General features: G+C 42.7%; 2 protein-coding genes and 1 long non-coding RNA gene across 7 annotated transcripts; 1 reads left to right on the forward strand and 2 right to left on the reverse strand.

Annotated features, from left to right (window-relative positions):
- Positions 1-21501: 21501 nt before the first annotated feature.
- Positions 21502-25924, forward strand: LOC120920874. Its single transcript, XM_040333241.1, has 5 exons — positions 21502-21888; positions 22121-22290; positions 22425-22493; positions 24078-24137; positions 25256-25924. The coding sequence occupies exons 1-5, from the start codon at positions 21647-21649 to the stop codon at positions 25630-25632; spliced, it is 918 nt and encodes a 305-aa protein (XP_040189175.1). The 5' UTR covers positions 21502-21646; the 3' UTR covers positions 25633-25924.
- On the reverse strand, positions 21960-28837 carry LOC120920878. Of its 5 annotated transcripts, none has more exons than XR_005744796.1 (6): positions 28453-28836; positions 28256-28363; positions 27704-27861; positions 24797-24919; positions 24044-24347; positions 21960-22284 (listed from the first exon to the last, which is right to left on the reverse strand). It is a non-coding gene; the product is annotated as an uncharacterized LOC120920878 (long non-coding RNA). The 5 variants fall into 5 exon arrangements; XR_005744795.1 differs by having other exon boundaries at positions 24044-24150; positions 24276-24347; positions 28256-28834; XR_005744794.1 differs by having other exon boundaries at positions 28256-28836.
- Positions 28838-57959: 29122 nt separating this feature from the next.
- LOC120920872 (Fc receptor-like B) lies at positions 57960-69014 on the reverse strand. Its single transcript, XM_040333240.1, has 4 exons — positions 68361-69014; positions 68007-68276; positions 63082-63372; positions 57960-58067 (listed from the first exon to the last, which is right to left on the reverse strand). The coding sequence occupies exons 1-4, from the start codon at positions 68743-68745 to the stop codon at positions 57976-57978; spliced, it is 1038 nt and encodes a 345-aa protein (XP_040189174.1). The 5' UTR covers positions 68746-69014; the 3' UTR covers positions 57960-57975.
- Positions 69015-72089: the final 3075 nt, after the last annotated feature.

Below are 72089 nucleotides of genomic sequence, written 5' to 3' on the forward strand. Positions count from 1 at the left end.
GTTGAGTACATTTGTAGAATCCAGACTGACTCCTCCTTATATTAGGAATATGGAATGTGGAGTCAGATTCTGAGGATTTTATCTCCTGATCATCCTTGTAGAATTTTGTGTTTATTGGTTTATAATCTCTCAAATGATGACATCTCAGAGTCAGGGGGTCTCCTTCATAGATGGCAGATGGGGGTCTCTGCAGGATGACACCATCTAAAATGTAATAAAATGATACTTTATGTTGTTCTATTCACACCCAACGATCTGTAATGATGGAGATGAGATGAGATCACTCACTATATGTAACATTTAGGAAGACGGGATCACTGATATCACCACCGATGGTCTGACACTGGTAATCTCCACTGTCCTTCTCTACTGAAGATTCAATGATATGACGTCTCTTTTGCTCTCCTGGTATTTGTCTCTTATCTTTGTACCAGTGATAGGTCCGGGGCTCCTCAGTAGACGGCACATCACATGTTAGAGTCACATCGTCATCGTATAATATATTCCCCCAGTTGGGTGTGAAGGTCACCACAGGTTTGATGGCCCCTCCTATAGAAGAAAAGAGATCACACAGAACACATAGAAAGCACAGTGTGCAGCAAAACACAGAGAGGTGATCACATCTTGTATGAGAAAAATACATTCTCTATAGAAATGGGAATGTTTGTAGTCCTGGGAACAGAGATTTTCCCTCACGTTGGTAAATCTTTGTTTTCAACAATGAAAAACATTCTCCTTTCAGTGATAATAAAGTGGACCTTCAGATATGATTCCATCTATTACATCTTCTTCCCTTGTTGTTGTTGTTTTATCTTTGGATAGTAAAACATATTATTTTTCTGCCAGTAAATCCCTCATACAGCCCACTTCCTGTTTCCTTATACAGCCCACTTCCTGTTTCCTCATACAGCCCACTTCCTGTTTCCTGTCTGGTCATTAGCTTGGGCTTATGACATCATGCACAGATCTCTCTCTCACTCTCCTGAGAGTTTGCCAGGAAGGGAAGAGTCACAAGAGGGCCAATGAGAGCTGCAGAGCTGGAGGTGTGTCTGTGTAAATCCAGGAAGTGAACAGGCAGCAGCTTCAGCTGCCCACAGTTAAAATGGCTGCAGCCAGACTCAGTGGAGGGAGATTTCTGCAGCATATTTGGCAAAGTACAGAATCACAGTATATATAAAAAAATATGCAAAGTGGTTGGAGGAAAGCTTCAGAATGGCAAAGAACTTTGTTTTTTACGAATTAGGTGAGCAGACTGCAGGTCCTCTTTAACCACTTCCATACCGCGCCTCTTCTGGCACTTCTCACCTTCATGTAAAAATCATAATTTTTTTTGCTAGAAAATTACTCAGAAGCCCCTAACATTATATATATATATTTAGCAGACACCCTAGGAAATAAAATGGCGGTCATTGCAAAACGGTATTTGCGCAATAATTTTTCAAGCGCCTTTTTTTGGGAAGAAAAACTGTTTCGTGAATTAAAAAATAACAAAACAATAAAGTTAGCCCAATTTTTTGGTATAATGTGAAAGATGATGTTAGATAAATAGATACCTAACATTTCACGCTTTAAAATTGCGCACACTCATGGAATGGCGCCAAACTTCGGTACTTAAAAATCTCCATAGGCGAATTACAGGTTACCAGTTTAGAGTTACAGAGGAGGTCTAGTGCTAGAATTATTGCTCTCGCTCTAACGCACACGGCGATACCTCACATGTGTGGTTTGAATGGCGTTTACATATGTGGGCGAGACTTATGTGCGCGTTCACTTCTGAGCGCGAGCTACTGGGGACAGGGGCTTTTTAATTTTTTTTTTTATATATATTTTTTTATTTAACTTTTTTTTTTTTCACTTTTTTTAGCATTTTTTTAATCACTTTTATTCTTATTACAAGGAATGTAAACGTCCCTTGTAATAGGAATAGTGTGTGACAGGTCCTCTTTATGGCGAGAGGCGGGGTCAATAAGACCCCACATCTCTCCTCCAGGCTGGGAAGCTTGAGATCGAGAAAAAAAATTCACCGATCTCATGCTGACAGTCGTGATTGCGGCTTTGTTTACTTCCGGGTACTTTCGGGTCTCCGACGGTCATAGAGATGACCGTTGACCATCCGGTCACCGGAAATCTCTATGCTCTTCATCCGGCGGCGGCTAATTCATTTTCTGGGCCTCCGATGGTCATAGAGATGACCGGTGACCATGTGGTCACCGGAAATCTCTATGCTCTTCATCCGGCGGAGGCCAATTCATTCTCTGGGCCTCCGATGGTCATAGAGATGACCGGTGACCATCCGGTCACCGGACATCTCTATGCTCTTCATCCGGCGGCGGCCAATTCGTTCTTTGGGCCTCCGATGGTCATAGAGATGACCGGTCACCATCTGGTCACCGGACATCTCTATGCTCTTCATCCGGCAGCGGCCGATTCGTTCTCTTGGCCCCTGATGGCACGGGAGATCCCGGAGAAGCACCGGATGGCGTGGGAGGGGGGATGTCCCCTTCTGCCGCCTATAAGAAGGATCAATCGATGGAATCGACGCCATGATCATTCTTATGGTGCGCAGAATCGCCGCCTGAAAACATTGATATCTGAATGATGCCTGTAGCTGCACCCATCATTCAGATATCCCCCCCTGAAGTCCAGGACGTCATTTGACATACTGTGGTATGGAAGTGGTTAAAGGCAGACTTCTTTTTAAAACAACAAAACATGTTATACTTATCTAATCTATGTAATATTTTTGCACACAGCAGCCTTGATCCTCCTCTTCTCAGGTCCCTCCTCTGCACCCCTGGCCCCTCCCCCCTGCTAAATGCCCACAGAGCAAGCAGCTTCCTATGTGGACATCTGAGCAGGCTTGCTCACAAGCCGATGTTCTGTGAAGATATCTTCTATGGTGAAGGAGTAATGGGGGGGGGGGGTCACAGACCTTAAATCAATGGGGGGGGCTGCCATGTTAGTATGCCGATCATACTGCCAAATTTTGGCTAACCTGCGCTGATTTTAAAAAGCCTTCTAGAAAATGATAATCAATGACCCAACCCCCTTCACATTTTAAGCTCACGTGGATAATTTTTATATTATTAGTGTTATTTATGGTTTCGGTTTTAGTTCTGTACTCACCAGAGTTTGCCGCGTTCAAAGCTGAAAATAAAAAATGCACTATTTAGAAAATATTATGTACAGTGCTTGTCAATATGTGTTTCAATCATTTTGTTCTCTTCCAATTTCAGTGAAAATTTATACAATTCTAACAAAAATGTTGTAATGATCCCGATTTTGTCAAGTCTGTCAAAACCAAGGTTGTCCCTCGATGAATGGACAGGCCCCTCCTGAAACACCAGCCTCGTGCTTGGTATCCTTCGGACAGACTCCTCACTGGTCAGCTTCCTCCAATTGGACGGACAGCTCAGGACCCCGTTTAGGTCGAGGACGCAGTCGATCACTTGGTCCGCATAGCGGATCAAATGCTCCAGGTCAACGTGGTTCCGGAAACAGGAACACTGCGACACACGCACACCCCGGCCAGGAGGGCCATTTGCGGAGGTGTCGTGGAATGGCTACCCCAATGGTAGGCACCACACGAGGAAGAACCTCGAGCGAATGGCGTCTGCCCCTAAATACCCCTCCCTAGCATGCACAGTGAGAGGTTGCCCAACCTCCTGATTTGCTACTAAGGAGTGATACCTAAACACTTGACCCCATTGCTGCCACCTGCCGTCCGGGGGTGACGGGAGGATAGCACACAGCACAGCCAGGAACACTGCGACACACACACACCCCGGGCAGGAGGGCCATTTGCAGGGGTGTCGTAGAATGGCTACCCCAATGGTGGGCGCCACACGAGGAAGAACCTCAAGCAAATGCATAGCACACAGCACAGCCAAGCTAGAGCAAAGACCCAAATTTAACAATCAAACAAGTTCAGAGCTAACTATTTTTTTGAACTTTCCCCTTAATTTAACATAGCACCGGCTCTGAAAATAGCCAGGCACTACAAACTCCCCCCTGTCAAATAGACACTGGTGCAGATCCACGCGGCGCATTCCTCCGTCCGGCATAGCCGTAACTTACAGGTTTTTTTTGTATCCTGAAAAAATTTCCGCCGTAAGTTACGGCGGCGTAGCGTAACTTAGGCGGCGTAAGGGCGCGCAATTCAAATGTATGTAATGGGGGCGTGTTTTATGTAAATACGTCTTCACCCGACGTAAATTATGTTTTTTTCAACTGCGCATGCGCCGTCCGTGGGGGTAACCCAGTGCGCATGCTCGAAATTAAACCGGAACAAGCCAATGCTTACGACGGTGACGTCATTCTACGCAAAGTCCTATTCGCGAACGACTTACGCAAACGTGAAAAAGAAAAATCTTGCGCCAAATTAATTAAACTGAATAAATACTTAATTACTTAAAGCGGGAGTTCACCCATTTGTTAAAAAAAAAAAATTTCTCCCCTTAGATTCCTGCTCGTTCGGTCTAGGGGAATCGGCTATTTGTATTAAAATATGAGCAGTACTTACCCGTTTTCGAGCTGCATCTTCTTCCGTCGCTTCCGGGTATGGGCTTCGGGAATGGGCGTTCCTTCTTGATTGACATTCTTCCGAGAGGCTTCCGACGGTCGCATCCATCGCGTCACTCGTAGCCGAAAGAAGCCGAACGTCGGTGCGGCTCTATACTGCGCCTGCGCACCGACGTTCGGCTTCTTTCGGAAAATCGTGACGCGATGGATGCGACCGTCGGAAGCCTCTCGGAAGACTGTCAATCAAGAAGGAACGCCCATTCCCGAAGCCCATACCCGGAAGCGACGGAGAGGATGCATCTCGTAAACGGGTAAGTACTGCACATATTTTAAAACAAATAGCCGATTCCCCTAGAGAAAACGAGCAGGAAGCTAAGGGGGAAAAGTGCCCTCTAAGGGTGAACCCCCGCTTTAAGTGAATTGCTAAGTGAAGCGGCTCCCTAAAAAATACAGGGTACTGAATTTTCATAGAATGTGATAATAAGTGAGGGGCGCTAAGTAGTGAATAGATTATGTGTTAGATTACACAATGAAGAATAGAGTGAATTGCAGCCAAACTGCATACACAGAACTTAGTGATAATAATCTAGTAGAACCAGCTGATGATTAAATTGTGTCCATGTGTGCAATTAGACAATTAGTAAAGTATTTTAATTTACTATTTTAAAATGGTTTGGGGGATTGAGATACAAAAATTGCAGCCCGCATTTCCTGACCGCTGTAACTTTATAGACAATGTTTAGGGATCACCTCTAGATGGCGCAATGAGTATCCAGTTCCTTTAATAGAGCCCATCTCCGGATGGTGTCTCGCATCCCCATTTAATGTAAAACTTTTAAATGTGCAAATGTGTACCAACCAAGTGCATTGTACAGTACTTTTAGAGCAGATGAATGTACAAATATATCTATATGTCACTAGGTTGCAATTGTACAATTGAATACAATCACCATTGTAGCTATGGTAACCGGGACAGAGGCTGTCATTCGATCCGATTGCCCCTCCCACAGGCTGATAGACAGACCTATATTATACGTCTGGTGCGTGCACCAGGTACGCTTTCTGATGACGTTTTAGACGAAACGTACGTTGAGGTGGTACCTGGGCACGCACAAGCCACGCACTTCCGGTCTCACTGGTCAACAAGCTGCTAGCGGTGGAACGCACGCCAGCTCTCCGGGGTACGACCATCTCTCTCCACACTTACTTATCCCTACAAGCGTACAGCCTCAGTGCCGGGATACGGGCACCAGCAAAAGTAAGCGGCCACTTGGCACTGTGATTTTACTTTTATGTTTTAAATAAACGTTTTACACTATGGCGGCATTTCTTCTCCTTTTTGGTTTTCGTTCCGCTATCTGCTGCTGACATTGGAACCTTTATGAGATCCTGCTGACCCATATTAACAACAAGCTATTATTGACCTTATTTTAATTAATTTGGTCAACACCGTTTGGTAAGGAGCCATCTATCTTTATCTCTGGTGACCTATTGGTGAAGGTGGATCACTTCCTTCTTGCACTGTGGATTTGGAAGATATATGAGCACGTTGCACATTGCACTTTACCCATTCATTTGGGACTGTATTATTTGCATCAATTTGCACATGGACTTCTTCCAGTCAATAGACTGTGTATTATAACTTGATATTTATTTTTATAATTTATATTGTTTGGTCTAATTGTACACATGGACACCATTTAATCATCAGTTGGTTCTACTAGATTATTATCACTAAGTTCTGTGTATGCAGTTTGGCTGCAATTCACTCTATTCTTCATTGTGTAATCTAACACATAATCTATTCACGACTTACGCAAACGATGTAACATTTTCAAAATTCGACGCGGGAACGACGGCCATACTTAACATAAGATACGCCTCATATAGCAGGGGTAACTATACGCCGAAAAAAGCCTTACGGAAACGACGTAAAAAATGTGCCGGACGAACGTACGTTCGTGGATCGCCGTATCTAGCTAATTTGCATACTCAACGCGGAATTCGACGGAAACGCCACCTAGCGGCCAGGGTAAATATGCACCTACGATCCGACGGCGTACTAAGACTTACGCCTGTCGGATCGATCCCTCATTCAGTCGTATCTTGTTTTGTGTATACAAAACAAAGATACGATGGGGGAACTTTGAAATTGCGCGGCGTATCCATAGATACGCCGGCGTAATTCGTTTGTGGATCTGGGCCACTGTGCTCAGTGTCAGAAAAAAAAATATGGTGTTCAATCCTGAACACCTACCTGGATCTGCTTAACAGTAAAGTAGAGTAGAAGACAAGAAGAGATAAAAGTACAAAAATATAAAACTTTTTTTTTTTTAGGTTTACACAATGATACATTTGACATTAATCTGTCTAACTATCTCGTCTGCCCACTCTCCCACAGCCTTGACAGGTGATCCTCAAGACCTGAAAAACAGAAACAAGAGAACACACACAAATATTACATTATATACAGTCACTAAGGGTGAATGAAGCTGCACCTTTTTAAACAAAGGCAAAGCTTCCCCCCCCCCCTAGGAGCATTAAAAACGAAAATGCTAGGCATTGGCAACTATAAAGTCTCTCCCAGCGGAAAGTTGCAGAACACTGCTCTCTAGCGGCAGCGGTCCGATCAAATAAGGGGAATAAAGTCTGTACCAGGAAATAGAACATGTTGGCAAGAAGAATCCTCTCTTTTCAGTAATGGAGTCCATAGGAACCTAGTCTAAACTGACTAACATATTCATTCCCCGCAAAGTCAGTCACACCACAGAATACGTGGGATGGGGAAAAAAAAAAATATTGTTCTTCTTCCGGACTTTTTTAAGCAAAAACAAACACTATTAGCCAGATTCACAGAGACTTACGTCGACGTATCTACTGATACGCCGTCGTAAGTCCAAATGTGCGTCGTCGTATCTATGCGCTGATTCTTTAAATGAGATACGCCTGAATTTTGCCAAGATACGACCGACGTAAATCTCCTACACCGTCGTATCTTGGGTGCATATTTACGCTGGCCGCTAGGGGCGCTTCCGTTGATTTACACGTTGAATATGTAAATGAGCGAGATACGCCGATTCACGAACGTACTTGTATTTACATGGGGTCACGGCTCATTTCAATACAACACGCCCACTACCTTCATAATTTGAATTAGGTGGGCTTACGCCGGCCCATTTACGTTACGCCGGCGCACATATAGGAGCAAGTGCTTTGTGAATACAGTACTTGCCTCTCAATGTTACGACGGCGTAGCGCATATGAGATGCGCTACGCCTATCTAAAGATGTGCTGCTCTACCTGAATCCGGCTATATAGGTGTTAGTCTACAGATAAAACCTGGGATCAGGCAAAGTAATGATGTCCCCCAGTGTGGTAACCGAATAGACCCGATCAACTTTACCGGGATTCTTGATGACCACTCTGTCATGGCAAATGTGCCGGCCATAGCTCCAGGCTTCCAGGCAACCCTCAAGCCGGCAGTGAGCACTTATGAAGGCATAGTCGCTGCTAATCGAAGGTTTGTCTAACTTCAAGTAGTCCCAAACTGCACCTGTGCACACCATTCCTCCCGTTTTGATTCAATCTCCTGCATTAGATCTGCGGGCACATATGGGAACTACCACCCATAATCCAGGGCTACCTTCTTCATGACGATCCGCTGAAGACGGGCTAGTTTTGGCAGCGTACAGGAGTGTCCCAGTCTCGGCATAACGAGAGTATCCGGAGCTCTCTTTAACACAGGCAGTGTAGCTGGGATCGGAGCAGTCTCTCTGGTGTCACTACCTGGGTAATGCGACTTCCCAATTTGACTGCGGGATATCTGCCCGCTGTGAGGTATCCCGTGAACGTTCTCTGGAGCTGTGGGGTTTTGTAGCACGGAACCCTGTGCCCCACTGTAGCTTGGGTAGCATCCGGTTCAAACCATTGATCTTCGCCCACGTCAGAGGAGGAATCAATTTCGGAGCTGTTGTACTCCTCCGCAGACAAACAAACATGTAGAACATTAGGCTTACTGACCTTGTCCTTGGTCTCGACAGGGGCAGCTTCCCCCCTCGAGTCCAGTTCAGGTCTGCTCATGGGTATGCCTCGACAACAGCCGTGGGAGGCTTTTACAGAGCCCACTTTTCTCAGGGTGAGACACGCGGGCACTACTGCCATGCATGTGGTCTCGGTGGCAGCATCCACCTTCACAGCAGGCATAGTCTCTTTAGCATCACAGTCACTTACTTCGGGGGACACCATCGGTGTGGCGACCAACAACTACAGTAGCCGTAGAAGTAGTAGCAGCAGGTGCGGGTCAGGGAATAACTTCCTCCGTGGTCACTGTTCCAGTGATTCAATTGAGCTGATATTCGCAGGCGACTCTGTTAGTTGCTCCACTTGAAACAAGTACTCGCCACATTTTTTACATCGAGCAAAAGGGAGGATTCTGATAGCCAGCTCTGCACATCGGGGACAAGACAAGCCAAAGGCCTTGCCGCTGCCTCTGGTGAACAGCACGAACCGCCCTCGCGTCCCCATCTGGATTCCGGTATCGGTCAGGGAAGCTCCGGTGGCAACAGGAATCGGATTGACTCCCACGGAAGACATTGGAAGCCTCAATCTCTCGAACGGAGTTGGGGACACAGACATGTTTGCACGATCCTCTCTCGTGGGTGGGCAATCACTCTGTCCTTGGACGCCAAACTCGCCCTACGTCTCGCGCAGGGGTGGGTAACTCCTCCCATGTTGAGTTCTCTTCTGGGCACGTTGCAGGCACACGCCACTCCGCTGCACGTGCGCCCAGACTTTTAGTACCTGAAGTTAACCCCTTCTTCACCAGCACAGTCCAACACCACGACAATTCCAGGCTCCCAATGGCGAAATAAATTGCTCAGTTCCATTGGCAGAGGTAACAGGCAATCCCGGACGAGCCCCCACGTGTAGCACTACCCCCGAAATAACTGCTGGTTTGTTTTGGGTGGCATATTACCTCTGTATCTCCGCCGTCTAGGGTACTTGATGAGAGTTGTAGTAAAGGGAATGTCCACAGGTGTCTTTTTTGTGCTTTTATTACCCAGCCGGGTAAAACCGATTAAACAGTAGAAAGGTGAAGGGATAGCAAATAGGAGACAGCAGATTTAGGTGTAACTGAATATGGGAAACAGTCCTGCTTCCAACGCTACTTTACTTTGCCACTCCAGCTGGATTGGGTACAGCGCACCTGGACAGGCCTCTCTCACCAGTCTGGCAGCCAGAGTGTCATTCGAACTTAGGATTAAGTCTCTGCCACAGACCCTCCTAAAAGATTGGAGACAATTATGGTCCAGAATCCTCTCTCAGTAGATTCAGTACCTGGATCTCGTTTCAGGTAGTTTTGTAAAATTAGCGACTGACAGGCGACCAACATCCAGCCTGTCAGAACCAAAGGTTGTCCCCCGATGAATGGATAGGCCCCTCCTGGAACACCAGCCTCGTGCTTGGAATCCTTCGGAACAGACCCCTCATCGGTCAGCTTCCTCCAATTGGACGGACAGCTCGGGACCCCCTTTAGGTTGAGGACCCAGTTGATCATTGGGTCCGCACAGCAGATCAATTGCTCTGGGCCAACATGGTCCCGGAACCAGGAACACTGCGACACATGCACACCCCGGCCAGGAGGGCCATTTGTGGGGGGTGTCGTGGAATAGCTACCCCATGGTGGGTGCCACACGAGGAAGAACCTAGAGCAAATGGCGTCTGACCCTAAATACCCCTCCCCAGCATGCACAGCGAGAGGTGGCCCAACCTCCCGATTGGCTGCTAAGGAGTGATACCTAAACACTTGACCCCACTGCTGCCACCTTCCGTCCGGGGGTGACGGGAGTCCCCGGACAAAAGGATAGCACACAGCACAGCCAAGCTAGAGCAGAGACCCTAAATGTAACAATTAAACTAGTTCAGAGCCAACTATTTCTCTGAATCTTTCCCCTAAATTTAACATAGCACCGGCTCTGAAAATAGCCAGGTGCTACAATTGGAACTGTCACTCTTTCTTCACAAATACACATGGAAGAACTAAAGCATGGTTTGGTAAAGTTGGATAAACCAATCAGACCTTATGTAGCCACTCCACAATAGTGTAGGCATCAACTTCCCTCATATTCACCCCATAAGCCCCCTTATAACAATGATTGGACAAGTAAATTTACCCTTCAGATCCCTCCATGCTTCCATCATAACCTTCTTACCAAGACTCGTCTCTTATGCCTTATGTATCCACCATCCAACCCCCCACCATCACTTTTATGAAGCTCTTTTTTTTATCCTCTTCACCCCTATTCAGTTCAAATCAATCATCAATCACAATTTGAATTATGTATTCTAGGGCCGAAACAACTAATTGACAGCTACCGTATATACTCGAGTATAAGCCGACACAAATATAAGCCAAGGCACCTAATTTTACCACAAAAAAACTGGGAAAACATATTGACTCAAGTATAAGCCTAGGGTGTCCATCTGCATGCCTCACTGTGCCTCACTGTGTCCATGCCTCACCGTGTCCATGCCTCACTGTGTCTATGCCTCACTGTGCCCATGCTTCACTTTGTCAATGCCTCACTGTGTCCATGCCTCACTCTTCCCATGTCTCACTGTGTCCATGCCTCACTGTGCCCATGCCTCACTGTGCCCATGCCTCACTGTGCCCATACCTCACTGTGTCCATGCCTCACTATGTCCATGCCTCACTGTGTCCATGCCTCACTGTGCCCATGCCTCACTGTGTCCATGCCTCACTGTGCCCATGTCTCACTGTGTCCATGCCTCACTGTGCCCATGCCTCACTGTGCCCATGCCTCACTGTCACTGTGCCCATGCCTCACTGTGTCCATGCCTCACTGTCACTGTGCCCATGCCTCACTGTGTCCATGCCTCACTGTGCCCATGCCTTGCTGTGTCCATGCCTCACTGTGCCCATGCCTCACTGTGTCCATGCCTCACTGTGTCCATGCCCCACTGTGCTCATGCCTCACTGTCACTGTGCCCATGCCTCACTGTGCCCATGCCTCACTGTGCCCAAACTCCCTACATGATCTCCAGTGCTGTGTTCATCTGCAGCTTTGTGATCTCCTGGCACTGTGACATGCAGTCAGTCTAGTCGGTGGCCATGCAGTGTACCAAAGCACCGCCTCCTCCTCGTCCTTGTCCATGACGGAACATTGACTCGGTTTCCGAGCAGTGAGTCAGTGTTCCGCCTATCACGGAAAAGGAGGAGGAGGAGGCAGGTCTTTGATACACTGCATGGGTGTCGACTAGACTGACATCGCAGTGACGGGAGATCAGGCACACAAAGCAGCAGATTCAACACAGACTCGAGTATAAGCCGAGGGGGGGCACAAAAAAATGTGCTAAAAAACTTGGCTTATACTCGGATATATATATCGGTAGTTGGTTATTTATATTTATCACTTCGTAGGGATATTTAAGAATACATTTTTTTTTAAACTTTACATATTAACTAAATTATACACCACATTTTTTTTAAGGTTATTAACCGATTAATCGATGAATCAAAATAATAATCGGCCAACTAATCAATTATGAAAATAATCGTTAGTTGCAGCCCTAATGTGTTCACCATGTCCCTAAACCAGGTACCTTCATTCAGCTCTGATCTCTGGAGAGATCAGACCCCCCAGCCCCAGAAGGGATCTACTGAGGAAGGGGGTATAACGTAAAAACAATATTTTAATGACATGAGACAAGGGGTACTCAGCAGAACAATGAGGACACATACTCCGTCCTGTAGATGGGAGCCGACCAGCCTGTGTGACAAGACCACGAACAGAGCTTACAATCAATACTTATAAAGCAGCACGAGTCAACAGATGCAAATATAATAAGTGTATCTTATGTAGAGCCTCCAACAGGCTCATAGAAATGAGATGATTTGTGTATTCCACATAATCTCAAAGAAAAGAAAAGACACTCAACCAATACTCAGATAATATAAAGAATAAAAAACTGTTCTACTTACACAGGAACACGATGGCGAGGAAGACAGACATGGCAGCCGAGACCTGGCACTTGTGACGGTCTTTCTGAGAATCAGAAGTTTTGACCGACTTCTCACTTCCTGGGTGGTTAAAAACCAATGTCGTAAGAACGAAGTACATGGAATAACTATAGCCAATCAGATGTCATTTATGGCTTATTTGATGTGATAGTCTAAACAAAACTCATATTACATTTTAGGGTGGACAATGCTGGCCTTGTACCCGGTAGAGTTGGGCCGAACATATAAATAAAATAAAAAAAATGTGTACCAATATTGTGACAGATGCAAAATCTCTGTTCAAAACTTTGTGTAATTTTTCCAATGTTTCTTTGTCATTTACAGCATTTAATTCATACAGCACTCTTGAGCTCCTGAAGAAACTCTTTATGGAGCGAAACATGTAGAGCGGTATTGTCTGTATCGGTTTATTAATTGAACATGTGATATAACAAGGATTTTGTTATGAATTGTTATTGTTATAATAAAACGTATTGAATTGTATCAATTGTAATCAATGTATTAATTTTTTTGGCACCTTAACCACTTAAAGCGGAGTTCCGGGCATTATTTTTAATATTTTTTTTTATCACATTAAATAGTCCCTAAAACATATTAATAGCTCCCCAATCATCCCAGAAATCATTGCAAACACTTATAGCCTTCTATCCTCCAGCTCATGTTGTGGCCGTATCCATCATATGTGTGGGCATGTGAAGCCCAGTTATTTTTTCTTCATGGTATTCAGGGAGAGGTGCATGCTGGGTGATTTCTAGGCACAGAAATGCCCAGAGACTTCTGGGAGTGTCATCATTTCCCAGGAAGCAATGGGGTCTTAGGACAGGAAGTTGAACCACCTAGATCCAGGAACTAGGCAGATTACAAAATCTGCCTAGTAACAGCCTGTAATGGGAGGGCCCGTGGAACCCAGAAGCTCTTAGAAAGCATGAGCCAGAAAATAATGGACATTCAGAATATATCTTGGACTACCTGAGATGGGACTGTTGCGTGGTTATTGTCCACAATGTATTCCAGGATATCTGTGGAGAACTGGTTGCTGTTTGTTGATTCTGAACTCAACAGGTTAATTGAAAGAGTGACTCATTCATAATGTGGGGACACATACTGTTGGGTGTTAATGTCATCAACTCCAGCCCACCTGTCTGTCTGTTGTGATGTAAATGAATCTAGGATGGCTTCTGAGGATCTTTCATTGTGGCTTGTGCTAATTAACCCTGTATTGTGTGAAAGAGTCCTGTGATAATGTGTATTGTAAGTTAGCAGACTGCCTAGAGGTCATGTGTCTGAGTCATCAGCTGTAGTTAATTAGCTCACGTAAATTAGGTCAGGACCCGGAGTCAGGATGTCTGTTAAAAGATGTATTGAGGGGGCTCATTTGGTAACCAGTGTGTGATGTTGTGGGTGGAGTTGGGTCATAGTTCATTTGGTTACTGCAGTATCATAAATTGTATATAAAGAGCCTGTATTTCTCAATAAAGGGTCATACCTGTTGAACCTCAAACAGAGCTGTGTGTCTCATTAATGGGGGAATTCTTATGAGTCGTGTTCGCCGGATTGTGGAGCCTCGGTAGCTGCCTTGTGTTCGGAGAATGAAATATCCTAAATGGCTTTAACCCCTTTCGCATTTGGGGTGCCGTTACACAGCCAGATAGAAGTGAGTAAAAAATTCTACAGGTTGCATGTTTTGAGCTTCATCAGGGCTTATGAAGACATTACAGCACTCATCTAAGAGAAAACAATAACATTTATATAGTATCCATACTGTATATATCAATAGTCAATGGGGCAGATCCACAAAAGGATTACGCCGGCGTATCTATTGATACGCCGGCGTAATTTAAAAATTCCCGCATTGTATCTTTGTTCTGTATCTACAAAACAAAATACGACAGCATCTCGGAGGGATCCGACAGGCGTACGTCTTAGTACGCCGTCGGATCTTAAGGTGCAATATTTTGGCGGCCGCTAGGTGGCGTTACCGTCGAATTCCGCGTCGAGTATGCAAATTAGCTATTTACGGCGATCCACGAACGTACGTCCGGCCGGTGCAATTTTTTTACGTCGTTTTCGTTCGGCTTTTTCCGGCATATAGTTAAAGCTGCTGTTCTGAGGCGTACTCAATGTTAAGTGTGGCCGTCGTTCCCGCGTAGAAATTTGACATTTTTACGTTGTTTGTGTAAGTCGTTCGCGAATAGGGATTTGCGTAGAATGACGTCACCGTCGGAAGCATTGGCTTTTTCCGGGTTAATTTCGAGCATGCGCACTGGGATACCCCCACGGACGGCGCATGCGCAGTTAAAAAAAGACGTAGTTTACGTCGGGTCACGGCGTATTTACATAAAACACGCCCCCATTACATTCATTTGAATTCCGCACCCTTACGCCGCCAAAGATACACTACGCCACCGTAACTTACGGCTTGAATTCGTTGAGGATTCGAAAAAAAATTAAGTTGCCGCGGCGTAGTGTATCTTAGATACGCTGCGCCCGGCGAGTTCTTACGCGCAGGTACGTGGATCTGCCCCTATGTATTTATGTATTCACTGTGTGGGACCCACCTCAGGCACAGAGTAACACCAGCCCCGTCACTCCCTGGGCAGGTGCTGGAACATCTTAGGGACCCCACCAACCACACTCCTGCCATGGATCACCAGATATAAAAAAAAGTTGGACATATCATTTGTCCCATCAAGATATAATGCATGGGGACATTGCCTATTTTACAAATACCCCCATATATAGGTATCCCAGTATACATCAGGAAGATAAGTCAGGAGTCCTCAGTCTCTTGTAGAAAGTAAAAAATAAAAAAAGGGAAAGACGAGACAATAAGATCATTAAGTAGACCTACAAGTGGGAATATGGATTTGTATCATTGTAGCAATATGTATCAACTATAACAACTAAGGGAATAGTGTCATACTTAGATGAGTCCTGTAATGTCTTCATAAACCCTGATGAAGCAGAGTCTTGCGAAACGCGTTAGTTTTATGAAGACTCACTTTACCAGCATTCTCTTCTAGTGTATGAATATACACAGTGAATTCTATCAGCACTAGTATTGTTTTTAACTACAATTTTTTTTAATGTATTTTATGAAATTTTTTAACATTTGTTATTTAATAAATTGTATGATTTTGTATTACAAATAGTTTACTCTTTGTGTGGCCTGTACAGTCCGGAATCGTTTGCTTGCTTTCCAATTACATTAACCCCTGCATGCATTAGCTAGAAACTTAAAAAAGCATAACACAGTAAAAGATATACCGTATATACTCGAGTATAAGCCAAGTTTTTCAGCACATTTTTTGGTGCTGAAAATGCCCCCTCGGCTTATAGTCGAGTCACCTTTTTTGCACCTGATCTCCCGGATTTGGGGACCCGGTACCGGCCGGCCATAGTTCCCCTGGACCCGGAACTTCGCACACATAAAGCCCGCCTCTTCCTCTACAAGTGTGCAATGTTTGCTGTCTGGGGATCCTACGGCCGGGGAGCACCGATTTTTCAAAGCTGGGCACCCCTTCCATAGACTCCCATGTTAAACGTAAGTCTAGTCATGGACACAGTGAGGCACAGTGAGGCATGGACACAGTGAGGCACAGTGAGGCATGGACACAGTGAGGCATGGGCACAGTGAGGCATGGACGCTTCCCTGACGGGTCAGTATTTGGCGCATTACAAATCCATTAAATCAATCAATCAATCAATCAATCATGGACACAGTGAGGAATGGACACAGTGAGGCATGGACACAGTGAGGCATGGGCACAGTGAGGCATGGACACAGTGAGGCATGGGCACAGTGAGGCATGCACATGGACACAGTGAGGCAAAGTGAGGCATGCAGATGGACACCCTAGGCTTATACTCGAGTCAATACGTTTTCCCATTTTTTTGTGGAAAAATTAGGTGTCTCGGCTTATATTCGGGTCGGCTTATACTTGAGTATATACGGTAACATAATATAATGTAGTCATGGACACAGTGAGGCATGGGCACAGTGAGGCATGGGCACACTGAGGCATGCGCACAGTGAGGCATCAGCCTACAAGCTTTTTACAAAAAGAGGTAAGAAGATTGGAGAAACAAATGACAATTAGCCTACAATGTTATCTACTGGCTAAAAATAAGAATACAAGATATTTATATATAATAATTAATTTTTACCTGACCATTATTAAAAAAGGACAATATATACAAAACCCACTTTATACTTTGTTTTAGTTTTCAGAACTTTGAATAAAAACAACATAATCGGTAAAGTGTGTTATTTGAGTTTTGGATCTTATCTTAGTTTTGTTTTCAAAGAAAACCACTTTATTTCCTTCCTGAGAAACTCTCCTCGAGGTGTGATCTCAGTGACCACTTCTGTTCTTTCCACGGCTCTCTATATTCAGTGTATAACCTCATTCATTTATTCTTTTTTTTTTTTATTAATATCACGTTTTTGGGGAATATTAATTCATTGAAAAATTGTGAATTTCCTTTAAATTCAACCAAGACATTTTTTATGTTCTCTTAGATGTTTCATTGAGGTCCTCAGATTCCTAGAAGTTCTTCTTCTTCTTCTTCTTCTTCTTCTTCTTCTTCTTCTTCTTCTTCTTCTTCTTCTTCTTCTTCTTCTTCTTCTTCTTCTTCTTCTTCTTCACCACTTGTTGTGGAAGTAGAGGAAACATACAGCAGCAGATAATACAAATCCAGAGATCACCAGTCGTATTATATTCGGCATCGTGTTCGTGTAATCTGAGGAGAGATGTATGGAAGGAATAGGATTTTTAGATAAGAAAAAATTGGAATTATTACAAATTCTGAATGTATATGAAGGATCTGGATTAGCTGCCCTCTAATTGGACAGAAGCAATGATGTTTATGTTCCAGCAATATGTTCTAACATATTCCAATAATAGGAGGACAGGTGACACGGGAAGCAATGAAGCTGAACTGGGAGATAAGTGTGTCACTTGCTCAAGAGGAGCGTAAATCACAAGACTGGCTGACCAAACTTACAAATCCATTTATTGGCAAACCATTAAAAAGATGTATTTCAACTTTATATTTAACTGTAAATTTTTACTATGAAGAGCTTTGTCAATAATTTCTCTGCCCAGTGTCTTCACATTACGGACCTCTATTTTATCATTATTGACTCGGTCATGACAAAAAGGGAAATTGAATTGGGAAGAGCTTCAATTAGGGTTAGATGTGGAATTAGTGCCCCAATTAAGGTTAGTCCATGTGGATGGAGTTCAAGAGAAAGAGAAAAAGGGAAGGGAAGAATGACTAAGGGAAAGAGAATAATGGAAGGGAAGACAGGGAAAGAGAATAAGGGAAGGGAAGAATGACTAAGGGAAAGAGAATAATGGAAGGGAAGACAGGGAAAGAGAATAAGGGAAGGGAAGAATGACTAAGGGAAAGAGAATAATGGAAGGGAAGACAGGGAAAGAGAATAAGGGAAGGGAAGAATGACTAAGGGAAAGAGAATATTGGAAAAGAAAAAAGCCTGAAGCCCTGTATACACGGTCGAGAATCCTGTCGTAAACAAAACAGTGTTTTTCTCGTCATGAACCAGCCCGACGAGAAAATTGAGACTCCCAGTGAGGAAAATAGAGAACAGGTTCTCTATTTTTCTCGTCGAGATTCTGGGCAGATTTCAAGACGAGAAACCTGAAAGCATCGTACACACGCTCAGTTTACTCGGCAAGAAAGCTCTGCCAGCAATTTTCTTGCTGGTTCTTGCTGAGAAAACCAAGCGTGTGTACGAGGCTTAAAGAAACACTAATGTAAATTGAATAAAGGAAGGAAGACTAAGGGGAAGTCAATAAGGGAAAGGAATACAAAAAAGGAAAGATAATAAGTTATCACAATATGTAAATGTTGAGTCTTGGTGCTGCTCATCTTATCCTGCCACCCTAGGCTCTGGCCCACAGGTCCCATTATAGTAAGCACAGCCTTTTTGAAGCCCTTAGCTAGGAACTCCCTTCTTCCCTGTGTGCTGTATTTGTTTCTTTTTTACTGTTCCTAAGTGAAAGAACTTTTAGGCTTGGTTCACACCGTCGCTGCATGTGGCTCACAGCAGGGGTCCGGTGCGTTCTGGTTCACCGTTTCAGGTCCGATTTCAGCCCGAATGTTGGTCTGAAATCGAACTTGGAACGCACCAAAGTAGGGACGTTTTTTTCTGGCACACCGCACCAGACCCACTGTGGAGATATGTGAACCAGCTCCATAGAGAGCCAGTCACGTTCTCCTGCTATGGGAATCGAATGCGGGGAAGCGCGCATTCAATTTGCATAGGTGTGAACCCAGCCTCAAGGTATTGGGTATGTATAAAGGTGTGGATGGACATAACTAACGATAAGATGATTTCATATGCTTGTTGGTGGAGGTGGGGAATTACATGCAATCAATTCTCACTCACTATTTAGTCCAGTATTTACAAGGAGATCTGCTTTCATGTGTGAGATAGCGTCCTAAGTGGTCGGAGGTCTAAGTACTACACCAGACCCCACACCGGAGGGATAACATCTTTCCACCAGCCAGTGACACCGGTCCCGGCACTGACTACAAAGATTTTATGAGGGATATCACATTATACATTGATTTTCTTCCACCAGATCTTTAACTCATGTTACACTTTAGAAATGTGCAGGACGGAAAAATGTATTTTGTTTATTTTGGATTTGTTTGTTAAGTTCATAATTTTGTTTTGTTGTATTTGTTATGTTGAAATTAAAATGAATTTGATTTTGGAATGGAAACAGATTGCAATAAATACAGTGAGGTCCAAGGCTTAGCACTTACGGATGCCGTTTACAGTGTTGGAAAATCTTATCCCGTATTTATCAATTCAGAAGTGGTGAGATCGGGGCATTCAGTGGGTAGAGGACATCCTTAAAGCGGAGGTTCACCCTTAGAGAGCACTTTTTCCCCTTAGATGGATGCTCGTTTTGTCTAGGGGAATCGGCTAGTTGTTTTAAAATATGAGCAGTACTTACCCGTTTACGAAATGCATCCTCTCCGTCGCTTCCGGGTATGGGCTGCGGGAATGGGCGTTCCTTCTTGATTGACAGTCTTCCGAGAGGCTTCCGACAGTCGCATCCATCGTGTCACGATTTTCCGAAAGAAGCCGAACGTCGGTGCGCAGGCGCAGTATAGAGCCGCACCGACATTCGGCTTCTTTCGGCTACGAGTGACGCGATGTATGCGACCGTCGGAAGCCTCTCGGAAGACTGTCAATCAAGAAGGAACGCCCGCTCCCGAAGACCCATACCCGGAAGCGACGGAGAAGATGCATCTCGAAAACGGTAAGTACTGCTCATATTTTAAAACAACTAGCCGATTCCCCTAGACCAAACAAGCAGGAATCTAAGGGGAAAAAAAAATTTAATAAATGGGTGAACTCCCGCTTTAATAACAGCTTATCCATGCCCTTCCCAGAGATAATTGGTCAATATGATATCCCCCCCACACTGAACTTTATTCATATATTCGGATAAACATATTTTTGGGCAACTATCCCATTCCAATGATAAAGCTCCCTCCCATAGGACTGCACTCCTGAATAGACATGTGCACAGCAAAAATTTTCGTTTATTTCTGTTTCGTTTCTGTTCGTTTATCGTGATTCGTAACGAGTCGTAATTTCGTAAGACGTTAGTTATCGTATTCGTACTCTTTAGTATTTTCGTAACACTCTTTTTTCCGTTTCCGTTTTTTTTTGTTAGTTTATTTTTCGTTGAATCGAGATTCGTATTTTCGTTATGTTTTGTATTCTGCTTCGTTCGTATTTTTTGAATGAATTTATTTGTTTATTCGTTTTTACGTTGGTATATTTTTCGTTTTTTTAGATTCGTATTTACATTATATTTACCATCGTGCCGCATTCGTATTTTCGTAGGAAATAGATCTTCGTTGTTTTATCATCATTCGTATTTTCGTGTCTTGTTTCATTCGATTGTAAAAACGTGCTTTAGTAGATCTTAGTGCATTCGTAATTCAGTTAAAATAAATTTTACGTTGATTCAACACACTACTCATTGTAATTTTGTAAATCTAACTTGGCTGCGATAGACTACTTGACGGTCTTACTGATACTGACTGATTATTACTTTCGTAAGATTGTTTTAGTAAATTTGTAATCGGGCCTTAATTCGTTATTTTACGCAATGTGTCAGAATTGCTCCGCTAACGCTGCTAATGTGTGTTGTAAATCATTCGTACTTTCGTAAGTACATCGCAGCAAATCTTAACCATTCGAAAATGTCATACTTTACTTTCGTTTTCGATGCGCGGCTTATAGCCTCCGCCCCTGGACTCCATTTTGAGACGGTGTATGAGTGCGTGGTTTGGCGAGGGAGGAACAGAGAGCAGGGCAGAGGTGGGCTTGTCGAATTTCGACTTGTTTTTGTGTGGTGGTTTCACTGGTTTGCTATCTTTTGGGCAATTAAAATCATGTATAGGAGTGAGAATGGACATGTGAGTGTTGAGACTGAGAGTGAGAATGTTGGTGTTAGTCAGTGTGTTGATGTGAGACTTGTTGGTGTGACTGAGAGTGAAGTGGAGGAGAGGTGTGGAGCAGATGAGATGAGTGTGGTGGAGGAGAGGCATGGAGGGGAGAAGAGGCATGGAGGGAAGAGGAGGCGTGGAGGGGAAGAGAGGAGTGGAGTGGAGGACAGGTGTGGAGGAGAGGAGAGGAGTAGAGTCGAGGAGAGGCATGGAGGGGAGAGTAGGCATGGAGGGAAGAGGAGGCATGGAGAGAAGAGGAGGCATGGAGAGAAGAGGAGGCATGGAGGGGAAGAGAGGAGTGGCGTGGAGGAGAGTAGTGGAGTGGAGGAGAGGAGCGTAGTGGAGGAAAGGCGTGGAGGAGAGAGGAGGCGTGAAAGGGAGGAGAGGAGGGTAGTGGAGGAAAGGCGTGGAGGAGAGAAGAGGCGTGAAAGGGAGGAGAGGAGGGTAGTGGAGGAAAGGCATGGAGGGGAGAGGAGGCGGGGAGGGGAGGATTGGTGTGGAGTGAAGCCGAGGCATGGAAGGGAATGTGGAGGTGTAGTGGAGCGGGAGCATGGCAAAGAAAGGAGACATGTGGCCCCTCCTATGTCAGATAGTGCGGACTCAGATGTGCAGCAGAACAAGCGAACCAAGAGACAGAAATCAAGGGGACCCATATATACCAAAGAGGAGAATGCTGCATTGGTTGCTGCAGTATCAAAAGAAAAAGTGACACTCTTCTGCCAATCCGTGCCAGCATCTGAGAAGTCAGCAGCCTGGGAACGAGTCCGGGACTCCGTGAATGCGGTCTCCAAGTTTCACAGGCCCACCAATGGCGTCAGACACAGGTAATTAATATTAAAATATTCTTTCACTCTTGTGTAAAAAATACACAGTTTTGTAGTCAATAACAAAAAAGTAACAGTTCAACGTAACCAAAAAATTTATTTGTCACAGCCACATGCTGAACAGTATACATATAACCATCACAATGTGAAAAGAAATGTGGTTTTCAAAAAACATTAATCTAAGTATTTGTTTTTTTATTAATGTAATTGTAATGTTTATGTACATTTGCAGGTTCTATGATTGTCGGGCAACGGTTACAAAGAAGATGCAGAGGCTTCGACTAGGACAAAACCGAGGAAAGCCTATCAAGTTGCGAGAGTGGGAGGCGGAGCTAAGAGATGTCCTTCTGGCAGAGGATGTCCCTGGATTCAGCAGCAGGGGTCAAAATCATAGAGCTGGTGGTGAGGAAAATTAAATATATCATTATAATTTATATATATTGCAGTTATAATATATTTGTAAAGCTATCTTATTGTTTATGATGACTACACATGTATGACTTTTATTTTTATTTTTTTACATTCATGTTTTCCAGATCAAGAAACATCATCCTTGGAAGGATCAGCTCCAACTCCAAGTACATCCTATCAACAACATTCTGGTGGTGAGTACCCAACACAAAGGATATCTAATGAACTGCTATTTACTACTTGGACCAAGTCACTGTGCCATGCAGACCGTCACAGTTGAGACAATTAGGTGCCGTTTCTGTCTCCCTGGCTACTCAGCTTTCACTATCACAGTCGAGAGCAGAAGGCTCGTTATGCACAGTGAGCCGAAAAAATAGCAATGCAAAATAGTGGGCAGCAATAGAGCAGCTGAAGAGAACTTTTTAAAATTAACCAGCAGGTGATTGGTTGGTTGCTATGCGGCCCTAACAAACAACATTATGCTGGATAACTTCAGCAACTTCTGCTCCACCCACTATAGTATTTATTGTGTCTACGGTTCTGTGTGCCCAAGCAAGGTAGCAAGGTCAGAGCTGTGGATGCTGAATTGTGACGGGGGCAGAGCTGCGTGGGGCTGTTAGGTGAAGGTGGGTCAAGTTGCAGGGTGGGACAGAGAACACAGCTGTTCACATGTGCTGTGAAGGTGGGTGAAATTTACCACTGTGAAGGGGGTTCAGATCAGAACATAATTGTGAAGGGGAAACTGTCATGTGAAGGTTCTGATCAGGTTCTGAAGGTTCTGAAGGTTACATCAGCTTCTGAGGAAGCTGATGTAAGAAATGTGATTTTTAAATCAAAAGGTGGGTATAGTAGTAGTATGTATGCACCCTTCCAAATTCAAACTTGCCTGCTTTCATTTTGTGACTAGATTTTGAGGGATGCCGAGAAAGGGGTGAGAGCTCCGCCAACAGCATAGTTTGAAAGGGAGTCCTTCTCTCATCGATCACAGGGGGGGAAGAGAGAGGAGAACACATCGATAACAGCTTTGATTTGACATTGCCGTGTTCCCCGCCGCTTGCTGCCACATACATCCCCTCCTCCGGGACTTTTATCCTGTCCAATCCCAGGACGGGCGATCTGTAAATTAAAGTTTCCTGGCCATGGGGCAGGGCTGTTTAGTAGCGGGAAAACATCAATTGAAATGAAAGCGTTTATCGCTCTTTACCTGCAGCACATGTAGGCTGCATGGTGGGCACAGGGTGCATTGGTGGGCACAGGCTACATAGGTGGGCACAGGCAGGCTTCATTGGTGGTTTTGGATAAAGTTGGTGTTAATATTTTTTTTTAATATTTTATTCTGCATAAAACAATTTTGTGTCATTTAATGAGATAATTTATGAGGGCGTGTTTAGGGGTTGAATTAGGGGTGGGGCAAGCTAAGGGTTGGGTGTGGCAACTAACTGTTGGCTAGTAACCCTTGAGGCCTGGCTAGTAGCTAATTTAGCCCTGGTACTATGTATATGGGGGTTGTAGTAAATGATATGTAGATACTTGATAGCATATTTTACATATATTTTGTTAATCTTAAAAATTGCCAGAAATGTAACATCTGTTTTAACACATCAGCAACTTCTGATTATATTTTACATTTCCTCAGTCCATTTTTGGTTGAATATTTGATTTCATAGTAGAAAATATTGTAGTTATACGACATATCTCAGGCAAAAATTGTAAATACAGCTGTTGACTTTTTCATGAACATTACCTTGACTCTTCACTCTTTCTTCCGTCTTTAACAGAAAGCTGCATTCAAGACCCTCCAGCATCGGCTTCTGGCAGGACCATTGCTCCTCCTCAGGGTAAGTGCATGATCTGGGAAGAAACAGGACACAGCACTAACTCCATTATCATCATGTACCCTATTTACACATAGGCATTTTCATGTAATACACCTAAAAGTTCAATTTAAAAATTCGTACAAAAATGACACCTCATACCTTTAGAACGTGACTGTGAAAGGGACACTGTGATTTGAAGGGGGATTGATATATCAAGGAGGACTGCGCAAACTGTGGAAATAAATGAGAGTGGCTGTGATGTCAGAGATTCATTCCTATCACAAAGATTTTTTGCTGAACTCCACCGTGTTGAAATTTTTTTTCTGCCTTTGGTTCTTTTAATGATTTTGAATTTAGTAGCCCTTATTGAAAGGTGTTCAACAGCTCTTTTGCGCTTTTTTTTTAAACTACCGTTAAGCCTATAATATCTATACATAATATCTCTATAACCTGTATGGTTTAGAAGATATTCGCCCTGCAAACCTAGCACGGCACACTAAATTACTTACAAGGTTATTAGCTCATAATGAGCTAGTATGCTGTGCATACTAGCTCATTATGCCTTTGCTTTACAGGTATTTTTTTATCTTTTAGTGGGTATAAAAGCGCTACAAAGGTTTTTGCAGTAGGATATCAAAAATACTACGATAATAAATTTAGAAGACATATGCCCTTTTTACCTGCAACCTACTGGGACCCTTTAAGAACTTTATCTTCAACATTATCTTCACTCTTTCTTCCGTCTTTAACAGAAAGCTTTTCAGGAGTTAAATGTGCGTGTCATATGCTGATAAATATGTTATCTAATAAAGAAAAAAGATTTTCTGTTTAAGGCATTTTCTGTTTCTGCAATTTTTATATTGTATTTATTTACTTCTATAAAGGTTATTTTATTAAATAACCTTTTAAATTTTTTTAACTTTAGGATATAAATGCAATGTGTAGATTTACCTAAATAAGTTTAAATTGATTTTTTGTTTTCTCTCAATCATTAATACAACTTATCCCCCCTCCCCAACTCAATCTTTCATTTGCTCCATTATTCAATATTACTACTACATAAAAGTCTAATCTGAATAAATTCATTACTATGAACGCTTTCATCATTCATCAAACTTTGCCTATCTTATCTATTTCAGATCAGCAATACCACCCTGAGAGGAGAGTACAGTGCAGCCCGCACTCTCCTGTTCTTCTTTTGGAGAGGCTGGAGATTCAGCCAGAGATTACCCCTATCATTCCCCAGACTCCTGATTTCTCCCCCGGCCCAGAGGAGGAGCACAGAGGACAAGGTTCATTCATTCAGCCACCCCATGCCCTGATGCCACCTACTGCTGTACCGCCTTTCCCAACTGTGCAGGAGATCATTCTGAGGGAGCTTATAGAATTAAGGTGTGACAACCGAAAACTACAACGAAAGGTCAAAAGGCTTACCCGGCTTACCCATCAGTTGAGCAGGCAGCAAACTGAGAGTTTTGAAATAATTTTGGCCCGGGCAAGCCAACAACACAATTAGGCATTGGACAGAGTATATTTTGTTTACTTGAAGATATTTCCAGACACATTGCTCCAATGCCTGGGAGCTACGATGAACATATAACCAACAAAGACGTTTTGAAAAATGAAGGCTAGACCTTCCTCTGCCCATCTCATCGCAAATTATTATGCAGAATCGATCTTTTTACTGTTCCTTGATTTTGGTAGAAACGTTTTCTTATGCTGCCAAGTTACACCTACCCAGCATGTGTGTTTGTAATTTCTATGAAAATATTTTTTTTTTTGTGAATATAAAACTATTTTTGGTCTAATATTATTATTATTATTATTATTTATTTATATACATCATCACATTATCTGCTAAATTATTATGTATTCATTTCCCACACACAATAGTATTTTATTCCGAACTTCAAACTCTAAGGGCCAGATTCACAGAGTAGATACGACGGCGTATCTGCTGATTCGCCGTTGTATCTGTTGTTCTATCTATGCTATAGATAGCCATAAGATCCGACAGCTGTAATTGTTTTACACTGTCGGATCTTAAGATGCAATACCGCGGCCGCCGCTGGGGGGGAGTTTGCGTCGTAAACCAGCGCCGGGTATGCAAATTAGGAGTTACGGCGATCGACGGCGGTTTTTCGCGTTACATAGTTACATAGTTACATAGTTAGTCAGGTTGAAAAAAGACACAAGTCCATCCAGTTCAACCACAAAAAATAAAAAAACAAAAATAAAAAACACAGTAAAATCCTATACACCCAACTCCATTCCCACAGTTTCACGTCGCAAAGTTAGTCTTTTTTTTTTGGTGCCCTAACTTTAGTCAGCAAGCGTATTGCTGTCTAAAAGTATGGCCGTCGTTCCCGAGTTGAAATTTTAAAAATAACGTCGTTTGCGTAAGCCGTCCAGTAATACGGAATTACGCTACGCGCGTCGCCGTTCGAAAAAATTACGTCACGGCGCGCAATGCACGACGGGAGTTCGGAAACGGAGCATGCGCGGTAGGTCCGGCGCGGGAGCGCGCCTAATTTAAATGGCACACGCCCATTTAAATTGTCCCGCCTTGCGCCGGAGGCCGCCGGCGTAGGTTTGCATCGCAAGTGCAAGTACTTGCGATGAAAAATTGCGGCGGTGTAACGTATCTATGATACGTTACGCCGCCGCTCTTCTATGTGAATCTGGCCCACACAGTCTACCTTAAACTATTCATTTATATTTTAATGTTTCCCCACTGTTAGTGGACACTGGACAGTAAAACAACACAGGAAGCAGGGGGGGGGGGATACTAACAGCAGTGGGAGTGTGGATACTGGAATAAGATAGCCAGGGTGAAAAATTATAGACCGAGGGGCTAGGGAGGTAGCGGAGGACAATATAAGTAGACATTAGGGAAAAACATGTATCCCACTATCACATCTTGTAAAGACACGTGGAGGCATTTTGCAATTTTGTATCTTCAAATGGTATGCAGCAGAGCTGAGTTAGGCAGAGAATGTACCCGATCGGCAGGGATGGACTGGGACAAAAATTTGGCCCTGGACTTCATCCAGACTGGCCCACTTTGACAGGACAACTCCCGCAACCCCCCCCCCCCCGGCCACCCAAGCCCCCTCTCCCCCTTCACTAGCCCCTAGCCGTTCTACTTTTATAGGCAGTACCACTGGGGAAGCTAGACATTATTTCACCCGGGGCAAAGAATCAGTTTGGTGCCCCCCCCCTTATGGGACAAGATTAGGCAGAAGTGAGAAACTCCCAGGCCATAGCTGTTAAATCAGCTGTCCGTCCCCTCCCCCATGCTCCTCTGTCGTCCCCCCTTGCTCCTCTGGTCCTCCCTCTGCTTCTTTGTTCCCCCCCAGGTGAGCGCTGTGGGTAGGGAGAGACAGAGGAGCTGAGGGGGGCGGCGGTCTGCTGTCACTGAAGCCGGCCCACTGAGCCATCGGTCCACCGGGAAACTCCCTGTAGTCCCAATGGCCAGTCCATCCCTGCCGATCGGTAAACTAATGAGAAAATATCTGCTTTCGCTGCAATGGAATTTTAATCACTATTCCAAAAGATAATACAGTTCCCAGTCTCCCTGTTCTTACCTTGCATGGAGCTGAGCAGCATTCAGATCCCTGGTGGTCAGAATGGAATCAAAATACCAGGGCCAAGATAAAGCATGAGTTTAGATTTGTAGCTCTGGGAAGTGTGGAGGTGATACACTGACAATGGCATAGAAGAAATTATTTCGATGTCAAAAAACCTAAAATAAGTAACACAACTGTATTCCATATATACATCAAAATAACATTTTTGCACATTATGCATTCCATGACACACACCAATATACTTACTCACACCCACTTAAAATATACATATACACAGTGACACACACTGACCCATAAAGACGACACACACTTTAACTGACAGACACACTGGCCAATAAATGAAGTGCCTTGTAAACAAAGCCAGACTGACCCAGACACTTAATCACAGAAAAACACAGACATACTCACATTGACCCTTAAACACACAGACTAACCCCATACTCACTCACACACAATGACAAATAAATGTGATTTATTTAAAAAAAAAAGTCATACAAGTATATCATTATAACATCCTAAGTGGGGTTTACTCTTAGTCTTAATACTTACTATGAAGTGCTGAAAAAACCTCATGTGTTTTTCTATTTGCTTCCTCCTCATCCACATCCAGGTCCAATGTTAGGCATGCATGTGAGACATGACGTCAGTAAATTGCAACTGCAAAAAAAGAGAGAGGGATATAAATTAGAAGAAATAATTAATGGAATGATGGAAGGTGAGTAGGGGAAAATTGATAAGCCACTCACGTGTTTAAGGGTGCCACAGGCAACATACTTAACCAGGATTAAATCCATAGTGTGGTGAGATGTCTTCCAAACGTGAACTGTAATATTTCTTCTTTGAGGGCAGGTGGCAGCAGTCTGCACTGCAGCAAGAGCACAGTAGGAGGAGAGCCCCAGTGTTTGTGGGAGTATTGCGAGCCGTGGAATTGTGGAGTAGGTTTCTTTATGGAATGGTAGCTTTTTTTTTTTGTGGCTTAATTTCAGAGCCAAGGAGTCAAAACATTACTCCAAAAACGAATGAAAAATAAACAAACTAACCCCAGCTTGGGTTGATAACATTCTTGCAAACGGTGGTAGTAGATATTGGATTTGTGAATGTAAACAAAAACTATTATTATTTATTAATTATTATTATTATTATTATTATTATTATTATTATTATTATTACCCTTATGCATAGATCTACTTCAATTCAAACGTTTGCAAGTTGTAAGATGTGATGGGAAATAATAAAATCAACAAAAACAAACATAGTGCATGTCAGGATTCAAAATAGATATATCAACAGAAATGAATAAATATATAGTACTTTTAGCTACCTGGAAGACTATATTAATGCTTACCTGTATGTAGGTGCTTGAAATACCTCCATTCATGGTTTAGGGGATAATTTAGAACGATCGTGCATTTTCTTAAGGTGGTCATGCCAGGACTGGCAGACCTGCGTGCATAGCATAGAAGCTGATTATGTAATACTCACCTGCGATCAAAGCCCCCGCTGCAGTGGCCGACACATCATCGGGCAGCAGCATGTAGGCCCGGAGTTACTTCCGGGTTTTGCGCTGTGATTGCCCAGAGACGCTAAACCTGCACGTTTAACAGCGGGATTACATGTCGCCAGCCGTTGTGTCGGCCACCGCAGCGAGGTTTTCGCCGATCAGTGGTATTACATAATGAGCTAGTATGCTATGCATACTAGCTCATTATGATATAGTATGCAGGTATTTGCCTTTGTCTTGCACGTATTTTATTTTTGTATTTTATTTAAAGTGGGCTTGCAACCACATTATTAAATATTTGTATTTCAAAAGCTAAAATCTCAAAGTTAGAGATTGAGAGCCTAACAAGCTAGGATCACCCTTACAGTATAAACTCTTTTTTCATGTTTACAACCTCTGAATTATTTGGGGGGGGGCCTGGGGTCAGGAAATTATAAAAAAAAATAGTAAATAAAATGTTGAGGTAATCAATGTTGCCCACCCAACAAAAAATAAATCTTTGAATTATATAGACTGTGGCTGATCACAGCTTCTCATGCTTGCTGTATCTACATTGTGATTGATACTTTATCGTATATTGTATTCATGTAACATTACTTTTGGTACATATAGTATATCATGACATGCACTATATTTGGTTTTGTTGTATTTATTTTTTGGCATCGCCATCTATACTTGGAACAGGTAAATTATTAACAATATCTTTATCGATTTGATAAACATAAGAACTTAAGAAGTAGTATAATTAGAATTATTCTGTTGTAAAGCTTAGTTCTGGGTAGCCCAGCTTTGGAAGATTGACTTTCAGAAATGCCATCTGCTCCATCAGCTGTGGGGCCAGCTGGGACCTCTGTGGGCACAGAATATTTCCTGTGATAGAAAATACACGCTCACTTTGCACAGAGGTCGGGGGGCAAGAAAGTAGCTCTTGTGCCACCACAGAAAGAGCAGGCCAAATACCCCTTTTCTCATCCCAATACTCTAATGGATCTGTAGTGGAGGCCAAATGGGGTTCAGACAAGTATAATTTAACATGATCTGACACAATGCTTCTTTTCATGGTGGGCATTTTTGTGGGTCCAACTAAAGTATGTAATGCCAAACTCCAAACGTCAGGTCTTCTAGTGGAATGCTCAGCAGTGGTTGTACTAATAACAGTAGGTGATGGTGGCACAATGTCACTATCAGGCTCCTCCTGATCTTCTTCCTCTTCACCCTCTGCCGGCCTAAACAATTTTCGGTGACTGTCAAAAACCCTCTGAATTAATAGATCCCTATAGGTGGTAAGGGAACTCTGAATTATTGCCATTTTTCCTTTAATGCGTGGATCGCACATAGAGGCAAGCATTAGCTCAGGGCATGCCTCTATGAGCTCGTTCATCCTTCTATTCAATTGTCCCCTCAGTCTCTTTATAATTGCAGCTACATCTTGAACTATGCCGCCAGGCAAGGGCTCGCTTTTGTTTAGAAAGCCATCCATCTTAGTGATAAGATAGATGTAGAGAGGGATTACTTGAGCCAGACTTGCATTCTCTAGGCTCAATTTTTCTGTTACATCTCGGAAGTGGCTAAGCACAGCCACCACCTGACTAATTATTTTCCACTCCTCCCTGCTTATTGGCCTTGCTACACCAATAACATGTTCATTTGACATGGCGTGTATTGGCTTTTGCTGTTCCATGATACGTTCGAGCATCTCCAAAGTGGAGTTCCAACGGGTGGCTACATCTACCTTCAAGCGGTGCTGTGGAACGCAAGCCTTACTCTGCTCAAGTCTGAGTATGTGACTGTCTTTCACACTACGATGAAAATGGGCTGCTATTTTTCTACAACTGTCTAAGATAGCAGACAATTTTGATGTTTCACTTTCATCGTCCAAAGCAGACTTCACAACGAGATGCAGGGCGTGTGCAGAGCAACGAATGCCAACAAATCTGCCATCTCGCACTGCCTTGAGCATGTTTGCTGCAGCATCAGTGACTATAAAGCCCATCTTTGCCCGTGTGCCTGACTCCTCCCCAAGCCACTGCGCCACCATTTTCTGAAGTGCACGTAAAATATTTACAGCAGTGTGCTGGTCGTCCATGACTTCAGCATGCAACAAGAATGTGCGTTGCCCATGCTCAGGAGGTTCTGCTGCCTTAGCACCTGTGCTTCTCATTCCTGCTTTTGGTTTGTTTGGTTGTGACTCCTTGGGCTGCCACCAGTGAGCCGTCAATGACAAAAAGGCATGTTGCCCACTGGGAGCGCTCCACAAGTCTGTAGTAAAATGGACAGACTGGCCAGCTGCTCTGCCCAGCTCCTCTTTCAGTAATCCAACACAGGAATTATATAAAGAGGGTACAATTTTCCTACTAAAGGTAGTACGGCAGGGGAGAACATAGTGAGGTGCAACCACCTTCATGAGGTTTTTAAATGTATGTCCTTCAACTATATTAAAGGGTGCTCCCCCAACTGCTATAAGTTCCCCTATCAGACGGGTGATTTTAAGGGACTGTTGACGAGACATACCCCTTGATTGGAAACTGGGAAATTGTTGCAGCGTGGGCTGCTGTAAAGGAATGGGGCGACATGTGTCAACTACACAAGAAGTCCCTTCATCTTCCTGCCCCTTGTTGAGCCTTTTGGGGTTAATGGCAGCAGTAGTGTTGCTGCTTCCTCTCTTTTTACTAGGTGGAGCTGCAACTCCACTTTCTTCTCTCAGCAGCACCGGTGTATGGTGTGCACGGAAATGGTAATTCATCCCGGCATTGGTTAAATGGGCTATGTCTCTCCCACGGCTCACTTCCCTGCCACATAATTTGCATTTCACCATGCGCCCGTCACCAACAGTAACAAAATGTTCCCATATTTTTGATCTGCGGTTCCCAGTGGCCGGTGAGGATTGTTTTACAATTGCCTCTGGCTGATGGGTATGTGCAGCTTCCGTGTCTTTGGAGGAATTTGGTGGACTAACAATGGTGGCAGTTGCACTACTTGGATATGAAAGACATTTAGGCAAAACAACTAAGCCTGAAGAGGTTTGTAATGGTGCAGGCAATTTTTTTTTTGAAGGTGAGGAGTCGGGAAATAACAGAGGGGACTCAGGGGCAGAGGAGTAAGGACTCATAGATATAATATCCTCATGAATTTGGTTTACAAGTTGTGCATTATCCTCTATATTAAAATCTAAATCAATTCCTTCAAGGTCAAGGCCTTCAAGGGTCAGACTCTCAGGTAATTCTACTTTAGCAGCATCCTGTTCTGCCAGGTGCCTACTTGGATTAGGATTAGATACTGAACTATGAGAATGAAAAAAGATGCTGCTATTATCTGTTTCCAATATATTGTGTGCTGTTTTTACATCTGGAGGCTGAGCAATTTGCTCCTCCTCAAGCTGTAAAATTTCAAGTTTTGGCTGCCTAAAATTATGGACACTAGCAACAACCTTTGCAGGAACTGCCCGTGACCGGCATGTCTTGTAAAAAACATCTGGGGTTACAGTTGGCCTATATTCAGAAGTTGTTGTTGCTGTGTCACACTCAACTTTTTCCTCTGTTGCTTTCCTCATGGTGAGAATGTGAGAATAAGTGGGAAAAGTACAAAAAATTTTTATATTAGAAATATTATTATTGTGTTTTTTTTCAGAAAAAAATACAAATGATAATGTATTCTGAAAAATAAAGGTATTGAGGACGGAGTATGATTGTTGATTTATCAGGCCTTACACAATTGGTCAGGATTAAAATGCAACAAAGCTCTACTAATCAACTTCTACCACCACCATTTATATCTTAGTAGAGTACTGGCTGCTGCCTGGGCTGGCCTAGTACTAGACTATAATGGCACTGGTGGCTATGCTAAAGTAAAAAAAATATATAGGCAAGATAATAAAACACAGTCCTACACTGTCTCACAAAAGGGGAAAAAATAACTGCAGAAAATATGAGAAAAAATGAATAGTAATCAGTGAGCACTGCATAATAAGTATAAATGTATAATTTCTAAGTGTCACCAATGAGTGAGTCACTGAGTCACAAATCCAACACCACACACACCCTGTCTAGAATGCAGTCTGACGTAGGAGAAAACTAAAATATGTCAGAGATATTTACAATTACAAATCTAGGAATGAGAATCTAGAGTATGCTTAAGAAGTTCTCTATAACAACTACAAATTAGCTCTAAGATCCACAAAACCGGTGCAACCTACCCAAAGACACCCTATCTGGACTCTGGATGGAATGAAATGCAGTCTAGCCTAGAAAAAGACACAAGGTCAAGGAGCCACTAGATAATGAGAAAGAAGCTCATTGGGGGAAGGAACAAACCTCTTCAGGGGAAGGGACAGGGCTTAGTGGCTATTGGTCAATGTCCAGAAGTATTTTAGGAGAAACGAAACTGAAATTACCTTATTTATTAAAATTCGTTGTTTTCATTTACGTTTTACGAAGATTCGTAAGTTATTTTTCGTTAGATTCGATTTTCGTATTTTATTCTTTGTTCGGCATTTTAGTTGTTTTCATTTCGTTATTCGACTATTAGTAATAGTAAGTTTGCATTTTCGTTTATTTTTTCGTAATTATGATTTTATGGGGGGTGTTCGGTGTTTTCGTTAATTCTGTGTTTTCGTTCATTTTTTCTTTCGTTGTTTCTGCTTTTTTACATTTAACAGTTTCGTATATTCGTTGTTTTCCATATTCGTTAACTAGGGAAATATCGTTATTCGTTATAATTTTAGCTAAGCCGTTCGTTCATTCGTTGGTTACCGAATCAACGAAAATAACGAAAAATAACGGAAAACGTATTCGTAACTTAAAAAACTGCACATGTCTACTCCTGAAGTCACTAATCCTTATCAAATAAACAAATGTGCACAAAACATTATCAAACAACATATGATTTAAAAATATTGTGAAATATCAATTAGTGCAAATAATATTCAGTCCCAATCTTAAGCACAAAAAAATATTATGGCCCGGATTCACATACATCGGCGCATATTTGTGCCGCCGTAGCGTATGTCCTTTACACGCTGCCAAATCTGCACTGGGTTTCCTAGGCGTAAGCCGGCGAAGGTGGAAGTGGGCGTGAGCCATGCAAATGAGGCGTGACCCCATGCAAATGATGGGCTGAGTCTCAGACAGATACTTATAATGAACGGCGCATGCGCCGTCCCATGGACGCATCCCAGTGCGCATGCTCAGAATCACGTCAGAACTACTCCCTAAGATACGCCGGATCACTGCCTACGGCGTGAACGTAACCTACGCCTAGTCATATTCTCGTCCTACGTAAACAACGTAAAATACGTCGGCTTGTATTCCCTGGTGCAGCCCTTTGCATGGATGCTGCTGAGTTACACCTCCTTTATGGGGCATAACTTTACGTATGCCTTTTACGCGCACTGCGTTGGACAGAAGTAATTTCGTGAATTGGCGTATCTCCCTCATTTGCATATGTGAATAGATATACGTCCAGTGTAAATATGTGCCTACTCTACGCCGGCGTAGGAAAGTTACGTCTGTCGGATGAAGCCTATTTTCAGGCGTATTTTAGTCTCTGAGTCCGGCGCACAGATACGACGGCACATATTTGCACTTACGCGGCGTATCTCAAAATATGTCGGCGCAAGTGCTTTGTGAATCCGGGCCTATGATAATAAATCAAAGTCCATAAAATACCAAATGTCCATTCTGTGCTTGCTGTGATATACTGATAGGGAAGTGATCCTTCACCAAACTTGAATAAACACCCAAAGTGACTGGATGAGTGATCTGCTTACCAGAGCACATTGACTCCTTTTCTCAAAAAGAGAGTCAATGAGAGCTTATGCAGGATAGTGCCTCTCACATAGGCTGAAATGGAGATATTATGGTTGACTTCCTCCTTAAAGGTCTCGGCCGGATATGAAATAACAATGGAAACATCCATAGCGTAATTTCGCTTATTAAAAAATGAGCAAAAATAAAACTTAGCCAAATGGCTACTCACATTTAAAAGTGCCTATCCCGAAACTGGGGCTGCTGGCTCTAATCGGTAGTCTGGGGATCTGCCGTGCTCACACCGCCTCCCACCACACTCTGTCCGTGGCGTGTGTTCCACCTCACAGGAACCAACAAACAGCAGGGCAGGAAATGACGTACGTAGCGTGACAAGGTACCGCCTCGACGTACGTTTCGTAATAACGTCCTCAGGAAGCGCTTCTTGTTGGTTCCTGTGAGGTGGAACGCACGGAGATCTGCCGTGCTCCCACCGCGTCCCACCGCACTCTGTCCATGTCCACCTAACCCGGATTTGGTCATTCTAAATTTAGAAATCTTTCGAAACCTTTCCACCTCATTTTCACTTAATAGTCGCCCACATACTGTTAGCATCCAGAAGTAAAATAACCAATTACTGGAAGAAAGACTTCACCCCTGATCTGTCCAAAGTGGTGACTTCCTATCAACCTTACTTATGAATATGAAAAAAAATAGTGTTGTGAGCTGGTTAGATAGATAAGTTTGATCGTTCATGGAAACCATGGTCCTCCTGGGTCAAATACCCAATACTGACTTCATTTCACATCCTCACCATGTATCTGGATATGGATATAGATCTCATCACTCATCTTCCTCACAGTGTCAGACGCCGTCCTCACTTCACAGGTATAATTCCCAGAATCCTCTAGCTGAGATGACCGCACTCTGTATGTATCAGATACATTGTATCCCCGCACAGTTCCTCCATCTCTGTAGAAGGCAAAGTGCAGCTCTGTGCCGCCTCTGAGTGGCTCCAGTCTGGTGTCACATCTCACCGTCATCTCATCTCCTTCTATTACCCTGGACAGGGTCACTTTTATTTCTGGAGGAGAGAAGAGCTCTGGAGGAGGAAATTGATAGAAATGATAAATGATGGAATATATTACTTATTCTCTAAATGACGACAATCACACAATGCTTTGTGGAGGACATGGGACAATTTACATTGGGGGAGGGGGGATTTATTAAAATTGGAGAGTACATAATGTGGGGCAGCTCTACATAGAAACCAATCATCTTCCAGATTCTATTGTCAAAGCTTAATTGAAGAAGCTGAAGTTAGAAGCTGATTGGCTCCCATCCACAGCTGCACCACATTTTGCACTCTCCAGTTTTAGTAAATAAACCCCCATCGGTCTTCAGCTAAGTTGACCTGTTGTATCCGCTACAGTAATACACGTTAATAGAGAACCCAGTATGGACACAAGTCATTTATTCTACCTGTATATATATCTGGATGGTGAGCGGTAAACCGAGACACTGGAGGAAACCAACACAATCATACAGACTTCAATCGGTCATTGTCCTGAGTGATAACTGGGCTCAGAGCTCCAGTGCTGCAAGGGAGTCCCCCTCTATAGAGAATTAAAGTGGTTGTATACCCTTCAATATACCCAGTGAATGGCCTCAGGCAATACACAGAGATTAAACAAATCCTATTTAAGCCTGTTTATCTGCAATCTTCTCTTCTCTACATCCATTCAAAGTGTTGAACAGGGACGGACTGACAACTCATGGGGCTCCCGGGCAATAGAAGATTATGGGGCCCCTGGGCTTACAGATGGCCACCACGCCAGGAGGCAGTGCAGAGGCGGGGCAGCTAAAATATCAGGATTTACACATCAAAAGCATGTTGGTTTAGGACATATCAAGGACAGATATAATAAAAACATAGATTTATACATACTGTCCCTGGTTTTACTGGGCCTGGCAACCCTTATGGGGCCCCCTAGTGGCATGGGGCCCTCGGGCAGTGCCCAAGTGACTCAATGGTCAGTCCACCCCTGGTGTTGAATTTATGAAGCTTTAACAGCTGTCCAAAAAAGGGAGTGACATCAGAAAAGGAGAGCTCTGTGAGCTGATTGGAGGGAAGGGACACACCTCCTTCACACAGGAACAGAGCTGAGGCTGTCAACCAGCTAAAAGCTCCTCTCCTGTCGGGGAGAAGATTTGTGCTGGGAGAGGGGATTTGGGGGGAGAATTTTTACTAGGAGTGGGGTATTGGGGGAGAACCTACACTAGGAGTGGGGATTTGGGGGGGAGGATTTATGCTAGGAGGGGGGATTTGGGGGAGACGATTTGTGCTAGGAGGAGGGCTTTGGGGGGAGTATTTGTGCTAGAAGTGGGATTGTTGGGGGAGAATTTTGGGGGATTTGGTGAGAGGGTTTGTGGGAGAGGATCTTTGCTAAGAGGGGAGATTTGGGGGAGAGTATTTGTGTTAGGAGGGGAGATTTGAGGGGCAACCTACACTAGGAGGGGGGCTTTGGAGGGAGGGTTTAGGCTAAGACGGGGTATTTGAGGGAGAGGAATTGTGGTAGGAGGGGGGATTTGGGGGGGAGAGGATTTGTACTAGGAGGGGGGATTTGGGAGAGAGGATTTTTGCTAGGAGGGGGGATTTGGGGGGAGAGGATTTATACTAGGAGGGGGGATTTGGGGGGGAGGATTTGTGCTAGGAGTGAGATTGCCTTCCAGGTAGAAAAAAATAAAATAAACACGCCCCGCGGTTTACTAACGGTTTAAATCTCTTCTTTTTATTTCTGCAACAAAGTCACTTCAAAGATCATATTTTTGTCTGAATTCTCCTTCCTCTGGATCCACCAACATTTCTAAGGATAAAGATTTATATAAGACATTCATTTACCTTTCACAGAGATAAAGGAGAGATCTGAGCGTTCCATCTTCACAATTAATCTACCATAAAGTTGTATTTGTTTAGTACATTTGTAGCGTGCAGACTGACTCCTCCTTATATTAGGAATATGGAATGTGGAGTCAGATTCTGATGATTGTATCTCCTGATCATCCTTGTAGAATTTTGTGTTTATTTCATCATAAAATCTCCTATGATGACATCTCAGAGTCAGGGGATCTCCTTCATAGATGGCAGATGGGGGTCTCTGCAGGATGACACGACCTGAAATGTAATAAAATGATACTTTATGTTGTTCTATTCACACCCAACAATCTGTAATGATGGAGATGAGATGAGATCACTCACCAAATGTAACATTTAGGAAGACGGGATCACTGATATCACCACCGATGGTCTCACACTGGTAATCTCCTCTGTCATCCTCTACTGAAGATGTTATATGAAGTCTCTGTTGATCTCCTGGTATTGGTCTCTTATCTTTGTACCAGTGATAGGTCCGGGGCTCCTCAGTAGACGGCACATCACATGTTAGAGTCACATGGTCACCTTGTAATATATTTCCCCAGTTGGGTGTGAAGGTCACCACAGGTTTGATGGCCCCTCCTATAGAAGAAAAGAGATCACACAGAACACATAGAGAGTGTTAGATTTTAAATGTATTGATATTGTGTTATAAAGATCTCTGAATCATTTGGTTTAGACATGGTAGCTTTTGAGGGCAAACAAGGTTAGTTATGACGACAGAACAGCTGTTATAGCATAGGCCACATCTATTCTTGAAACATACGTCAAGATGGGTGGAGATGTTACTTAAATATACATAAGTGAGCGTTAAAGCTCATCGCAACCTTCTTTGGAAACGAGCCAATTGTGCTTAGTTAGCTGTTAAACTTGTATAAGAACACATGATGAGCGTAGTAAGTTAGGATTTCCTGGGTCATCCGGCCCGACAGGAGAGATGGGGGGAGGGATGGGACCCTCTCCCAAGCAAGAGAGATCAAATCATCTGACATCTATTTCCTCCTTCTGTAACTTTGTGATGCCTACCTGCCATGATGTCTGTAACAACGTAACAATGTAAGCATAAACTGTCTAGCTGTCATAATCGTTGGAAGAATAAAACATCGTAATAATGAAGTAATCCAATGTCTGAATATTTTGGAAGCAACGCCTGGAGAGGAAGAGGTTTTTTGACACATCGCATGACATGTGTTAGAGGCATATGTCCATTATGTCCTCTCTGTTCTATCTCTGTCACCTCTCTTCCCCCTGCCCCCCACCATCTAACAATGGCGGACGCCAGCCAGACTGGTCTTTTTTCCTAAAAGCCTTGATAAGGGGTATATGGAAATGAAGAAATTAAGTCAATGTTCTTTCAAGTCTTGAAGAAAAATACGACCAAAGGACCTAGAAACAAAAAGGCGTTTGTGTTCCATCAGACGAGAGAAGGCTCAAAAACACAGGTGTTTTGTTTTCTCACCTGTCAGAATGCTTTTAGCTTACGAGCAGAAGAAACAAAAAACCTACACAAGGCTAACTAGCTATTTGGACAGAATGTTTCAAAGATATCATGGAAAATCTATCGAGGACTTTTATGGTTATGGAGAAAAATCGTAGACGTTTACGTACGTGAAAGATGCTGCCAAGAAGATTCTTAAAAAGGTGAGAAGTCTCACAGAAGAAGTGTTGAAATAGAATCTAAAGCTTCACGTTATTTTTTAAGGCCACCATTGTAGTCACACAGGCAGATGTACACTTTGAGTGAGCTATTTTGAAAGTCGGGATTTTTGATGTTTGAACTGTCCAAGAATACACTATACATTATACATTCCTTTTTCTACACAAAAAGGAGAAAGACATTATTTTTACGCACGCATCTTTACATTTGTTTACTTGAGGCTATCTACAAGCTTAAATAAACAGTTACACTAACACGTGAGCCAAAGAAAAAAGGAACGATAGAGGAACGGCGAGCCAGAGATGAACATCATACAAGAACTGATAGAAAATTAATTCTTCAATGAATAAGATAAGGACATTATTCTTCCAAGAAAAGCAACGGACGAAGATACAGCAACATGAAAATGCAACAAGAAAAATCACCAAAGACAGACAATGTAATGAACGAAAGAAACTAAAATTAAGAAGACAAAGTTAAAGGACATTGTTTATTGCTTTTTTTTAAGTGTACACAGGAAAATCATTCTAAAACAAGGGGTAAATATGTTTTTTTATATAAGTGGGTTAACATGGGATGGTTAAAAATCTCAAGGTTCAGAAGTATATCTCAGTAATATTCGGGAATTGATATATATATATATATATATATATATATATATATATATATATATATATATATATATGCAATGCAGGCATGTAAACAGTAGTGGGGTAATTAATTAATTAATTAATTAATACCAGAGTGTAAGAAGTTCTTTAATAAGGAAATTAAGTTTAATGCTGCATATATATGTTCGGGAATATTTTAGCCCTAAAACAACAGAAATATGTTATTGCTGTCATCAAAGCACAAACGGGCAGAAGTTTAAGGAAAAACTATTGATTAAGATTATGTAAGAACTGTATAAAATTCAGTTAATGGTAAACAACAAGGTATTTAGTATTTAACAAAAATCCTACAGATTTGGTTGTAGAAAATAATGAGTTAAGTATTGAGCAATTTTTATAAAAGATTCCAAACTTGGGTTTGGTTATTTAATTAAAGGTAGTAAATTGTTCTAAATTACTAAAGTTTACCCAGGAAAAATATTAAAATATGAAAGTTTTGTTCAATCCAAAATTAGCAAATATTGAAGAGAAAACTATTGTTAAAAGTTTTTTGAGAAATTGAGTATTTCTGATAAAGAGTTGGTTGGAGTAATTTTCTCGAGGAGACGCAGGTCGGTTCATGCGCAGGGGCCAATCTGGGTTTCATAAGATTGTTCCGCTAATTTTTTGTCATTATTATAATCAAAAGTCATATTATAACGTTATGTACATGATTTTTAGCAGATGTACAAACCAAATATGCTTTAAAATTTTGAAAAAAGGTTAAAAATTGTAAAAACGATAAAATGAGATTGGTTGAAAATTGTATAGTGAATGGTAGCCAAGACTGACAGTGATAGATCTTTCTCTGAGAGTGTGTCATTAACCCCCCTGACGGTAAACCCGAGCGTGTCTCGGGGTTGGTTTTACATGTTAGGATCGGCAAACCCGAGACACGCTCGGGCTGGACGGGCTTACCTTTCGCTGGATCCACAGGCTTGGTTTACTCACCTTGTCCCTGGATCCAGCGATGCCACCCGCTGTGTGAGCGAGCGGGACCTCCTCGCTCGATTCACAGTCCCCGTGTGACGCCGATCTCCGTTCCCTGCGACGTTACGACGCACGGGGACGGAGAACGGCGCCAAATTCAAAAAAGTAAACAAACACATTACATACAGTATACTGTAATCTTATAGATTACAGTACTGTATGTAAAAAATACACACCCCCCTTGTCCCTAGTGGTCTGCCCAGTGTCCTACATGTACTTTTATATAATAAAAAATGTCATTTCTGCCTAAAAACTGTAGATTGTCCAAAAGTGTCCCTTTATGTCAAAAATGGTTTTAGATCAGCTAGAAAACAGCGATAATAAATTATAATCACTTGCAGAAATGTGCGATAGCGATTTGCGGGGAAATTCGTCATAAAAAAAATAAAATAATGACAGCGACAATTCTGCAACTGCAAATTTCAGTGATTTTGAGTTGATTACATTATTGAATAATTTTTATTATAATTATATTATTATTTGTTATAATTATTTATAATTATTTATTATATTATAATTTATAATTTTGTTTTAAAAAAAAAATCATACCCGGGATGCCTACAAGACTCTTGCTTGGTCAGATTTAAGTGAGTTATTTCTAAAAATTACAGGCCTACAGTATAAAACGCCAATTTCCTTGCAAAATAAATGTACCGCTTTTGGTACGTAATTCCAGACAGAATCATACCGCCAGGGAGGTTAACAGAGAAATGGAGGTTGATTTACAAAGCAGATGGTCAGTCATGACATGAGAGTGTTATTTAAGCTTGTGTCTAAGTGACAACTGGATGTAAGGTCAGTTGAAATGGGACATTAAAGCTAAAATTATGCAGTGTAGTAAGCCACAAGTATGCAAGTAAGTCATGCAAAAGTTACTTTATCAATTTTTCAGTGGATATTTATTGGGAAGAATCCATTTAGATCTATATACAGTATATTTATGTATATTTATATTGGCACAGATGAAACTTTCTGAATATCTGTCTACACTGAAAAAGTGATCTTAAGACTTGTTTGTTTAGCAGTCAGAGTGACAGGGCATGTGGTTCAAATTAACCATACTGTATAAAGCCCAACCTAAATGTTCTTTTGCAAAATTAAAGCAATTATAAGTAAAGTATAGTAAAGAAAAATACTATAATCTGGTAAAAATATTACTTTTACAAAAAATAATTAGTCACAGAATAAAAAGGGGGACGATGAAAATTTTGTCTCAGTACAGACTGATAATGAAGATAAAATTCATTGTAAAAATAATTGATTCCAACAATAATGGATAGAGTTATTTTTAAATGAAAATATTTATTTTTGCATATCCAGGTATCTGACAGATTGACTGACAAATTGATTAATTGATTTTTTGTTTAAGCTAATGAAAGAAATTTTGAACTACTCATTATTAGAGCATTTTGTCATCAAACTTCTTGAATATTGTTTTTGTTTATAGAGCAATTCAAAAGGCAAAGAGTGATCTGATACTATAAAGTATGGAGAGATTTGCAATCTATGTAGATTGAGTATATTAGATTTTTTCACCCGTTGAAGGAGTATACAAGTATGTTTTTTCCTTTTTAGTTAATTTTTTGATAAAAATTAATTGAGGTAATTCTAGGAAAAAATAATATATTTTTAATGAAAGCTAAGTTATGAACTTTGTCACATTCCATTGGGGTTGTTTTCAAACCATGGAATCATTTCATTTTTATAGGACAGGTGATGAAGGACATGTATGCAATTTTAGTATTTGATAAAGTTATTGTTTCTTATCATCTTTAGTACCCAGATATTATAGAACGCTACAATAGTATTTGAAAGTCTAAATAGGGTAAGATGATTCAAGAAAAGGTAAATACTAAGTGACTTATTTACCTGTTATATTTTTGGTTTAGAACCTTTTCTAAAATAGGGTTGGTTACATTTTTTTGAGTTAATGACAGGATGAAGAATGTCTGTTCTTCTATGTTTTTTTAAAATTAGCATATGTAGTTATTTGCAATCTGTTGAATAGGACAAAGTACAAGTATAGGAATTTCAGAAGTTTGTTCACAAAATACGGCGAGGCCTTTGCTAAATTTGAATAGAAATTATGTTTTGAATAAGATTTCTACTTTTTATGAGTATGTTTCATAATTTATTCCAGTAGCTAAAGTTGTGGTTAGGAATTATAATTCTGAACGTACCAAGGATATCAATAGGAATGCCAACTGAAATATCAGATTTCAATTGGGAAGGTTATTTTATTTTTTGGATACTTCCATGACCATGAAACAAGCACAACTAAATTTCTATTTTGTTATTACTTCTAGTTTTTCAAAATCATGTTATCAAGGATCATAATTTTTAGATGAACTTCAATGATTTATTCATATGGACTTACATCAAAAGTGACATATTGATCGATTGATCATTATGTAAGGGGGAGTTGGAATGTAATAATTCTAATATAGGAATTTTTTGAATTTTTTAAAATATGGAAAAAATAGTTGTTATATTTTGGTTTCTAAATCTTTTATAAGAATACATATTGATACACATAAAATTATTATTTCACATAGAATAATTAATTTTTATTGTTTTTTTAGAACACATAACTTGGGAAAATTGGATGGATAGTTTGTTATTACAAGTATGTATAACAAAGTATACATTTGAAGTATTAATATAGTTAAACAACATACAGGCTTATGTGGAAGAAAAGGATTTTAAAGTATCTAAACAGAATTATTGTTGAATTAAATAATATGGAACATTGAAAAATAAATAAAAGAAAGAGTTGCTTGCTGGTCATGGATAGATAAATAAATTATATGGATAGATAAATTAAATAGATGGATAAATAAATAGATTAAAAAGATAGAAAATAAATAGAAAAAAGATAGAATATATTAAAATGACAATCAAATAATGGGAAAGTTATGTTTTTATGTATCCACAAACAAGTAGATTATGTATTATGTTTATAATTGTTCCGTGTCTAGGATAATGTATAAAACACTTATACTGAAGAAATTTGGTTATTGAAATTTCAAAAGAAATGAAAAAATTGTATTTATTAATTAATATTATAGAGTAATATAATTTGATACATCAAAATATATTTATTTCTTCTTTATGATAAATAGTTATATGATATGGTTGAAGTTATACGAAGTAAAATTTATGAAGGTAAAGGAAGAAAATGTTTAATATTACATAATTTAGATGAAGAATAAAAAAATTAATTAATAATATAATAATTTATAATTTCTTAAAGGAATGAAATGGTTAAATATTTCACAAGAATATCTCCGAATTTTGGAAAAAGTTTATGTACAATATCTGAAATGTTAAATTGTATTGTTTGTATTGGAAAAAAAGTGAATCAGAAACCTTTATTATTTAAGATGAATGCACTTATTTTGTTTGTTAATTACAGTGCATTAAGGGGGAATTGTTAGATTTTAAATGTATTGATATTGTGTTATAAAGGTCTCTGAATCATTTGGTTTAGACATGGTAGCTTTTGAGGGCAAACAAGGTTAGTTATGACGACAGAACAGCTGTTATAGCATAGGCCACATCTATTCTTGAAACATACGTCAAGATGGGTGGAGATGTTACTTAAATATACATAAGTGAGCGTTAAAGCTCATCGCAACCTTCTTTGGAAACAAGCCAATTGTGCTTAGTTAGCTGTTAAACTTGTATAAGAACACATGATGAGCGTAGTAAGTTAGGATTTCCTGGGTCATCCGGCCCGACAGGAGAGATGGGGGGAGGGATGGGACCCTCTCCCAAGCAAGAGAGATCAAATCATCTTACATCTATTTCCTCCTTCTGTAACTTTGTGATGCCTACCTGCCATGATGTCTGTAACAACGTAACAATGTAAGCATAAACTGTCTAGCTGTCATAATCATTGGAAGAATAAAACATCGTAATAATGAAGTAATCCAATGTCTGAATATTTTGGAAGCAACGCCTGGAGAGGAAGAGGTTTTTTGACACATCGCATGACATGTGTTAGAGGCATATGTCCATTATGTCCTCTCTGTTCTATCTCTGTCACCTCTCTTCCCCCTGCCCCCCGGCATCTAACAGAGAGCACAGTGTGCAGCAAAACACAGAGAGGTGATCACATCTTGTATGAGAAAAATACATTCTCTATAGAAATGGGAATGTTTATAGTCCTGGACACAGAGATTTTAGCACACATTGGTAAATCTTTGTTTTCAACAATGAAAACTTCTGTCCTTAACCACTTCAGCCCAGAAAAATTGGCTGCCCAATGACCGGGCCCCTTTTTGAGATTCGGCACTGCATCACTTTAACTGACAATTGCGCGGTCGTGCGACGTGGCTCCCAAACAAAACTGACGTCCTTTTTTTCCCACAAATAGAGCTTTCTTTTGGTGAAAACCATTCTCCTTACAGTGATAATAAAGTGAACCTTCAGATATTTTTTCATTTTTCCATCTATTAAATCTTCTTCCCTTGTTGTTGTTGTTTTATCTTTGGATAGTAAAAGATTTTTTTTTCTGCCAGGGAAATCCCTCCTACAGCCTACTTCCTGTTTCCTCATACATCCCACTTCCTGTTTCCTGTCTGGCCATTAGCCTAGGCTTATGACATCATGCTCAGATCTCTCTCTCACTCTCCTGAGAGTTTGCCAGGAAGGGTGAGGGGGGTGAGTCATACGAGGGCCAATGAGAGCTGCAGAGCTGGAGGTGTTGCCTCTGTGTGTCTGTGTAAATCCAGGAAGTGAACAGGCAGCAGCTTCAGCTGACCACAGTTAAAATGGCTGCAGCCAGACTCAGCGGAGGGAGATTTCTGCAGCATATTTGGCAAAGTACAGAATCACAGTATATATAAAATAATATGCAAAGTGGTTGGAGGGAAGCTCTTCAGAATGGTAAAGACGTTTTTATTACAAATTAGGTGAGCAGACTGTGATTCCTCTTTAAACGCAGACTTTTAAAAAAAAAAACAACAAACATGTTATACTTATCTAATCTGTGTAATATTTTTGCACAGAGCAGCCCTGATCCTCCTCTTCTCAGGTCCCTCCTAGGCACCCCTGGCCCCTTCCCCCCTGCTGAATGCCCCCAGAGCAAGCAGCTTCCTATGGGGGCATCTAAGCAGGCTCACTCCCAAGCCGCTGTTCTGTGTGTCCATTAACACACATACTGTAGCACAGCTGTACCCCACACCCACTCTCTTCTCAATGGCTCAATGGCTATGACTGACAGGAACAGGAGCCAATGAGGAGGAAGAGACATGAAAGAGCAGCTGATCTCATGTACATCGCTGGATCAGGTTAAGGCTCAGGTAAGTATTGGAGGTCTGGGGGGGAGGGGCTGCTGCACACTGAAGATTTAATGCATAGAAGACATGAAGGTAAAAACCCTCAAAGGGTTACAAAGGGTTAACTTTCCCTGCCTGAGACATTTTTTCACACACATATAATAAAATAATTTTGGGCCTGAAGATTTTTTTAAACCCTCAAAACATGATATATGTTTCGGGGGATCCACCTCACCCAGATGTGACGTCACCTCCTGACACTAATAATGGGTTGTGGTGACGTCACATCCGGTTGAGGTGGAACCCATGGCAAGTCTCTGGAGAGGACGGCGGAGCGGTTTCTTTACACACATAGAGGCAGATTGAGCCGGTTGAGCTGACCTTGGATGCACACAGGCCGATCCAGCTGATGCCGGTCTGGGCACTTTTATATTTAAGCGCATTAACCGCTTGCCGCCAAATCACATACTTGTATGTCATTTGGCTTCAAGTGGTTGTGCCTGCAGCTGCATCACCCGGTGCCGTTTTTTAGAGCTGAAGTTCGGCTCTCTTATAGTGACAACTGATGCAGCTTGTTATTACAAGCAACGGGAGGGGTTGCCCCCCCACCACCTTCCTCTGCTTGCCCGGGCTCTCCCGTCCCACTGGGAGACACAAGCGACCAGCCGTTTGCCCGAAGACCCAAATAACTCCAGAATTGTTTTTGATCAGGTCTCGGATATGGTAACCTGGAAGTGATGTCATGAGATCACTTCCGGTTTTTAAAAATCAAAAGTATTCAAAAACATCGATCTTGGCGTTTTAAATACTTTCAAGTGCAAAGGAGAAGTTTTGGGGTCATAGACCCCCGATCCCTCCATAAACAGTACCTGTCACTGCCTATTACTGTCACTAGGGATGTTTACATTCCTTGTGACATCAATAAAAGTGATGAAAAAATTATAATTTAAAGGGACAGTGTAAAAAAAAAAATACGCCCCATCCCTTCGCGCTCACGCGCAGAAGTGAACGCATACGTAAGTCGCGCTCATAATTGTAAACAGTGTTCAAACCACACATGTGAGGTGTCGTTGTGATCGGTAAAGCGAGAGCAATAGTTCTAGCACAAGTCCTCCTCTCTAACTCTAATCTGGTAACCATTAACTTTTTTTAAATGTCATCTTTTGGGATTTTTAGGTACCGTAGTTTGTTGCCATTCCACGAGCGTGAGCAATTTTAAAGCGTGAGATGCCTATTTACTCCGTGTAACATCATCTTTCACATTATACAAAAAAAATTGGTCTAACTTTGCAGTTTTGTTTTTTTAAATTCATTGAATTTTATTTTTCCCCAAAAAATTGCGTTTTTGAAAGACCACTGTGCAAATACTTAATTTGCCACACAGTTTCCCAATTAAACAGTGGAGAGAAAATCACTAGGAACATGGACTAGTGACACCACAGTTTGTTGGCAGCACCAACGGGCCCAAATACAAAGACACAATCCACAGGGAGATGTCTTGATAAACGAAAGGAAACAAAATTGTGTCCATCAAAAAAATAAAACATTATGGCCCGGATTCTCGTACGAGTTACGCCGGCGTATCTCCGAGTCTGAGCCGTCGTATCTATGCGCCTGATTCTTAGAATCAGTTACGCATAGATTTGTATTAGATCCGACCGGCGTAAGTCTCTTACGCCGTCGTATCTTAACTGCATATTTACGCTGGCCGCTAGGGGCGTGTATGATGATTTACACGTAGAAATATGCAAATCAGCTAGATACGCCAATTCACGAACGTACGCCCGGCCGACGCAGTACAGATATGCCGTTTACGTTAGGCTTTTCCCGGCGTAAAGTTACCCCTGCTATATGAGGCGTAGATGCGGAGCACCAATGTTAAGTATGGACGTCGTTCCCGCGTCGAATTTTGAAAATTTTACATTGTTTGCGTAAGTCGTTCGCGAATAGGGCTGGGCGTCATTTACGTTCACGTCGAAAGCACTGTCTTCTTGCAGGTTGAGAATACGGCACTTGCCTGTCAAAGTTGCGGAAGAGTAACGTAAATAGGATATGTTATGCCCGCACAAAGATACGCGGTTCTACGTGAATCCGGGCCTATAAGGCTAGTTCTTCCACTAGTCTAATTTCAATTGTGTGCAAATTTTGGCTAACCCGCGCTGATTTTGAAAAGCCTTCTAGAAAAATGGTCATCAATGACCCAAACCCCTTCACATAGATTACGCAGAAACCTTTGACTCACATGGATATTTTTTATAATATTAGTGTTATTTATGGTATCGGTTTTAGCTTTGTACTTACCAGATTTTCCAATGTTCAAAGCTGCAAATATAAAATGCATGTGTTTCAATCATTTTGGTTTCTTCCATTATCCATGGAAAATTATACATACACTTTCTTACAAGAAAATTGCTGGATTTCAATTTTCTCAAGTCACTAGACGTGTGCATTTGTTTTCGTCCGAATGCATTCTCGTCCGGATTTCGGGTATTTTCGTTATCGTTTTAACAAACAAAAACAAATGTGCAAAAATCTGAAATCCAAAAGATCCGACATAAAAATGCTTTATTTTCGTTTTTGTTGATACAACAGTTCCATTTAGATAGGAGATTCGACATGACGCTGACAATAGCGATCTGTGTCTATCGAACCTGCGGTCGAATGTGCCTAACCTTAACTCTATTAGTCCAAGATTATTCTACATATTGAGGAACGATTCCACATAGAGAGGAAAGATTAGACATTATAGAGACAGTGTTGGGGGTAGACCATTCGACAAGAACGACGAAGATTCGACGAAGCAGCAAAAAAACTACAAATGTTGAATCTGTCATTGAAGGCTTATGGTGTCTGTCGAAAATTCTAAGAAGATTCGACAAGCAACTAAACTGTACGACGCCGCGATCGTACATTTCCTATCAAATGCTCGGCCCATAGGCTATGGAAGAATTTGAATGTTGGTTGACTAGTAATAATAATCAATACATATAATTATTACTAGTGTCATACAACATTAGAATTCTTCTATAGCGTGTAGGCAGAACATTCGACCGGAAATGTACGATCGCGGCGTCATACAGTTCAGCTGCTCCGTCTAATCTTCTTAGAACATTCGACAGACACCATAAGCCTTCAATGACAGATTTGACCTTAATTGATTCAGATTTTCGGACGAATGCATTTTTTAACTAAACAAAATAAATAAAAACGATTTTCGGGAGTAACTAAATAAATTAATTTTTCGGACGAAAACGAAATTCCTAATCGATATATTTCAGTGTGCACATGTCTACAAGTCACCAAAAGATTAAGGTCTTATTAGGGTGACAAACTAAATCTGTGGTTTGGACAGGTCAGGTTAAGCAGTCAGACCTTATATTGCTATTCCACATTAGTGTAGACACCAACATGCCCTTATGTTCAGCTCATATGCCCCCTTATACAGTGATTGGACATTTGGATTGGATTGGTTCATTTAGACTTAAAATCCTTCAATGCATCCATCATAACCCTCTTACTAAGACTCTTCTGTTGTGCCGTATGTATCCACCAGTCAACCCACTACTATCACCTTTATGAGGCTCTTTTCAATCATCAGCTTCCCATTTCCCCCTTATATATTTCATATCAAACAGCCATCAGACTTTGAACTGTATCCACCAGATCCCCTTCTACTAAACCAGGCACCTTCATTCAGTTCTCTCATGGAGGGATCAGATCCCCACCTCTCACAAGCTGTATAAGTTGAGGGTGGAGATACAAGGCTGGGATCTACTGGGAAAGGGGGTTATAATTGAGTACAACATTTTAATGACATGAGACTTGGCAGTAGGACACATAACCCTGTATAAACCCCAGCATTACCCTGACCTTTAATTACATTTGTCTCCTTAGAGATCATAATCACTTGCCTTCTTTGTTGACCTTAGCAATTAAACCAAAGCTCTTCTGAAAATCACATTTTTGGTTCTGACTTTTCTGGATAAATAAGACACTTCCAGCCTGTGTGACCAGACCATGAACAGAGCTTACAATCAATAGGTACTGTAAAAAGTAGCACTAGTCAACAGATGCAAATATAATGAGGGTATCTTATGTAGAGCCTCCAACAGGCTCATGGCAATGAGAAGTTTTGTGCATTCCACATGATCTCAAAGGAAGGACACTCCATTGGTATTCAGATAACATAAAAAATAAAAGACATTCTACTTACATAGAAACATGATGGTGAGGAAGACCGACATTGTAGTCGAGACTTGGACGTTGTGACTGTCTTTCTGAGAAGCAGAAGTTACGACCGTCTTCTCATTTCAGTCTTGTGCAATGTGTGAGTTTTACACATTGCACAAGACTTAAAACCAATGTTGTGAGCATGAAGAATAACACGTGATAGCCAATCAGATCTCATTTATGCCTTATCTGAGATAATAGTTTACACAAAACTCATATTACATTTTAGGATGGCCTTGTAACAGGTATTGGTGGTCTAGCTGGATGATATGATATTAAAGGAGTTAGAAAGGTTAATTTTTTATTTAAAATAAATATATATTCTAAATAGGTTCCTTTAAGCTAGTGCATTGTTGGTTCACTTACCTTTTCCTTCGATTTCCCTTCTAAATGTTTTTTTTGTTTTGTTTTCTTTGTCTGAATTTCTCACATCCTGTTCCTCCGCAGTAAACTGTTTTGGCTGACTAACCCCCAGCCAGAACGGCTCGGATGATGGTGGAAAGCTTGCTGAGGAGAAACAGGAAGTGAGAAATTTAGACAAAGAAAAAGAAACATTTACAAGGGAAATCGAAGGAAAAGGTAAGTGAACCAACAATGCACTAGCTTAAAGGAACCTATTTAGAAAATAAAAAAACAAACCTTTACAACCCCTTTAAGAACCTTGTTTGAAGGGGCATGGCAGAGCAGAAGATGTAGCTGGATGCTTCCTTGCTCCTCTCCGCCAAGAATCCGACACATTATTCTGTGGGCATTCATCTCCCCTGCCCCCACACTCCATTGGAGACACCGGAGGCACCACACAGCTCTGGGCTATCTAGCGGGAGGTTCTGTTCCGGTGATGAAAATGGCCAAATGGCTGATTTCCAACCTGTGGGCCTCGTGAACCAGACCCCTAAGGTGAAATACAAAGAGGATGTACAATGGATCTTCTCCATGGCGCTGACAAAAGATACATCAGCTCCTTCTATAGCACCCAATGACTCGTCTAAAAGTCTTTCTGAGGCAGTCCCCCTTGAGGATGGCAATAGATTCTGGCTTGATTGGGCCATATTGACTTCCCCTGTAGACATCTTTGCCATGCCATCAGAACCCTCTAATGAAATAAAGGATCCTGAACCAACTCTCTGTGATATCTTTTCTGCGGTTACCACCTGTAATGTCTCAATTGCTGCTCTTACTGATGAAATGAAGGGGGTGATGATGGAAATTACTTTTATTTGGCAGGATATGCAAAAATTTTGAGAGAGAGCATCAGCTTTGGAGGGGCGAGTTTCATGGAGGATAAACTGGCACTCCTACAGGGAGATCTCAGCTATAATACTCATCTTACAGCCCAACATGCAGCCTGCCTGGATGACCTGGAGAACAGGCTATGGCGCAACAATATGAGGGCCAACTGTATACTGGAAAAGGCTGAGGGGAAAAACCGTGTGGCTTTTTTTGAGAATGGTTGCTCTATGTGTTTGGTAATGACATTTTCTCTCCTATGTTCTCTGCGGAACGGGCATACAGAGTGCCAGCACAGCCTCTGTTGCCAGGAGCAAACCCTTGCCCCTTTTTGTGTAAACTACTCAATTATAAAGACTATGATGCCATTCTTTCCAAGGCCAAAAAACATGTCTGAAGCTCTGGTTCTTGAAAACTACAAGATTTCACTTTTTGCAGACTTTTCTGCAGAAACAAAGGACTATGTTTAAATGTGCTCAGGGCATTGGGGCTATAATATGCAATGCTCTATCCGGCCCGGCTGCGGGTGGTGGCTAAGGGCTAAGTTCACACTTTTGATAAACCCACCTCTGCGGTTTATTGGTTGAATAGAGAATATCTCTACCTGCTGCTCTGAACCACTGACCAGCTCTTACTTGAAGCACAACAGCAATACATGGAATAGTTATACACATTTATATTGCCCAGATTGATCTAGATGCAGGTGGATTTCCAATGCTGCCACTAATGTTTATATTCTATTGTTACTACTAACTTTGTAGAGAAACTCTATACTATTTCTTTTGAGCTTCCACTGTTGCCCCCAGTATGGTCCTATGTGGAATATGTGTTCTTTTGTTTTTCTGTATTAGAGCCCAGTTGGTCCAGGACTTGTTTACTTTTGTTTCCACGTGGCCTATTTTTTTGGATTGACTGGTTTTCATGCATACACTTTTCTATAGCGCTCAGCTACTTTACCTTTCACTTTCCTCTTGCTGTGCTGCAAATTTCTGTGGTGGTCCTGTGATATCTGGATGCCTCTACAGGGGATGGTTGCTCACCTCCTTACAAGACCCTGCTAGGGGTCAAACACGCCTTGCACTCAGTGCAACTCTCCCTTTAGGAAATCCTCACTGGTCCTTGGTAACCTCTGTTGGGCTCTCAGGGAATAAGTGGTGATATATATCAGATATAAGTTCCTTCTGCTATGCTACTTCAAGCTTGGATCCACATTATCTGCTGATAGTTTCATAAATACATGGATAAAAACAGAAAGTGCCTCCAATAGTGCAGTATCCAATGGATTACAAATGAACCTTACCTCACCACCCCAGCAAATATTCAACTCACATTTATTTAAAAAAAAAAATTAAAGCATTAATAATACATCAGAAAGGTCTCACTCAGTTGCGTCAAGGTTCCACCGCCAGGCTCCACCTCTACTAGTTTCATCACCTCACACGTGGCTTCATCCTCCAAATAAAATTTACTTTACCCCACTAGCTTGTCTTTTCAAACTATTAGGTAGATTCAGGTAGATGGGCGCATATTTTGGCCGGCGTAACGCAACGTATTTGCGATACGCCGGCATAAGCCGGAGAGCAAAGTTGATGATTAACAAAGCATTTGCGCGCCAATGTGCGCCGGCCGAACCAAAAGTTGGAGGCTTAAGCCGGTGTAAGTGGAAGTGGGTGTGAACTTATGCAAATGATTGTCTGAGCGTGGTGCAGTGGCTTACGCCCGGCCTAACTGCAATGGAGCATGCGCAGTGATGTCTAAGCCGAAGCGCTTTCTTGTGCGCATGCACGCATCTAGGTCGGCTGAACTTCCCGTTGTATGCCGGCCTATTGGCTTGCGTCGAGCGCATAAATATGCCCAGACATGCGTCCGTCCGACGCAAAATTACATCCTACTTTCCCCCGCCTGAGCGTGGTAATTTTGCCCCCGGCTTGTTTTTTTTTCTGTCTGATGGCTGCTCCCGTGGCAGCTCCCGTGGCTGCTCCTGTCAGCAAGAGAGGGCTATCATCATCTCTGGGATGGAGGAGTTTGATAAGTTCCTCCATGGACCTGAAAGTCGCAATACCACCCGTGCCAGGAAGCAGGAGATCCTGGACACGATAGCCACTAGGGTCAATGCCCTTGGCAATGTCCCCCGCATTGGAAAGGACATAAATAAAAAAAACGACATGCGGCTTCGTGTGCGGGAGAAGCTGGCCGCAATAAACAAACACCGGACTGGCACTGGGGGTGGACCACCCTGTGATGTAGAGCTGACCCCGGAGGATGAGAGGGTCGCCCGGTGTATGCATAGGGAGCAGGTGGAGGGAATTGAGGGGTTTGATTCCCAGCAAGAGGTCTTGAGGACAGGTAAGTGTGTTTTATATTTCCTATCTGGTGTGTAGCATGTGTGGGTGGGGGAAGGGAACATGTGACAAGTGTGTGGGTCCCCCAACATGTGACTGCTTTATGTCATCCACAGATGTGCAGGAAGGGGCGGGCACATCTGGTGTCGGTGGCCGTCCCACCACATCGTCCAAGGAGCCTCAGGAAGACCCCCAAGATGATGCGGAGGAGGGAACTGTCCACACCACTCCTATTGAGGTGGTGTTGGATGAGTCTGTGGACCTTAGCCAGATCGGCATTATTATAGAGGAGTCCATGGTGATGGTTGGACCCTCTAACACCTCCACCCCCATGATAGGAAGCCCCTCTGCATCACCCACCAGCAGGGCAACCACCTCCAGGGGCTCCCCATACACCCGCTCAGTCGCCTCTTCTGGCCCCAGGAAGGCAATCAGGAAGCCGAGGGGTGTAGCGGTGGATGTACAGGACCAGATTGCCCAGGATCAAAGCCTGCAGACCCGGCATATGGGGGATATCGCCGGGCATCTCCAGAAGATGGCTCATGATGCTGGAGAACTAAGGGAGGCAGTGCAGGAGGTGAGCTGCAACAGCTCGGCAGTAGCCACCTGCGTGGTAGACCTGCAGGCCACCACTGCCAACCTGGTCACCAAAGTGGATTGCCTTATTGAGGCTGTTAAGGCAAATACCACTGCTGTACAGGAGGAGGGGAGACGGAGGCAGCGGACTGAGAGGGCGAACCTCAACCGACAGCTGAGGATGCAGGCCCAGACAAACCTGTTCCTCAGCCGAATAGCCGTTGCCTTGGAGGCCAGGCAGCCGTCACCTGCAAGGAGTGGGCCACCTGCGGATGAGCCACCTCCAGATCTCCCACCCGTGAAAAGGGTGGGAGATTTTTTTTAACGTGAAAAGTTGTCTTCTGTGAGGCATCTTCTGATTTCTGCTCCCACAGCAGACAGGGTACCCTCGGGCACGGGGGGATTGTGTGGTTCGGGGGTCAGGTCATCACGTATGTCAATCTGCAGGCCCCTTCTCACAGTGAAGTTTTGCAGCATGCAACATGCACCGATGATCTGGCACACAAAGTTTGGGGAATACAACAGTGTACCCCCAGACTTATCCAGGCATCGGAAACGGGACTTCAGGAGGCTGACACCATCCCCTTGTCCTGCAAGTGTGGGTGCTCAGCTTGCTCAGCTCGTCCGTAACGGTGCTGTAGCTGCTCTCCAGCTGACCTGTGTCCGTCTGGTGCAAAGTTATTCCACCTTTTTGATGGAATAACTTTAGGCCTGACGTAACACTTGCGCGCACCGGGCTTAGGCTGCGTCGGGCGCACTTACATTCGTGAATCGCTGTATCTCTGTAATTTGCATATTTAAATAGGAAATCAATGCGAGCGGAAGATGCGTCGCGCCCACATATGCGCCCAAGTTAGGCCGGCTTAGAAAAGTTGCGTCGGTCAAAGGAAGCCTATTTTCAGGCGTATCTTGTTCTGTGGGTACGGAACAAAAGCGTGCCGGCGCATATTTACACTTATGCCGCGTATCTAGAGATAAGCCGGCCTAACTCTTTCTGAATCTACCTATATATCTTTAACTGTATTCCACCGTTAGGCACAGAGGGAAGCCACCATACTTTACTTTGCAAGGCCTTGCATACTATGACCAACAGGCTTAGTTGCTAGGGGGGTTCTGTACCGCAGATGGCTCCAACATGGAAACCCTAGTACCAAGTGAGCTGTGTGAAGTACTAAGCTACCCATCACTGCCAGACCTTTTCAACTGCCACTGCCAGCACTTCCTCTGCCAGTTGGCTGCTTTTCCTTCTTGTTACAATCTTCTTACACCATTAAAATGATTTTACCGTTCACCCTTTTACTTCTTAACACAGAGTGTTAACCATGGTTTTAACTCACTGTTTCCCTTTTCTTTTGAATATACCATGACTACACATCTCTGTAATATCCTTATCGCCACCTCAAATAAACGACACAAGGCAACCTCTTCTTTGAACAAGAACTCAGTTTACGGAACTGATTTGCAGAATACAGTTGAGACATTATTACAGAAAATTCCTTTACATAAACGACTATACTTACTTATACTTACAACCGATTATACAGTATACTAGACATGTGCACACTGAAATATTTTGTTTAGTTTTCGTCCGAAAAATACATTTATTTAGTTACTCCCGAAATTCGTTTTTATTTATTTTGTTTCGTTTAAAAATTCATTCGTCCGAAAATCTGAATTAAGTAAGGTCGAATCTGTCAATTGAAGGCTTATGGTGTCTGTCGAATGTTATAAAGAAGATTAGACGAAGCAGCTAAACTGTACGACGCCCCAATCGTACATTTCCGGTCTAATGTTCCGCCCACAAGCTATAGAAGAATTCTAATGTTGTATGACTAGTAATAATTATATTTATTAATTATTATTACTAGTCAACCAACATAAGAATTCTTCTATAGCCTGTGGGCGGAGCATTTGACCGGAAATGTCCGCTCGCGGCAATTGTATGTTTTTAGCAGCTTCGTCGAATCTTCATGTCTCTATAATGTCAAATCTTTTCTGTCTATGTCGAATAATCACGGACTAATAGAGTTAGGTTAGGCACATTCCCCTGCAGGTTCGATAGACACAGATCGCTATTGTCACCGTCATGTGGAATCTTCTAGATATATCGGGCTGTTGTCACAACAAAATGAAAATAAAGCATTTTTTATGTTGGATCTTTCTTATTTCAGATTCTGCACGTTCGTTATTGTTCGTTAATACAAATGCAAAAATGCCTGAAATTTGGATGAAAATGCATTCGGATGAAAACGAATGCACATGTCTTCAGCACATTACATTTGGCTGCACATTGACCTGGAGGTGCTTTTTCCCTATTGGTGCTGCCTGCACCTTATAGTTTGGAAAGTTCTCATACACGCGGTTGCTCATATGCTGTTCCCATTAAAGGGTGACGCTGCCAGTAGAATGGATTATGTGGTACTTAGGTCCTCAATGTACTGCTCCGACATCGGACTGCTCCACAAGGCCTGTCCCCCCATATATCTAACCTCTGAAGAAGGGAGGTGCCACACACATACATGGGAAGACATGTCACACAATTACATTAACCCCTACATGCATTAGTTAGAAACTTAAAGAAATATAACACAGTTAAAAATATAACATAATATAGTCTAGGCATCAGCCTACAAGCTTTTTACAAAGTTGGTAAGAAGATTGGAGAAACATAAAAAAAATTGCCTACAATGTTATCTGCTGTCTACAATTTTGAATACAACATATTAATATATAATAATTCATCTTTACCTTGACCCTTATTAAAAAAGACATTATATACAAAAAAAATCATACTTTGTTTAGTTTTCAGAGCTTCTGAATAAACAACATAATCAGAAGACATTTGTGACATTTGTGTTTTGGATCTTATCTCAGTTTTTCAAGAAAACCACTTTATTTCCTTCCTGGTGAACTGTCCTCTATGTGTGATCTCAGGGACCACTTCTGTTTTCTCCACTGCACAGTATATTCAGTGTATAAGCTCACCAATTTAATCTTTTTAGATTAATATCAGGTTATTTGGGGATATAAATTTATTGAAAGGTGCTGAATTTCCTTTTAATTCAACCAAGACCTTTTCCATGTTCATAGATGTTTCATTGAGGTCCTCAGATTCCCAAAAGTTCTTCCTCTTCTTCTCTACCACTTGTTGTGGAAGTAGATGAAACATACAGCAGCAGATAATACAATTCCAGAGATCACCAGTCGTATTATATTCTGCACCGTGTAATCTGAGGAGAGAACCAGAGATGAAAGTTATTTGATTTTCAGAACGCATTGTGTGATTTTGAACTATTACAAATTCTGATGCCTCGTACACACGACCGGATTTCCAGACGAGAAAACTGCCATTTTTTAGATTGGTCGGGAAAACCGGTCGTGTGCATGCTCCATAGCAGTTTTCCAGACGAGAAAACTGCCCGCAAAAAAATTCAAACCTGCTCTATTTTTTCCCTTCTGTCTTTCTCTCATCGCGAAAACCGCTTCTGTGTATGCTTTATCGAGGGGAAAAAATCGCATGCTCAGAATCAAGTTACGAGACGGGATTGCACATTCTGGTAAAACTAGCGTTCGTAATGGAGATAGCACATTCGTCACGCTGTAACGGATTGAAAAGCAAGAAGGCTGAAAAGTGCAAATCGTCTCTCACCAAATGTTTACTAACACGAGGATCAGCAAAAGCAGCCCAAAGGGTGGCGCCATTTGAATGGAACGTCCCCTTTATAGTGCCGTTGTACGTGTTGGACATCACCGCGCTTTGGTCGAGCGTTTTTTTTGTGTATGCAAGGCAGGAATCACGTCGGGAAAAACTTTGGGTTTTGGCATGTCAGGAAAACCAGTCTTGTGTACAGGGCATGAGTGTATATGAAGGGTCTGGATCAGCTTCCATCTCGTTGGACAGAAGCTGTTGTTGTTTTATGTCCCAATAGTCCACCTGTAGGAGGAGAGAGGTGACATAGAAAGTACCAAAACTGAACTGGTAGAAGAGAAGAGTTAAGCCTTGTACACACGATCGGTTTGTCTGATGAAAACTGACTGTTTTCATCGGACAAACCGATCGTGTGTGGTCGGTTTGTTTTCCATCGGTGAAAAAAAATAGAACATGTTTTAAAATTTTCCTATGGATAAAAAAACGATCGTCTGTGGGGAACTCCATTGGAGAAAAATCCATGCATGCTCAGAATCAAGTCGATGCATTCTCGGAAGCATTGAACTTCATTTTTCTCAGAACGTCGTAGTGTTTTACATCACCGCGTTGGACAAGGTTGGATTTTTGACTGATAGTGTGCAGGCAAGACTGATGAAAGTCAGCTTCATCGGATATCCGACAAAAAAATCCATCGGATTAGATTCCATCAAATATCCAATTGTGTGTACAGAGCTTCAGTTACAAGATGGTCTGACTAAAATGACAAATCCATTGGTAGGTAAACCATTAAACATATGTATTTCTAATTTGTATTTAACTTTATGTTTTAAGACCTTTTTCCAAAAAAAAATCTCTTCAGTGTCTTCACATGATGGAGGTAAAAACATGCAATACAATTCTTTTTTTATTAGAGTCTAAAATGTTACTTAGCTAGAATCAATTGTAAATATAATTGTTGGTGAAGAGAGAAGATTTGAATCCCCAACATCAGGGCCTTATTTGGACATCAGTCTGCCTTAGGTGCTTTAAGTGAAACAATAAAAATGAAATATTCCTTTAAATATTGTGCCTGGGGGGTGTCCTTAGTCTGCCTGTAAAGTAGCGCATATTTCCCATGTTTATAACAGTACCGCAGCAAAGGAAATAATGTAATTTAAAACTTCAATGTATTGTTTGATCCCAGCAATATAGATTAAAATCATTGAAAAAAAAACAGACCAAAATGTAAAAAATAATTGCATGGGATCCCCCCCAAAATCCATACCAGGCCCTTCAGGTCTGGTATGGATATTAAAGGGGTTGTAAAGGTAAATGTTTTTTCACCTTAATGCATTAAGGTGAAAAAACATCCGACGTTACCGGCCCCCCTGAACCCCCGTTTTACTTACCTGACCCCTCGAAAGTCCCGTGCGCGTCCACGTGATCCTCTTCGGTTCCCAGCCTGGCTGTTGATTGGCTAGGCTGGACGGATTGATAGCAGCGCAGCCATTGGCTGGCGCTGCTATCAATCACAGCATATGACGCGGCGCGCTGGGGGGCGGGGCCGAGTGATACAGTTGGTGGCTATGCCCGCCGCTGTATCACGGGAGCGCGCTCGCAAAAGCTTTCCACCATGCGATATTGCTCGCATGAAGGTGGAAAGCTTTTGCGAGGAGGAGCCAAGACAGCCGCCGAGGGACCCCAGAAGACAGGGTTAGGGGACACTCTGTGCAAAACAAGCTGCACAGTGGAGGTAAGTTTTACTTTTTTTTTTGTAAACAAAGAATCAACAAGTATAACCAGTAGATAATGGTTATAAAATGATAAAACAGCGCTAAACATGAGTGAAAAACATATAGATAAAAGATGTTGGAAAAAAAGTCCATAGATCAGTGAATCAGGCAAAGTTCAAAGTAGTATAGGAAATGTTTCCAGGATATATTAGTACACCCTCCACCGATTTCCAATGTTCACCAAAACGTGAGGCACACTTCCCCTCTGGGGTTCAAACTCACCAGAAATTTAACAAAGAAAAGCCATGAAAATCAATCATCCTGATCGAACCTCCAACCTCATTCCAGAAGCAGCAAGGGATTTTTTAAAAACTCCAAACAGGGGTTCATAGAAAAAACAAAGGGCACCAAATAGTGTAATGTTGCTTTAATAAAAAAAACCTGTGTAAACACACCCCGCTTCCTATCTACGTACAATAGGTATACTTGTAAATGAGCATAAGAGTAAAGGAGTATAATTCACCGCTCTCCTCTGCACACAGGGGGTCGCGCTTGTGCTGGATGCACGCTGCTGGTCTGGTAGGGATGGTGGAGCGGTGGAACGCACTCTTCACGACTTCATGGATACGCCGCCGTAGCCACGTCCTGACGCGTTTCGTTACATCCGACTTCAACATGTTAAATAACATGTTCTTTATTTAAAAAAAAAAACTTTGCCTTTAGTGTTCCTTTAAGAGGAACCCTGCGCCAAAATGTAAAAAAAAAGTCATGGGGTCCCCCCCCCAAAATTCATACCAGGCCCGTCAGGTTTGGTTTGGATTTTAATTTCAATATGTCTTTAGTGAAGGTTTTTGTAAGAACAATAATAGAAAGATACATTCAACAATTGCTGTTACGCAATAAGGCACATGCGAAGTAACAGTCTTATACAGACATTATAAGCAATACCGCACGATAAGCGCCATGTGGGAGGTACTGTCCCCAACCCCGGCACCCCACCTGGGAGCAAACTGTGCCTACTGGGGAGGAGAAAACACAACCCACTCACACAATCTAAAAGCATTGTATTTTGAACTAAACTGCAAAAAAATAAATAAAGACAGTAGACCGCTAAAATCCGGCAGGCTATCATAATATTAGTGAGGGTCCAATTACTTCTATGCCTGACCACAAGTAAACAACAACTGAGAAAGGATGAAAAATAAAGGAAGAAAAGAGGATAGTAGCTATAAACAAACATTAAGAGAATATGTCCGTTAATCAACTATTATAGGGTGAGTTATAGCAGTGGAATTATCACTTTAAGTACATTGTAATATTGTGTATTGCTTAAGTATCTTTTCCAGACACCCCGAAGCCTATGTTTTGTGGGTACCAAGCCTTCCATGGACTCCATATTTCAATGATCTTTGTGTGATTACCTAAGCTGCGAGCGAATTGTATCTCATAAGCACTATGTGTGTTTGTTGTCTGTAAGGCCGTGTACAGACGACCAAACATGTACGATGAAAGCGGTCCGCCGGACCGTTTTCACCGTACATGTCTGGCCGGGGATTTCTGTACGATGGCTGTACTAACCATCGTACAGAAATCCGCGCGTAAACAATACGCGGGCGTGTCCGCGGTGTCGCCGCGACAATGACGCGAGGACGTGGGCGGGCCTGCCAGTTAAATGCTTCCACGCATGCGTCAAAGTCATTCGACGCATGCGAGGGATGGCGGGCGCTCGGACATGTACGGTAGGTCTGTACAGACGACCGAACATGTCCGAGCGGGCAGGATTCCAGCGGACTGTTTTAAAACAAGTCCAGGAATATTTGTCCGCTGGGAAAAGGCCTGGCGGGCAAATGTTTGCTGGAATCCTGCACGCTCGGGCCTACACACGACCGAACATGTCTGCTGAAACTGGCCCGCGGACCAGTTTCAGCAGACATGTTTGGTCGTGTGTACGGGGCCTAAGGTTTCTACAATCATAGGTGGGTTGACATACTATAGTAAGTCTGGCTGCAAGGAATAAATCTTGGTATGGATTTTAAGAGGAACCCCATGCCAAAATAATAAAAATGGCGTGGGGGTCCCCCCAAAATCCATATCAGACCCTTATCCAAGCACACAACCTGGGAGGCCACAGGAAAAGGGGGGTGTGAAAGGGTGCCCCCCCCTCCTGAACTATACCAGGCCACATGCCCTCAACATGGGGAGGGTGCTTTGGGGTCCCCCCCAAAACGTCTTGTCCCCATGTTGATGGAGACATGGGCCTCTTCCCCACAACCTCTTCCCAGTGGTTGTGGAGGTCTGTCAAGTAACATCAGAGGGGGGGTGGGATCACCCATCTGACACTAACTATACCATGACCTGGATAGATGAGAATCTTCAGAGGAACATTCTGTAATGTCTGTAGACCCCTTTGCACTGGTTATGCTGGATTGGATTTGTCTTATACAGATAGTGTACATTTATATTACCAATGTATAATTATACTGTGCTGCCACATCAGTCTACTTTATAATAATTTACTGAGTTGTGGTATGCTCCTGTATACCCTGCATCTCTATAGGGTTAGATATATCAGCCCTTAGCTAGGAACTTCCTTCTATTCTGTTTGCCGGGTTAGCTTCTCTTTCTGGAGAATCAGGAGGCTTTTTGATCAAAATGTCTTTTCACCCCAAAACATTCTTTGTATATGTAAACCTGAAATAAGCTACCATCAATTTCACTTCTGCATCATTTTGGTAAATTAACACTGCCTGTGGACCTTCTCAAGTCAGCAAGTTGCCAAACTATCTCTACAGACTGGGTCTCAGGAGGAATGTATTTTGCATAAAGTGATATTTGAGAAAGGACATGTACAGATCAGAGGCTTATTCAGTTCTTCAAGCTCACCATATTTCTGCGTTATCTGGATATGGATCCCATCACTCATCTTCCTCACAGTGTCAGACGTCGTCCTCACTTCACAGGTATATTTCCCAGAATCCTCCAGCTGAGATGACCGCACTCTGTATGTATCAGATACATTGTATCCCCGCACAGTCCGTCCATCTCTGTAGAAGGCAAAGTGCAGCTCTGTGCCGCCTCTGAGTGGATCCAGTCTGGTGTCACATCTCACCGTCATCTCACCTCCTTCTATTACCCTGGACGGGGTCACTTTTATTTCTGGAGGAGAGAAGATCTCTGGAAGAGGAAATTAATGACAATTGCAATGTGCTAGAGCTAGGAAGTTACATGCTAGTTGTAACCCATATTGTATTTATTTACTACATTTATATATCACCAACACAGCACTTTACAGAGTACATGACTCATTCCCAGGAGGTCCTACCTTAGTGGTGCTTAGGCCTCTTCCACACGAGGCGGACTTCGCCAGCTCAGCGGGACATGTCTCCACTAACATCCGACGCTCCATAGGATTGCATGGAGCGGCCGTTCAGGTCCGCCGTCAAAACTGACAGGCCGTCCAGAATGGTCCGACCGTGTGAAAGGGGCCTTATACTATAGTGTATTGTCACATAGAAATACAAGGGCAAGTTTTGGTTTAGAAACCAGGGAAACTTCCAGTATATTTTGGAACTATTAGATAAGCACCTAAATGACCACAACATACAGGGATATACAATGTAATACTGACATATAATCATGCACATGGGTTGGACTTGATGGACTTGTGTCTTTTTTCAACCTCACCTACTTCTACTACTACTAAGACAGACTAAACAGTGATGCCTGGTACACACGACCATTTTTTCCGTCGGAATTCCGCTCAAGCTGTCTTGCATACACACAGTCACACTAAAATCCAACCATCAAGAACGCGGTGACGTACCACACTACGACGAGCCGAGAAAAATAAAGTTCAATGCTCCCGGGCATGCGTCAACTGGATTCTGAGCATGCATGGTTTTTAGTCCGTCAGAATTGCATCCAGACAAACGGAATTTCCAATAGAATTTTTTTCCGTCGGAAAAAAAGAGAGCATGTTCTCTTTCTAAGTCCGTCGGAATTTCCGACGTAAAAAGTCAGATGGGACATACACACGGTCGGAATATCTGATGAAAAAATTCCGTCTTAATTTTTCCATCGGAAATTCCGAGTGTGTGTACGCGGTGTTAAAGTAGAAGTACGAAGAAAGCTTGTTTGGCTGTACTTCTCCTGTGTATCACAGGACTGCAGTTCATTTGGCACTCCTGTGACCCGTTTTCAGCAGAGAGCGGGCTAAAGCCTAAAGTTTTAAAAACTGAATTTTTTTCAGGAGCAGTGATTTTAATAATGCCTAAAGTGAAACAATAATAATAAAATATTCCTTTAAATATCGTGCCTGGGGGTCCCCTTAGTCTGACTGTAAAGTAGCGCATCTTTCCCATGTTTATAACATTAACAAAGCTAAATTAAATTTCTAAAGGAAATAATGTAATTTAAAACTGCTTGTGGCTGCAATGTATTGTCGGATCACGGCAATATAGATAAAAATCAAAAAAATTGCGTGGGTGTCCCCCCAAAATCCATACCAGGCCCGTCAGGTTTGGTATAGATTTTAAGGGAAACCTCACGCCAAAATAAAATAAATGGCGTAGGGGTCCCCCAAAATCCATATCAGACCCTTATCCAAGCACACAACCTGGCAGGCCACAGGAAAGGGGGGGAAAAATGCGCTCCCCCCTCCTGAACCGTAAGGCCACATGTCCTCAACATGGGGAGGGTGCTTTGGGGTCCATGTTGATGGGGACAAGGGCCTCTTCCCCACAACCCTTGCCCGATGGTTGTGGGGGTCTGTCACTGTAACATCAGAGGGGGGTGGGGTCACCCGTCTATGTCACTGGGCGGCCCCGCCCTCAGCTATATAACAGCTGTCACAGCTAAAAGACTGCAGTCGTGGGGATGCCTCCCATCGTGGCAGAGTTTTTCATTCTTTTTTTTTCTTGGGACCGTCAATGCTGTGATTGAAGATGAATGGACATCGTGGGACATTTGACTCTTTCGTCCCCGTCCCCTCTTTTCCTGTGGCCTGCAAGGTTGCATGCTCGGATAAGGGCTGGGTATGGATTTTTGGGGGACCCTCGCGCCTTTATTTTTATTTTGGGCACCGGGTTCCTCTTCATATGCATACCAGACCTGAAGGGCCTGGTAGGAATTTTAGGAAGGACCCCATGCCATTTGTTTTTATTTTAGTGCAGGGTTCCCCTTTATATCCATACCAGAACCAAAGGGCCTGGCAATGGATTGGGGGGGGGGGGGAGAATGCTGTTTTTTTTCAATGATTTTTATTTATATTGCTGATCCAGCAATACATTACAGCCACAAGCAGTTTTAAAGGAATTTTTTTTTCCTTTAGAAATGTCACTTTGCACCCTGCCTTTGGCCAATCATGGCTCTCACAGCAGAGCGCACTGTGAATGACCAAACCATGCAGATCAGACGCACGCTTTGGCCAATCAGCAGCCGTCAATGCACTGCGTTCCGCGGGCGCTCAAATTTCCCGCAAACGCCCCATAATGTTCTAAGTTCAGCAAACGGCCAAACACCCGATGTTCGAGTCGAACTTACGAGCTCATCCCTACTACTTATATATCCTAAAGTATAGTGACTCCAAATGATTAACCCCTCCCTGCCGCCACTTCCCACCTTTCAAGAGATTCTAAATGCTGGGAGGAGGAGGCAGGTATTCCGGTCATGTGACCACTGTGATTGGCAGTAACAGCAGTCACATGACTGGAAAGCTCCCTTTTCGCAAGTATGCATTGGGAGATTTCCGGTACTGGCTGGTTACTGTATAGTGTTAGTACAGCTGTACCCATACAAATCTGATCCACCCATCCGGTACTGGAGAGTCCCCAGCCTCACTACTGGAAGTGGTTCTGGTTCCAGGACAGGTGTGTCTCTATGGGGGGGCTGTACAGGTCTACTCTGCCCCGGAACTATCACCACATCCAATATTCACACAATGGAGGCTGTGGTTTGCTGGGTGCGAGCTTTTTATTTGAGAGGGGGAGGTGCAGTTAGGGAAAAAATTGGTTCAAGGCTTTTGAAAGTTAGAGAAGCACACCTAATTTTTTTAACACGTTCCTTTAACCACTTAAGCCCCGGACCAAAATGGTAAAGGTAAAGGACCCTTTTTGCGATTCGGCACTGCATCGCTTTAACTGACAATTGCGCGGTCGTGCGACGTGGCTCCCAAACAAAATTAGCGTCCTTTTTTCCCACAAATAGAGCTTTCTTTTGGTGGTATTTGATCACCTCTGCGGTTTTTATTTTTTTGCGCTATAAACAAAAATAGAGCGACAATTTTGAAAAAAAATCAATATTTTTTACTTTTTACTATAATAAATATCCCCCAAAAATATATATAAAAAATATTTTTTTTTCCTCAGTTTAGGCCGATACGTATTCTTCTACATATTTTTGGTAAAAAAAATCGCAATAAGCGTTTATCGGTTGGTTTGCGCAAAATTTATAGCGTTTACAAAATAGGGGATAGTTTTATTGCATTTTTATTAATTATTTTTTTTTTACTACTAATGGCGGCGATCATCGATTTTTTTCATGACTGCGACATTATGGCGGACACTTCGCACAATTTTGAAACATTTTTGGGGCCATTGTCATTTTCACAGCAAAAAATGCATTTAAAATGCATTCTTTATTGTGGAAATGACAGTTGCAGTTTGGGAGTTAACCACAGGTGGCGCTGAAGGGGTTATGTTTCACCTAGTGTGTGTTTACAACTGTAGGGGAGTGTGGCTGTAGGTGTGACGTCATCGATTGTGTCTCCCTATAAAAGGGGATGACACGATCGATGCAGCCGCCACAGTGAAGCACGGGGAAGCCGTGTTTACAATCGGCTCTCCCCGTTCTTCAGTTCCGGGGTTCCGGGGACCGATCGCGTGACCCCAGCGGCAATCTGTCAGTGACGTGGCTTTTTTTGATAAATAAAGACATGTCATCACCCGGTCAACGCTGACCGTTTTTGAAAAAAAAAGTCACTTTAGCAGTCTGCATGGTGAAATTTAAAGGTTGTAAAGGCATTCTATACATTAAGATAACAAACCTTCTGTGTATAGCAGCCCCCCCCAGCACCCCCTTATTACTTACCTGAGCCCCTTTTCTCTCCAGCAAGGTCCACAAATGTCTAAGCTATCTGGGACTCTCCTCCTGATTGGCTGAGACACAGCAGTGGTGCCATTGGCTCCTGTGGCTGTCAATGAAAGTCAATCAGCCAATCAGGGGAGAGAGGGGGCAGGGCTGGGTCGGGGCTCCGTGTCTGAATAGACACACGGAGCTGTAACTTGGCTGGCTCAGGTGCCCCCATAGGAAGCTGTTGACTGTGGAAGGCACTCCATAGGAGGGAGGGGCCAGGAGCACCGAAGAGGGACTGAGCAGAGCCAGAGAGTGATTGGTTGTATGATAGTTATCTGCAGAGGGTCTCACGACTCTCCTAAGCAGAGAGAACAAGGCTGTTTGGCACTTGCCTGAAAAGGGTCTCATGTCTCTTCTAAGCAGAGAGTGATTGGCTGTATGACATTTGTCTACAGAGGGTCTTTGACTCATCTAATCAGAGAGCGGACAACTGTATGGCACTTGTCTGCAGAGGGTCTTGTGACTCTTGAACGAGGATCCGGGCTGCTCTGCAAAACCAACTGCACAGAGCAGGAAAGTATAACATGTTTGTTATTTATCTTTTTTTTTTTAAACAAGACTTTACAATCACTTTAAGGTCAATTTCAACAACAGAACGTATTTTTTGTGGGAGTTCTCCTTCCTCTGGATCAACCAAAGGTTCTAAAGATACAGTTTTAAATAGAATTTTAATTTACCTTTCACAGAGATAAAGGAGACATCTGAGAACTCTCGCACAATTGATCTATCATAGCGGTGTATTCTTTTAGTACATTTGTAGAGTCCAGACTGACTCCTCCTTATATTAGGAATATGGAATGTGGAGTCAGATTCTGATGATTTTATCTCCTGATCATCCTTGTAGAATGTTGTGTTTATTGCATCCAAATCTTTTATATGATGACATCTCAGAGTCAGGGGGTCTCCTTCATAGATGGCAGATAGGGGTCTCTGCAGGATGACATAATCTGAAATGTAATAAAATGATACTTTATGTTGTTCTATTCACACCCAACAATCTGTAATGATGGAGATGAGATGAGATCACTCACTTATTGTAACATTTAGGAAGACGGGATCACTGATATCACCACCGATGGTCTGACACTGGTAATCTCCTCTGTCCTCCTCTACTGAAGATCCAATGATATGAAGTCTCTGTTGATCTCTTTCTATCAGTCTCTTATCTTTGTACCAGTGATAGGTCCGGGGCTCCTCAGTAGACAGCACATCACATGTTATAGTCACATCATCAAAGTATAATATATTCCCCCAGTTGGGTGTGAAGGTCACCACAGGTTTGATGGCCCCTCCTATAGAAGAAAAGAGATCACACAGAACACATAGAGAGCACAGTGTGCAGCAAAACACAGAGAGGTGATCACATCTTGGGTGGGTGTAGTGGTGCCCCCGTGGGGTCGCGGTGTGTTTCAGCATCCACACATCACCCTGCTTAGTCAGACATCCATATTAGGCACACTTTCTCCAGTCAATGAACGGTCTCTTACTTGTTTTTGTGGTTTTTATTAGGGGATTAAACTTGGATGGGGAAAAGGGACATGTGATGTCCAAAGGATAAGTCTTTCTTATTGGACTACTTGAGATCACTTGCTTTCCTCCACTGTCCAATTCTAGATTCCTGTCACCGTTAGCACATGGCTAGGCCTCACTCTGAATAAGTCCTCACATTTTTCTAGTAGCCATTTGCAGGCGGGGGTTAGGGTGACCACACTTCCAAACTACCATTCAGGGACACCCCCCTTTCCAAAAATCAGCTTGTGCTGTAACGAATCACAGCACAGTGATTGGACACAAGAGGTGGGATTTATGATTTCTCCAATCACAAGCAGAGGGCGGGGACTGTGCTCCTCCCGGCATTCCCAGCCAGGACAAGTGCTGTCAGTGAATAAAGAGGTGATGTGGCAGCCTTTTTTGGGGGCATTAGCTTGGCCCGGGGGGGTGGCTTTGTCAGTTTCATTCCGGGACACGGTATTGTCCTGGAATAAAGGTGCCCGGGACAGACCTGAAAAATGCGGGACTGTCCCGGGCAATCTGGGACACGTGATCATCCTAGCTGGGGTCTGCAGTCCCCTCTGTGATAGAAACCATTTTAGATGAAAAGGATAATTGTGCTGATACTTGGTGGACTACTGATCCCAGCAAGTCCGATACAAATCCTGCCAACCCTCCTGGCTGCAGCGACTTGACTTCAACAGCACAGTCTCTCCCTCTGGCTCCGCAATCCTGGCATGTCTCTCCCAGAGCTTCTCACTTACCGACCCCGGAATGGATCCCTCCTGAATGACTTTCCTGGCAGTGCTTTCCGCTGTCTTCCTCAAGTTCCTGTTCCAGGACCTCTCAATGACCGTGTAAAAAAAGGCTCCCTCCCAGCTCCCAAGCTCCAGGCCCCGAGGTCACCCTTCTCGAAAAGGGGTCCTTCAATGGCCACCACAGCCTAACATGCTATCATTCAGGTCTTCCACCCAACAACTCCTCCCATAGCTGGCTGGCCATGGGTATATACAGAAGGCCTGCCCCTGCCAATCCTAGTTGGGGATTGGTCAGGGCTCCCAAACACACCCCATGTCACTCCAGCACTATGTCCATTTTCCAGAACCTTCTCACTGGAAACAGAGGAGGCGCAAGAGAGCTGAAAGACATGTCAGTCATCTACTGCTACACTAAACTACTCCCCTGCCCCCAGATCAAAACAAACAGGCACAGCTAGGCCTGCCTAGATTTACCTGCACTGGCAGTACACACAAAAACACTACTCTAGCACCTACCTACCTAAGGTAGAGGGTGTTACATGAGAAAAAAACATTCTCTATAGAAACAAGAATGATTGTAGTCCTGGGCACAGAGTTTTTTTTTATGTTGGTAAATTGTGCATTGAGCACACAGCTCCCAACTGTCCCTGATTTTGAGGGACTCTCCCTGTTTTGGAGAAATGTCTCCCTGTCCCTCTTTCCTCCTCATTTGTCCCTTGTTTTGGTCTGATCCATATAGTTGTATATAAAATGTACTTTTTATCTTTCAAAAAGTGTTCCCCAGTGCTAAACCTTTCTTCCAAATTCTAAATTGCTGCATTTGTAAATTTCAAGGTGATATGATTGTGCATGTTGTGCAAATTGTGGCTAACCCACACTGTTTGGAATGGTCGCCAACCCCTGCATTAAAATGGTATTACCGTATATACTCGAGTTTAAGCCGAGTTTTTCCAGACCATTTTTTTGTGCTGAAAATGCCCCCCTCGGCTTATACTCGAGTCGCCTTTTTGCGCCTAATCTCCCAGAATTTGGGGACCCAGTACTGGCCGGCCATAGGTCCCCTAGACCCCAAACTTGGCACACATGTAGCCCGACTCTTCCTCTATAAGTGTGCAAAGTTTGTTATCTGGGAGATCTACGGCCGGGGAGCACTGATTTTTTAAATATGGGTGCCCCTTCCATAGACTCCCATGTTAAACGGTCATTTCTCTGGTGACTTTGGGGACCCGGTACCGTCCGGTTGTAGATTCTCTGGACCCGAAACTTAATACACATGTAGTCCCATTTCTCCTCTACAAGTATGCAAAGTTTGTTGTCTGGAAGACCCACAGCTGGGGAGCAGCGATTTTTCAAATCTGGGCACCCCTTCCATAGACTCCCATGTTAAATGCCAGTCTAGTCATGGACACAGTGAGGCATGGGCACAGTGAGGCATATGCACAGTGAGGCATGGGCACAGTGAGGCATGGGCACAGTGAGGCATGAGCACAGTAAGGCATGCACATAGACACAGTGAGGCAAAGTGAGGCACAGTGAGACATGCAGATGGACACCCTAGGCTTATACTCGAGTCAATATGTTTTCCCATTTTTTTGTGGTAAAATTAGGTGCCTCAGCTTATATTCGGGTCGGCTTATACTCGAGTATACACGGTAAACCCAAAACCAAAAATGCAATGTTGCACCCTCCTAGATAGATGGTAGGATTAGATAGATAGATTTAGTGTGGGCTCATTGTGTTCAGTGGAGCTGGGTGTGTTTTGATAGGTAAATTTAGTTTACCTCGCTGTAACCCGTGTGGCTGTGATTATTGTGTTAGGTAAATGCAGTTTTGCTGACTGCAGCCAGTGCAGCTAATTAATTAGGTCAGTTCAATGTTCTGCTAGTCTGTTTACTTCCTCTACTTTCCAGGGGGCTGGAGAAGTCTCTGGAACATAGGTGTGGAGTTATGCAAATGGCAGTATGAATATTTATACAGCCCTGGCCAAACCCAGTGAGCAGGACCCTGAAGGCTGCTGGGAGTCTATATATACTCTCTGGGACACTGAGCTCTTGGTACTTCCAGGGCAGTGCTACCACGTGCTCGCTATTCATGAGACCTCAGGTGGGTGACCTGATGGCCTGGAGGCTGAAGCTGCAGAGAGCTGACTGAGGGGCTGTCTCCTGAAAATCTAGTCTGGTATCACTGGAGAAAATGTGTCGCTTTGAAGTTGGAAGGCGGCAACCAACTATCCCTGGACATTTTGTGAGTACAGACTGTGGAGAGATCTTAGAGACTTGTGGGCTGCTGCCCCTCTTCTTGTGCTAGAGAGTCATCGGTGTGTTTGTCTAATGGGGACATCGGCTGGTTTCCTGAAGAGCTCAGTCTATCTAGTTCTCTGTGAAGGGACTCTGCTCTTGTTGCTAAAGGACATGTGTCAAACACAAGGCCCGCAGTCTGAATCTGGCCCACCAGGCCATTTCATGCGGCCCTCTCACCTCTCCCACCCCCCTAGTCTCAAATGCAGAGGCA

Source organism: Rana temporaria, chromosome 13, assembly GCF_905171775.1.
Source record: "Rana temporaria chromosome 13, aRanTem1.1, whole genome shotgun sequence".
NCBI classification, from domain to species: domain Eukaryota; kingdom Metazoa; phylum Chordata; class Amphibia; order Anura; family Ranidae; genus Rana; species Rana temporaria.

Excerpts from the sequence above, each read along its gene's own strand:
- LOC120920874 (XM_040333241.1), top strand. The coding sequence starts at position 21,647 with ATGTCAGATAGTGCGGACTCAGATGTGCAGCAGAACAAGCGAACCAAG. Across the intron at positions 21,889-22,120 it reads ACCAATGGCGTCAGACACAG|GTTCTATGATTGTCGGGCAA; the intron begins GTAATTAATATT and ends GTACATTTGCAG. Across the intron at positions 22,291-22,424 it reads TCAAAATCATAGAGCTGGTG|ATCAAGAAACATCATCCTTG; the intron begins GTGAGGAAAATT and ends CATGTTTTCCAG.
- LOC120920872 (XM_040333240.1), bottom strand. The coding sequence starts at position 68,745 with ATGCTGAAACACACCGCGACCCCACGGGGGCACCACTACACCCACCCA. Across the intron at positions 68,277-68,360 it reads CTTCCTAAATGTTACAATAA|ATTATGTCATCCTGCAGAGA; the intron begins GTGAGTGATCTC and ends ATTACATTTCAG. Across the intron at positions 63,373-68,006 it reads CTCCTTTATCTCTGTGAAAG|AGATCTTCTCTCCTCCAGAA; the intron begins GTAAATTAAAAT and ends TTCCTCTTCCAG.